Below are 60,948 nucleotides of genomic sequence, written 5' to 3'. Positions count from 1 at the left end.
ATACTGTATAAGTTTTCTATTTGATTTATAGTAGAGTGGCGAGAATGGAAAGATGAGGCAAGGAGAAGGAAAAAGACGAACAGGAGGAACAGGAGGCAAGAAAATGTTGAGAAGGCGAGGAGAAGGAAAAAGAGTTGGATGGTAGGAGTGGTAGTAAGGTTGTTTGTAGGCGTAGGTGGCAGGCTAGGAGAGGGGATGCGTGTGGGACCACGGGCAAGAACGGTTGCAGGTGCAACCGTTCCTAGCGGTTTTGTGCATTTTGCACACTGCGTAACTTTGTTTTTCACACGGCGCAACTTTATTTGCATAACATGTAATTTTAGAACAAAATTTTGTGGGCCCCACACACGTTGTTAAAAACGATGTATAAGAAGTGATCTGGACCGTAAAAATTTTTTGGCCGTGCACTGTTTAGGGACGGTCCTTCTGATGACCGTCCCTGCCCCGTCTCCGATGGGTATGATATTGTGATGGAGATTGCTGGTAGTATGGAGTAGGTGTGATGGCAATCAGTGGTTGGGTTTTACAACCATCTTCTCAATACTCAAAAAATATGAAAGTTATTGTAAAAATTCTACAGTAAATCACAATAAAAATTTTGACAAACTTCTTTAAAACACACCATCCTAACTGGCCTTGTGTTTTAGATGATTACATAAGTGATGTTTTAGAAAAAAAATTTGGCCCTCTAAAAGACCTAAAAAATGGGAGTGCCAAACATCCATTAGCAAGCATTTGATGTTATTAATTAATCTTATCAAGCCTCATTTAGGTTGAACCTAATTTGGTCCAACCCAACTTTATTTTTAATTTGGCACTAACTTTAGATCCAAACTCGGTCCAATCCTAATTCAAGTGAAGCCTAACCCTATTTCAGCAGGCTAAATGGCTTGAATTCGTGCTAGCTGGTCCTACTAACAAGCCTACCCACCCTCCCCCTACCCTCACACAAAACCCAATATGCCTTTCAGAGCATGCCGTCTTAACGCACCAACTGGTGTTGTAAATTTCAGTTGCATCCATAAATTGATAGGGATAATTTCAGAAACCTCCCTTGAGGTTTCATGAAATATAATCTAGCTCCCCTAAACTTTTCAAAATCTCACTTAGCACCCTTGAAGTGATAGTAAGGCCATATACTAATATCAAAGGTGATGAATTGTCAATAATACCCTCATATTTAAATTTTCTAAACTTGTTTTTCTTTCTCTAAATTTCCTACTTTTCTTTCTCTAAATTTCCTACTTTTCTTTAGCAATGTCTATACAAACACACATATATATATATATATGTATGTATGTATAATTGAATTGCAAATGTCAATGAAATATTCAATGCATTTGGAGAAGAATAGATGCAGGTTCTTTTTATTTTTTCCATTTTTTGGTGTTTCACAACTTTATTTATTTATTCTTATTCATGTAGAGTGCAAGAGTAATAAAGTAATTGAAACTCCGAATAGTTTTTCAAATTCTGACTTTTTCTATAATAAATTTTTCATATTTCACACCCATAAAAAAAAGTCTGTCTATTTTGAGTAAATTTTTTGTATGATATTAAAGTTGAATTTCATCTATTACTAAGTTTTTTTTTGCTCAAATGTATGATTTTACATGCTAATTACCTTCAACATTATGAAGGGTTCTATTTGTAGAAATAGTTTAAAAAATAGTATTTGCTTTTACTAAGGGCTTGTTTGGAACCTTGGTTTTTTACCATGTTTGTATAAAACTAATTTTTTAACAACTTTTGTTATAAGAACCCCAAAAACCTTCACAAAAGTTTTTTAACTACACACTTCAAAATACCCAAAACGCACAAAAAAAAATTCCCTTTCCTTTTTCTTCTTCTTTCTCCCCCGCGCCAACCCACCACCACCTCTATCGCCGGCCGCCACCTTCGTTGCCAGTTCTGGCGCCGATCACCTCTTCCGGCATCAGACTTCTTGTTTTTTTCCCCTTTTCTCCCTCTCCCCCTCTTCCTCCCCCTTTATCCGATCTGACCTTCCCCGTTTTTTTCTTCCCCTCTCTCTCCCCCACTCCTCCCCCACCACCCTTCCCCTCTGGCCGATTTGGTCGTGGGACCAGATCGCACTGAGGGAGGATGAGGGTGGCAGGGAAAGGGGAGGAGGGGGGAGAGGGAAAATTGAAAAAAAAATCTGTTGCTACTTTGTCCGGCAAGAGAGGGAGAGAAAAAAATGCAAATCGAAGGTGGGAATTTCTGTTGCTGCTTTGTCCTTGTATGCTAATCCTCTCAGCGAGCTCAGGCATAACCGGAGCTCCAGCGAATGTGGGAATTCAAGCAATTGGGTGCTGCACCTAAGAGGGATTGAAATTGGGTGCTGCACCTAAGAGGGAAAATTCAAGCTTCTGTAAAGGGATTCGGCTAGACCCCGGGTGAGGGAAGGGGGAGGGGGGAAAGGGAGAGGGAGAAGAGGGGTGGCGGGGAAGGGAGAGATAAAGAGTTGGAGATGAGGAGAGAAAAAATGCAAAAAAAAAAAAAAAGAAAAAAAGTTCTCTGTTTGCTACTTCATTGGCAGTTTCGGGAGAGGGAACATGGGGGGGAAGGGGAAGAGGAAGGGGGAAGGGGGAGGGAGAACAAGCGGGAAGGTGGGGGGAGGAAAAGAAAAAAGAAAGAAAATAAAAAAAAGAAAAAATAAAAGGAAATCTGTTGAAAATGAAAAGGAAAAAAGTTTTTCTATCTTATAAAATTTTTTTTACAACTTGTATAGTGATCTACTGTAAAGTTTTAGACAAGTTGGCAAAAACTCAAGTTCCAAACGGGGCCTAACTCTTCCTACTGTAGAAGTGACTATTGGCTGTAATATAAAATCTTACCAATTTTCATCTCCTCACTTTTAAGATTGTTCCAATTTAGTACTTTTTTTTCTTGGTTTATAAAATGTTCATTTTTTTATAGTCTAAGGGTATTAAAGGCAGTAAAATAATCTCTCTCCTCAAACATGAATTTTTTAATATAACTTTTGGTTAGAAGGGCTTCCAATGTTACCAAAATGTCAATTCAATGGGTGCTAAGTGAGATTTTAAAAACCTCAAGGGAGCTAGGTGATATTTCATAAAACCTCAGGGGAGGTTTATGAAATTATCCCAAATTGATAAATAGCATTTAATCACAGGTACTTGGTGTTACGAATGAAACACATTTTCAGTTTTTCCATTAAATACTATATAAGTTTTCTATTTGATTTATACTAGAAAATAGGAAAGAAATGATACCAACATTACCAAGAAGGCCCTTAAGTAACTAATTTGTCTTTTTTAGCTTTGTTAGACAAAGTTAGCATTTTCTCAAAAAAGGCAAAAAAAAAAAAGAAAAAAAAAGTTTTCCAAGCCAAGACTCCATGTAGCCTATAGTAAGATTTTGAATCTTTTCGTCATTTTTTTTTTCTTTAAACATCTCGTGGATTTTAATGCTTAATGTTTAAATAGACAGCCCATATGCAAGCCGGCCTAAATAGTAATTGTGACGTTCTTAAACTTTGTTTGTCCAAGCAACAATATAATCTAATACAAACTGCTTAAACATTTCAATCGATGATAAGCTTTGATTTTTATCCATTAGACAAATGAATTCATATCATATGGGAAGTGCTAATTCAGAATTTTCCCATTGGGATTTGGTGGAGTGATCCTCCAAAATTTTTTTGGTTTTTTTTTTTTTATAAAGAATGGTTTTCATCAATGGATTGTTAATAAACAGTTTTTTGCTAATAAATGGTTTTGAACTCCAATATTAATGATGAGATCTATCAAAATAGATCCAAACGAACTCCAATATTAATAAACGGTTTTAATTGATAGTTAATGAATTTCCTCCCTTTTTCTATTAAAAGAATTACGTAATTAAGAAATTACTTGACAATAAGAGAGGAGAATTTAAAAGTCGAACTATCCTACCATACTGTGGACTTTTTAATTTTCCTTTGACCCTTACATATACAAACTTTCCTATAAGTATTTCAAGCTGGAGCAGCTGATAGTCTGACCCCAAAGGCAAACAAACACTTCCGACCGCCTTTAGATTTTCATTCGAGGTACCTTCCCGAAGTCCATGGGTTCCAAGCTCTTTTCGGCAGTTTCAACCATCCTTACCATAGCGGTATCAATCTCAGTTGGTTTTGAAGTCGTGAGTTGTAGTCCTGGACCAAAAGATTGTCAGATTCTAGGGTCTGAAAAATTTCCCATTATCAATGCCACTGGACCCGAGAGTGTGGTGTTTGATAGATACGGTGGCGGCCCATACACTGGCATTTCCGATGGCCGGATAATCAGGCTTTCAAGCGAGAGGCGTTGGACCAATTTTGCTATAACAACTCCGAACAGGTAAGAATAATTTTCCCAACATTTTTTGTGACAAAGAATCCGCAACCACTATCCCAATATTTTTCCAACTTTGAGTATTTGTACATATCGATTTCGACCATGACAACCTGGAGACTAAAATTGCAAAACAATTTTTTGCATTTCTGAATTAGCGTAGCTGGAAACATAGATCGACAAGAAGTCCTAGTTTCTGTTTGGTGTAAATAATGCATGACAAAAGCAACCCCAGCTTTGTTGCAATAAGTCCGTAGGCTTTGAAGTTTTGATTCAAATTATTTCTTTCCCTTTTGACTTCTTACGTTTCACTATTTTTCTACTAAGAAAAGGATTAAAAAAAAACTTGGCAGCAAACAAAATCCACAAAATACATTGTCAAATGGATGAATTTATAATAGATTGTGTTTTTTTTTTTTGGTTCTTGCAAGGGAGGAATTGTTAATGAATTTATCATATTGTTTGATTTACGTCAAAAGAACGTGGAATACATCAAAAGGACCGGGATATATTTCCAATAAATATTACATCTAGTTAGAAAGAAGGAAAATATTTCCTAATTGATACTAAATCTAATTATATGAAGAAAAAAAATTTCTAGGCGATATTAAACTTAATTTGGCATTTATCATTGGGTCACACCTTGACTTTTTCCGTCCCACGTCACAACCCCTCCACCACATTCTCTTTTGTGATTACATTACATGTTATGTAACTCATGGTAGGTTTAAGAAATTCATCAACTAAATAATGAAGAAAACAAAAAAAAATCCATGAAACTTTGATTATATTTTGAACCATGTAAGGGATAGAGTTGCCCCTATAATGGTAAACTGTTGAAACATTTTTTTTTTTCTCTCCAACCATATTTTTGTCCAAAATATAAAGTGCTCAGTATGTACAAAATCAATCCTTGTTTTATTTAGTGCTCTTGATTTTTGTCCAAGACAATTAAATGATGATCTGTTTTGAAACAGAAATGGTTGTGAAGGTCCGCAAGATCATATTCCCACCGAGTCAAGATGTGGGCTGCCGTTAGGTCTAAGTTTCAATCGGAAGTCTGGTAAGTTGTACATTGCAGATGCTTACAAGGGCCTTCTGGTAGTAGGTCCTAATGGCGGATTGGCTACACCATTGGCAAATGAAGCTGAAGGAGTTCCTTTCAAATTCACCAACGATGTAGTTGTTGATGAAAATAGTGGCGTAGTATATTTCACGGACAGCAGCACTATATATTCAGTAAGGTAATGGATACTACATTCCTTGTAGGATACTATTTCCTTACGGCCCTACCCACCAAGCAGTAATATAGCCGAACAGCTAAGAGTTTAAACTTTCTTGCATTATGAACAAAAGTTTGTTCAACAAAATATGGATTTTAAACTACTTGCGTTATCAAAGCCGTAAGTAAGACACTTGTTCGTCAGAAACCAATTACACGTAGAGGATGACATTTGGAGTTTACAATTTGGACTTAGGATTTAAAAGTTCCACGCTTCTTGAATTCTATGCTTTCCTTGCAAGAAAAATTGAAAAAAAAAAGGTTTTAAAAGCTCAACTAGAATCGTGTCACCAGTTGACAATACAAAAATTCCTTCCTGGCTTAGCCTCCTATTAATTCGAATGCTTGTTCAAATAGCACAATTAGACATATCAATTGATCGGATCTTATCTAGATCCAACCTGGATCCAATGTATTTGGATAGGGTTTGAATTTAATTTATCAAATTCAGACACTATCCAAATGCTATCCAGACTTAGATCCAATAAAAGAGTTATGGGTCTGGATAGTATTGGATTTTCTATAATCTATATCCAAATTCAAATCCATATCAGACCTTACCCAAACATATATATATATATATATATATATATAATTAAATTATATATATATATATAAAATATTTTAATATTCTATGGTCATTGGATTGAATATAGTAAGATTTCATGATTGTTTTCTTATTTCAAACTAATCCTAGTTAACATTGTAATTAGTACAAAATTCTTTAGAAAAAGGAAAAAAAGTAAATGCAAACAAATAAAAGATTGGACGTAAATACAGCTGAATTTTAAAAATAAATAGAAGCAGTCGATAATAGTCATTTTTTCAGTTCATAATATTGCATTCAACTTCTTGAATATTAATTTTATTATTTGAAAATAAAATGCGGATGGTGTTTATATATTTTTTTAAATCTATATATTTTTACTTTAGTGTGTTTAGAAAAATACAACGGATACTCATTGGATACCCAAATCCATGAGGGTTTAGGTTTGGACTTGTCTTTTCAGACCCATAAGGGTCTGGATTTAACTAAATTTAATGTGTCTAGATCTGAATTAAATGATCAAATCCAAACCTTACCCATTGATATGCCTAAGCACAATGATCTAGGATTAGAAAGTCTTGAGTCTCATCACTCAGTCACAGCTATTTAAGGAAATACATTGTTGCTCATATATATATATATATATATATATAAAATATTTTGGTCTATTATTCTTCTATACTCAACATCAGTAACACTAATTATTGTGCTCCAAATTTCAGAAATTCCACTTTAGTGATAAGTACAGGGGATAAATCGGGAAGATTATTAAAGTTTGATCCAAAAACTAATCAAGCAACAGTTCTACTCAATAATCTCATGCTTCCAAATGGGGTGGCACTAAGCAAAAACGGTGATTTTCTGCTAGTTGCTGAAACTACAAATTCTAGAATACTGAAGTACTGCCTTGAGCCATCAAAAGCTGGTACAGTTGAAATCTTTGCAAAACTTCCAGGAAGACCAGATAACATCAAAAGAAACCAAAAGGGTGAATTTTGGGTTGCAGTTATATCACTGGATACCAAGGTTAATCCTTACGGATCGATAGTTAAATTGAGTCAAAATGGTGATATATTGAAGATATTGGAGGCTGGAAATGGAGAGGCATGGCGATATGGTAGCGATGCGAATGAACAGAATAAAAATTTATGGATAGGATCTTTTACAGAACCTTATGTTGCCAAGCTAAAAATCTATTGCTAGGCCAGTTGAAAAATTTGCATTATCTCAAGTGTTTTATCACTTAATTGGTTATTGCAAGAACCTTTTAGTACTTTTTTCTTTTTCAATAAAGACAAAACAGTGTCAAATTTGTTTATCATCGTTGTATTGCTTCACTGTTTAACAGCGTTTCTTCTCTTTTCAAACAAAGGAATGTCAAACTTTTTACATTCTTTGTGGTATTTTTACATAGCTAATGATTTTGGCATTCGATAAAATGCTTCAAACACTTCACTCTCTTTGAAAATGACATATAACATCTACCACCTAAAAGCTCTAAAAATAAAAAGATGCTAAAATTATTTCAACACATAGGTGATGATCATTTGGCACTATCTTCATGGATACCTTTACGCTATAAAGTCTTGAAACTACTAAAGACAAACTGTAACATGGCTTAAAGCAGTTGACAAGGTTCTAACATACATGCTAAATTTTAACCTAATTTCCTCCTTTACTGTAAGTATGCAGGTCATGGTTCGTATTACTAGGGAGTTAGAATCGATTTCACGAGAATCATTTCCAAGTGTTAAGACTTTTAACTCACTTTGTTATCTAATTAATCAAAAATTTTTAACTAAATAAAATAACCACAGTGCTAAAACAATGTAACAAAAATTAACAAATTATAGAAAGTCAACCAAACACAAATGTTTTAGGGTATAGAATCTACTAAATGTACCTAATTATGGATAAAATAATCAGTGATCACTAATGCACTTGTCTTGCTACGGATGCATTTCACTCAAACCATCGGAACTCGCTCTTGCCATCTAGCCACCACTATAGTTTCCCTACTTTCGTGCTGAAGTCACAAGTGAAGACTTAATCTAGATCTATAAATGCCAAAAACATCCACCTTAGTGTACCATTACTTTCGTCTGCCAACTCCTTAGGCTCCACATATTCCATTTCCATCATTGTCAACTATATTCATAGATTAACAACAACTATTATGGTTTGCAAATAGCAATCAAACATTCACAAGTGTTAAGCCAAGAATAGATGAACTAGCAAGTAGATATAGCAATAATCAACTAGATTCAATCATAATTAAGGCACAAATAGTTTCATCTATCCCTAGAACAAGAAAATTTAGCTAGACATAATAGATTTAACAATAAAACTCAAATTTTCAATGTAACTAAGCATTAATGAAACAATAAAGAGAGTTAAGAGAAAGAAATGTTTATTCAAGTGAAAAAACAAGATTTTCAAGTTTCATCATTTTCATTGCCATCAAAAATACTTTGTTACACTAAGAGTTCTTCAGGTTCTTTAAGAAAAATAAAATCTAGATCTAAAACTACACTAATTAAGCTAAGTTAGAGAGGAAAGAGAAGAAGAAGTTGTTCTTGTTTTTGGCCAAGAAGTAATCTTTCCCCCCAATAATGCGTTTCTTTCTTGCTAAGAGTCAACAAAATAAGTTTCTAAATCCACCAAAAGTTGGTACAAGTTGTCCCTTTGAGTCTTGTCAAATATGGAAAAAGAAACAAAAGTCATATAAGTTGGCAAATTGCAGTTGTGACTTATCCCTCGAGGGATTCTTCCAGGGATTATGCAGAGCATGTAATTCTCTGCTTTTCTTTTTGAAGTTAACATTCTGCCCATAATCCCTTGCAGAATCCACTGAATAACCCTCGAGGATTTCTTTCTTTTTTTTTCTTTTTAAAGAAACATTCTTCAATTGCACCACCTCTTTTAGACATTGTTATGACTTCTCAAACTTCGCTTTGTTAGATCACCATTTCACTTCGAATTAAACTTGATCATTTTACCTACAAAACAAAGAGATTTTGCAAGTCAAATGATAAAATTACAACTAATTCATCTATTACTCAAGGTGCAAATTAAAATAAAAAAATGAACAACTTCTACTAATCAATCTACAAATTGACTCAAAAGTATTATGAAACACATTCAAAAAGATCATAAAATTAATCATTATCAAATGAAACAACAAAGCGAGTATAGAGGAAGAAATGTTCATTCAAGTGAAGAAACAAGATTTCCAAGTTTCATCATCTTCATTGCTATCAAAAATACATTGTTATACTAAGATTTTTTCAAGTTTTTTCAAGGAAAATAAAGACTAGATCTAAACTACACTAAGCTAAGTTAGAGAAGAAAGAGAAGAAAAAGCTGTTTTTCTAGCCAAGAATTAAACTCACCCTCCAATAATGTATTTCTTCCTTGCTAAGAGTCAAGAAAAGAAGCTCCTAAGAGTCAACAATTTTTTAGATTGCTAGATATTTTTTTTTTCTGCAACGGTAGATTTTGTATTCATTGGGAAAAGATGTACACTTATATGAGCAAAGGCTCAAATAGTTCTATACAAAAAGTGTTAGATATACTGAGGATTGATCCATTCCTCTTCTTGAAATATGCCTAAAGCATAATCACTAATCAATTCACATCTAGAATCTAACCTCCTATCTAAGCAAAAGGAGCATTTCTTCGGGATACAATAATTGCATAACCTCTTAATTTCTACCATTTTATAAGATAACTTAATAATTTTGTTGTCCACTAAAAACTCACAAATTTTGACTAGTTCTAGCATTAGAATTATAATATTAGTACCGGCACTTCTTCCAAATCTCCTTTGTCTTGCTTAGTATCACCAAAAGAACCACTTGCCCTTGAAATTTGTTATGTTTTTCATTACTTCTCTTGTTGTTCTTTGAGATTTCTTTGAAGTCATGCAACTGTCGTTCATTCAAGTACACAAAACTTCAAGTACGCTTAGTCATACTCTCTATTAGTGCAATTTTTCATAATAATTTTTTGTTTAGTAAGAAAAGAGGAGGATTTCACAAGTAAGAGGAGGAAGGAGGTTCATTCAGGTTAACTAAACTTCAAGTGCAGTCAGTCATACTCTCTATTAGTGCAATTTTTTTTTTAATAATTTTTTGTTTAGTAAGAAAAGAGTGGGATTTGAGAAGTAAGAGGGGGAAGGAGGATTTGAACTTAAGATCTCTAATTCTTAAGATTTCAACCTTAGCACTGGATCAAAACTTTCTTAATCAGGGCACTTTGACGTTAATTGCAAGCAACTTTAATTTTTAAATTTCTTTTTGCTGTTTTCCAGGATCAACAGTAGAGGAGACCGCAACTTGATTAGAAACCTCATAAGTTCACAATTATTCAAAAGTAGCAGGCTGGATTTATCTAAAAACTATCACAAATCTTAGGAGAGACTGTTGCACTTTGAAAAATTATGGAGCATATGGGCAACTATCGGAAAGCTTAGAATAACTAATCAACATCAGCGGAAAAGAAAGAAAAGTAAGAGCTGTAATAGACGTTTTAGAGGACCAAAATATATAGACATGGAAGTATACTCTTAACTGCCGAGAAAGTGAAGAAAAAAGAAAATTAGAGGTTTTACATTCAAATCCCTTTTTCCTCATAGCTTCTTTAACCAACTCTGCCTACTAAAATAAATAAATAAAGCAAGTACACTTTTAAGTAGGTGAAGGAAAAATGCATCCTATGCTATCGAACTAAAGCTCTCCTACTAGTAGAATTGTTGAAAAATGAAAATAACCATCAGCCTATCCAGCCTAGGTTTAAAAACTCCAATTATGACTCGTCTAGACTTTAGACGCATAGCACTTCTTGGTTAGGTCCGCACTCTCTGTATTAACAAACAGGAATTTTTGAATCTTTTGTTTTGACTTTTCTGATTATCGAATATGAAGCAAAACATTGAAAAATTGCCAGATATCTTTGAAAAAATTAATCTACAGAACATACAACGATGAATTTTGTGATTTTGCAATTGTTTTCTTCTAAATTCACATAAAATGATGTAACCTTGATCGGCACAGGACGAGGTAACTTTGTGAGTAGCAGATATGACATGTGGTTTATAGCTTATATATAGTAATTGCACGAAATTGAAGATATTTGATTAGATAAAATCAAAGGAAGTCAGAGTCTGTCTTCAAAAAACGTCAATAGTCTTGAAAATCTCAAGCCCACCCACACAAAATTGTAGTCTTCCCCGTCCAAGGGCAAATCTAAGCATAAGAGCAATGCTTGTAGAAGATAACAATGAACTTGCCAGCTTACCCTAGGAACCAGGAAAGAGGTCTTAATGCGTGTAGAGGAGTTAATTCTCAAAGATGTGGGTTTTTAACAGGCAAAAAAGCTTATTTGGCCAATCAAACTTTAATGATTTTATACTTTTAATATTTTAATTTTGTGTTCTATACTTTTGGTCCCTATATTAAAATGCATACTAATTAGGGGTGGCAATCGGGTTCAAATCGGGTTGACGGGTTGGCTTGAGACTAAGGTATAACAGAAAATCCACTGATCCAAACCGGACCCGCCAACCCGAAACGGGTTAGGCTAGAATACCTTACCCGAACTCGAAAATTTCGGGTCGACCCGAAATGACCCGAAACTTATTTTTAATTTATTAATTTACTACTGTAATTTCTAATAAAACCAATTTCGCACAAGACTAATTACATAATCAAGTAATAAAATTTTAAATAAATAATCCCAAACCAAATCTAAAATAAATTAAAACACGGTAAAAGTGTTTTATCCCAAACCAAATATAAAATAAATTAAAACAGTATAAAAGTAAAAAATAATATAATACATTATTTGTCCAAATATAATAATTTCAACTTCACACAAGTTAAATAAATTCATTTAGGATTAAGTGATGAATGCTTTTGGAAAAAAAGAATAACTTAGTTTAGTTAGATAAAATAATTTTTATGTTTATTAAATTATTTTTAATTCATAAACGGGTTATTGGGTCATATCGGGCCACCCATGGGCTGACTCGATGTCGACCCGCTTTCTTTTCGGGTTCGACTCGATTCTGACCCGAACCGGAAAAACCTCAACCCAAACCCATTAATTTCGTGTTAGGTTTGTGTCGTGTTTTTAGGTCGTGTCGGAAATTACCAACCCTAATACTAATAGCCCTTTTGTCAGTTTGAGGTGTTAAAATTGATGGAAAGAGCATCACCTGCCACATACAAAGCAAAATAGAAAGTTTTCTCTGCTAGAATAGAAAATAGAGCAACTACAAATTAGGGCTTTTAATTGAACATAAATTAGAATATGTATGTCATATATCTAGAATCTTCATAATATGAGTAGTTCATCCGTATAAAGTATTGAAAAGTTTGACATCTACTGGGTCTTGAATTAACTGAAAAAAGCTTAGATGGTGCAAAATTGAATTAAAAAAGTTCGGAGTATTTCATGCCAAATTCTTTGTTGATTTGAATTCTTCATGCTCCAAGTAACATTTTAGTATAAAATTCAAAAGAATTGGTAAATGATGTGTAATATGATAATAGAACTATCGTCTTTGACTCAAGATATACTCTTATTTACTGAAATTCATTTAAATTTGGAATCTATGTCATAACCGAAGTGTTGGATACAATTTGATCAAATTTTGACAATGATAAAGTAATGGTAAACTCTCAATCAACAATGGTCAATAGCTGTTGCCGGTGGTAAATAGTTGTATCAATTAGGACTCAATTGGAGGAACAAAAATCAAAATGACATCATTTTGAGCTAGTTCCATTAGATTTCACGGTTCAAATTGATAAAAGAGGTATAAATATATATTTTTAATAGTTCAAGGTCTAAAAATATACAAATTATAATTAGAGGGCTAAAATTATAATATTGTTAAAGTTTGACGGTCAAATAGACTATTTGCCCCCTTTTAAAAGAACTTCTCAAAAGGCAACAGTTTTCATACCTCATCCTAAAGGATGAAACACGTATTTGCTTAATGCAATGTTTCCTTAAAAGTTGCATCATAGAATGCGTGTTTTAATTTTTTTAAGCATTTATTCCTCAAAAAGTTGCATTCACTGAATAACTTTTTAAAGATTACATTCACTAACAACATTCTTTCAAAAGTCTCACTATTTGATACTCTTGCCAAAGACCACCACCCTTTGGAAATGGAGTGAACAAAGGTATAATTTTTAATACTTTGCTGTCATTTTTTTTATATTTGAATTTTTGTTTTATTGTTTTGCAATTGCTAATTTAATTTGTAACCCTATTTGTTATTACACCTAAGTATGAAGCTTTAGATACACGTTATGTCACCTATACTAGTTCATTATTTCTGTTATCATTTGAATTTAAATGTTAACTACATTTACCTTTCTTGAGATTTGATTAAATTAATTATCAAACAAACCCTATAACTTTTGACCAAATTACAGTCAACACCTTAAATATCAAAACTTTTATCAAATAAACAAATGTCTCTTGTACATTAATTGCCGTTAGAAATGATGCTTGCATCAAAACAATATATGGTTGAATGCCCCAAAATATGCTTTAATTGGTAAATTTCTGCTTGTATCTCTCCTTGTCCTTAAAATTTTAATAATATTTTATTTTTTAATATCTCAAGGCGTTAGAAGTGAAAATTTTGATTTTGTTAATATCTCAAGTATTTGAAGGTAAAAGTACGATTTTGTGCATGTATGTAACTCTCAAAATTATGGTGACTATGATGATACGAGAGTCATTTTTAGGTAATCATGCCAACTTGTCCAGTAATGAAGCTTCTTTTCTTGCACATCTATAATTATGTACATTGCAACTTCTGCTGTATATTCCATGTCAAATATATCTAATGGAGTAAAATATTGGAACTAAAGGGGCCATAAAATTACGTTTAGGTTTCGTGTTTTTTATGCTTTTATTAAAGTTTTTGTATTTTACGAAATCGAGAAACGTTTATAAGAGCAGGATTGTTTTCTAAATATAAATTTTAATAGATCAAAGATGTATATCATTTATTCTTATTTCCACATAATTTCCGTTCTTTATTACATTGTATTTCTACTACACCAAAGCCCACTCTACTCGTCACAAACGAGTTCAACCTATCACTTGACTCATTTATTTTGGGTTTATAAGGGCCCAAGCCCATACAACAAAAAGGTCATACATGCTAGTCCAAAGTCGAACCTTTAAATCTCACATGTATATGAGGCCTTATCTGAGGTCATTTATTCAGGTAGACATCAAGTCAAGATCCGGCTAGCTTGAATTTTATATGGGGAACGGAGGTCACAGGAAGAAGGGAAGAAGGAGGGAGGAGAAAGAGAGAGGAGGAGAAAGGGAAGAAGGAGGAGGCAGAGAGAAGGTCAATAGAGGAGTAAAAGGGAGGAAGGCGGTGGTGATAGAGAGTGGCAGTGGTGGTGAAGTGTTGGCATTGGAGGTGGTCTTTTTAATGTTTTTTTTTTTTGATGTTTTTCTAAAACTTGTCGGGTACTTAGGCCTAGTTTAGAAAGACAAATTTTTTTTCTAAGCCTTATTTTTTCAAATACAATATTATAATAATCAAATTTTTCTGTTTAAATTGCCTTATTTTTAATCAAAATTTTCAAATACAATATTATAATAACATACTCCTTATACAACAATTTCAAATATACCTAACAAAATATTAAAGAATTTAAAAAATAAAATAAATCAAACCACCTTTTTCTTCTTTCATCCATCACACACCACCCTCCCTTTTCTATTGCCACCACCATTCCCCCTCATCTCTTCTCCCTTTTTCTCTTCCTTTCCTCCTCTCTCCCAAAAGAGGGGAGGAGAAGGGAGAGGAGAGGAAAGAAGGAGAAAGATGGAGAAGGAGCGAGGGGGAGGAAGAGGAAGAGGGAGAATAGAGAAGGGGGAGGAATGTTGATGGCAATAGAGGAGGGAGTAGGGAAGGGACAGTGGTGGGAGGTAGCTTATAATGGCAGTGAATATTTAATAAATTTTTAAAAATACTCTAATAAAATTTTAATTTTAAAAGCACTCTAAAATACATTCTCAAAACACCTAACCTATGTGGACTCATCTAAAGTAGAAATTTTTAGAAATACAACGTTATAGTATAGTTTTTAAAAAAAAAATCCTAAAAAAATCTAATCCATATAGATCCATGATCCATCTACAATTATCCTTTAAAAAACCCACAAATTTTTAAAAAATTATAGCAGAAAAACACATATCCCAACTATCACCATTGCCACCCCTTCATTACTACCTTCCCTATTACTACCATCATCCCCCACTACCGTTTCCTCCCCCACCACTGTCACGTGCCTTTTTTCTTTCCCTCTCTTCCTTTTTCTTGCCTTATCCTTTATTTCTTCCACCTATTCCTCCTTTCTTTCCTCTCTTAGTCTCTTAGCTCCATATTCTCTCTCTCGCCCACCAGTTTCCCCCTCCTTCATTTGGTTGAGAAATAGCAATAGTTGGAGAAGAAGAAGATGCTGGAGAGAGGATAAAGAGGTGGGGGGAGAAGAAGAGGAGGATAAGGAGGAGGAATAGCAGGCGAGAAAGGGTTGAGGAGGCGAGGAGAAGGAAAAAGAGTTGGATGGTAGGAGTGGTAGTGAGGTTGTTTGTAGGCGTAGGTGGCAGGCTAGGAGATGGGATGGGTGTGATATTGTGATGGAGATTGTTGGCAGTATGGAGTAGGTGTGATGGCAGTCAGTGGTTGGGTTCTACAACCATCTTCTCAATACTCAAAAATTATGAAAGTTCTTGTAAAAATTCTACAGTAAATCACAATAAAAATTTTGACAAACTTCTTTAAAACACACCATCCTAGCTGGCCTTGTGTTTTAGATGATTACATAAGTGATCTTTTAGAAAAAAATTTGGCCCTCTAAAACACCTCAAAAATAGGAGTGCTGAACATCCATTAGCATTTGATGTTATTAATTAATCTTGTCAAGCCTCATATAGGTTGAGCCTAATTTGGTCCAACCCAACTTTATTTTTAATTTGGCACTAACTTTAGATCCTAACTCGGTCCAACCCTAATTCAAGTGAAGCCTAACCCTATTTCAGCAGGCTAAGTGGCTTGAATTCGTGCGAGATAGTCCCACTAACAAGCCTACCCACGCACCTCCTACCCTCACACCAAACCCAATACGCCTTTCAGAGCATGCCGTCTTAACGCACCAACTGGTGTTGTAAATTTCAGTTGCATCCCATAAATTGATAAATAGCATTTAATCACAGGTACTTGGTGTTACGAATGAAACACATTTTAAGTTTTTTCATTAAATACTGTACAAGTTTTCTATTTGATTTATAGTAGAAAATAGGAAAGAAATGATACCAACATTACCAAGAAGGCCCTTAAGTAACTAATTTGTCTTTTTTAGCTTTGTTAGACAAAGTTACCATTTTCTCAAAAAAGGCAAAAAAAAAAAATTTTTTTCAAGCCAAGACTCCATGTAGCCTATAGTAAGATTTTGAATCTTTTCATCATTTTTTTTTCTTTAAACATCTCGTGGATTTTAATGCTTAATGTTTAAATAGACAGCCCATATGCAAGCCGGCCTAAATAGTAATTGTGACGTTCTTAAACTTTGTTTGTCCAAGCAACAATATAATCTAATACAAACTGCTTAAACATTTCAATCGATGATAACCTTTGATTTTTATCCATTAGACAAATGAATTCATATCATATGGGAAGTGATAATTCAATTTTTTTTTAATAAGTTCTTCAAGTTTCCAACTCATCCAACGGAAATTGTGCAAGAATAATATAAGGGGAAGATATGCTTTTCAACGATCAAGGGACTTTTATGAAGCGATTTTGGATACCCCTTTAGCCATGTATCATTGCCGTGTTTAAGGAAATAAAAGAAAACTTAGGCTCTCATTTTTATAGAAACACTCTGGGATTTATTGATATGAACTTCTGATACAAAGTCTGATGATCCTTTCCTCAGATAAGGCTCATCTATTTATAATACAGATACACGACCTTTGTTAAACGACTCTTGACTTGTTCAAAGGACAAACGTCCTTTAATAAACGACTCTTGACTTGTTCAAACGACCTTTGTTAAACGACTCTTGACTTGTTCAAAGGACAAACGACCTTTGATAACCACAATAAGTTGACCCTTTGGAAAAGCAAATAAAGAGATAAACCAAAAGAAAGAATCTTTTGGCTTTTATACAAACAAGTGGCCTTGTGTTTGGAGTATTTAAAAAAAAAAAAAAAAAACTTTTGTTGGTTGGAGTGTAATTTTGATTATTTCTTCCGTTAAAACTAATCTCTGTCTTTTGCTGATATCCTAATCCGATTGCAGAATTTTCCCATTGGGATTTGGTGGAGTGATCCTCCAAAATTTTTTTGGTTTTTTTTTTTATAAAGAATAGTTTTCATCAACGGATTGTTAATAAACAGTTTTTGCTAATAAACGGTTTTAAACTCCAATATTAATGATGAGATCTATCAAAATAGATCCAAAAGAACTCCAATATTAATAAACGGTTTTAATTGATAGTTAATGAAATTCCGCCCTTTTTCTATTAAAAGAATTACGTAATTAAGAAATTACTTGACAATAAGAGAGGAGAATTTAAAAGTCGAACTATCCTACCATAATGTGGACTTTTTGGTTTTCCTTTGACCCTTCCATATACAAACTTTCCTATAAGCATTTCGAGCTGGAGCAGCTGATAGTCTGACCCCAAAGGCAAACAAACACTTCCGACCGCCTTTAGATTTTCATTCGAGGTACCTTCCTGAAGTCCATGGGTTCCAAGCTCTTTTGGGCAGCTTCAACCATCCTTACCATAGCGGTATCAATCTCAGTTGGTTTTGAAGTCGTGAGTTGTAGTCCTGGACCAAAAGATTGTCAGATTCTAGGGTCTGAAAAATTTCCCATTATCAATGCCACTGGACTCGAGAGTGTGGTGTTTGATAGATACGGTGGCGGCCCATACACTGGCATTTCCGATGGCCGGATAATCAGGTGGCTTTCAAGTGAGAGGCGTTGGACCAATTTTGCTATAACAACTCCGAACAGGTAAGAATAATTTTCCCAACATTTTTTGTGACAAAGAATCCGCAACCGCTATCCCAATATTTTTCCAACTTTGAGTATTTGAACATATCGATTTCGACCATGACAACCTGGAGACTAAAATTGCAAAACAATTTTTTGCATTTCTGAATTAGCGTAGCTGGAAACATAGATCGACAAGAAGTCCTAGTTTCTATTTGGTGTAAATAATGCATGACAAAAGTAACCCCAGCTTTGTTGCAATAAGTCCGGAGGCTTTGAAGTTTTTGATTCAAATTATTTCTTTCCCTTTTGACTTCTTACGTTTCACTATTTTCTACTAAGAAAAGGATTAAAAAAAACTTGGCAGCAAACAAAATCCACAAAATACATTGTCAAATGGATGAATTTATAATAGATTGTGTTTTTTTTTTGTTCTTGCAAGGGAGGAATTGTTAATGAATTTATCATATTGTTTGATTTACGTCAAAAGAACGTGGAATACATCAAAAGGACCGGGATATATTTCCAATAAATATTACATCTAGTTAGAAAGAAGGAAAATATTTCCTAATTGATACTAAATCTAATTAGATGAAGAAAAAAAATTTCTAGGCGATATTAAACTTAATTTGGCATTTATCATTGGGTCACACCTTGACTTTTTCCGTCCCACGTCACAACCCCTCCACCACATTCTCTTTTGTGATTACATTACATGTTATGTAACTCATGGTAGGTTTAAGAAATTCATCAACTAAATAATGAAGAAAACAAAAAAAAAAATCCATGAAACTTTGATTATATTTTGAACCATGTAAGGGATAGAGTTGCCCCTATAATGGTAAACTGTTGAAACATTTTTTTTTTCTCTCCAACCATATTTTTGTCCAAAATATAAAGTGCTCAGTATGTACAAAATCAATCCTTGTTTTATTTATTTATTTTTTTGTCGACACAGGAGTGTCTGGGTCAATCCTTACGGGGCCCGACTAATCCCCTGCGACCCGGGCCCGGCGGGTCAATCCTTGTTTTATTTAGTGCTCTTGGTTTTTGTCCAAGACAATTAAATGATGATCTGTTTTGAAACAGAAATAGTTGTGAAGGTCCGCAAGATCATATTCCCACTGAGTCAAGATGTGGCCTGCCGTTAGGTCTAAGTTTCAATCGGAAGTCTGGTAAGTTGTACATTGCAGATGCTTACAAGGGCCTTCTGGTAGTAGGTCCTAATGGCGGATTGGCTACACCATTGGCAAATGAAGCTGAAGGAGTTCTTTTCAAATTCACCAACGATGTAGTTGTTGATGAAAATAGTGGCGTAGTATATTTCACGGACAGCAGCACTATATATTCAGTAAGGTAATGGATACTACATTCCTTGTAGGATACTATTTCCTTACGGCCCTACCCACCAAGCAGTAAAATAGCCGAACAGCTAAGAGTTTAAAATTTCTTGCATTATGAACAAAAGTTTGTTCAACAAAATATGGATTTTAAACTTTCTGGTAAGTTGTACATTGCAGATACTTACAAGGGCCTTCTGGTAGTAGGTCCTAATGGCGGATTGGCTACACCATTGGCAAATGAAGCTGAAGGAGTTCCTTTCAAATTCACCAACGATGTAGTTGTTGATGAAAATAGTGGCGTAGTATATTTCACGGACAGCAGCACTATATATTCAGTAAGGTAATGGATACTACATTCCTTGTAGGATACTATTTCCTTACGACCCTACCCACCAAGCAGTAAAATAGCCGAACAGCTAAGAGTTTAAACTTTCTTGCATTATGAACAAAAGTTTGTTCAACAAAATATGGATTTTAAACTACTTGCGTTATCAATGCCGTAAGTAAGGCACTTGTTCGTTAGAAACCAATTACACGTAGAGGATGACATTTGGAGTTTAAAATTTGGACTTAGGATTTAAAAATTCCACGCTTCTTGAATTCTATCCTTTCCTTGCAAGAAAAATTGAAAAAAAAAAGGTTTTAAAAGCTCAACTAGAATCGTGTCACCAGTTGACAATACAAAAATTCCTTCCTAGCTTAGCCTCCTATTAATTCGAATGCTTGTTCAAATAGCACAATTAGACACATCAATTGATCGGATCTTATCTAGATCCAACCTGGATCCAATGTACTTGGATAGGGTTTGAATTTAATTTATCAAAGTCGGACACTATCCAAATGCTATCCAGACTTAGATCCAATAAAAAGAGTTATGGGTCTGGATAGTATTGGATTTTCTATAATCTATATTCAAATTCAAACCCATATCAGACCTTACCCAAACATATATATATAATTAATTTATATATATAAATTTATAAAATATTTTAATATTCTATGGTCATTGGATTGAATATAGTAAGATTTCATGATTGTTTCTTATTTCAAACTAATCCTAGTTAACATTGTAATTAGTACAAACTTTTTTAGAAAAAGGAAAAAAAGTAAAGGCAAACAAATAAAAGATTGGACGTAAATACAGCTGAATTTTAAAAATAAATAGAAGCAGTCGATAATAGTCATTTTTTCAGTTCATAATATTGCATTCAACTTCTTGAATATTAATTTTATTATTTGAAAATAAAATTCGGATGGTGTTTATATATTTTTTTAAATCCATATATTTTTACCTTAGTGTGTTTAGAAAAATACAACGGATACTCATTGGATACCCAAATCTATGAGGGTTTAGGTTTGGACTTGTCTTTTCAGGCCCATAAGAGTCTGGATTTAACTAAATTTAATGTGTCTAGATCTGAATTAAATGATCAAGTCCAAACCTTACCCATTGATATGCCTAAGCACAATGATCTAGGATTAGAATGTCTTGAGTCTCATCACTCAGTCACAACTATTTAAGGAAATGCTTTGTTGCTCATATATATATATATATATATATATATAATATTTTTGTCTATTATTCTTCTATACTCAACATCAGAAACACTAATTATTGTGCTCCAAATTTCAGAGATTCCGTTTCAGTGATAAGTACAGGGGATAAATCGGGAAGATTATTAAAGTTTGATCCAAAAACTAATCAAGCAACAGTTCTACTCAATAACCTCATGCTTCCAAATGGGGTGGCACTGAGCAAAAACGGCGATTTTCTGCTAGTTGCTGAAACTACAAATTCTAGAATACTGAAGTACTGCCTTGAGCCATCAAAAGCCGGTACAGTTGAAATCTTTGCAAAACTTCTAGGAAGGCCAAATAACATCAAAAGAAACCAAAAGGGTGAATTTTGGGTTGCAGTTAGATCACTGGATACCAAGGTTAATCCTTACGGATCGATAGTTAAATTGAGTCAAAATGGTGATATATTGAAGATATTGGAGGCTGGAAATGGAGAGGCATGGCGATATGGTAGCGATGCGAATGAACAGAATAAAAATTTATGGATAGGATCTTTTACAGAACCTTATGTTGCCAAGCTAAAAATCTATTGCTAGGCCAGTTGAAAAATTTGCATTATCTCAAGTGTTTTATCACTTAATTGGTTATTGCAAGAACCTTTTAGTACTTTTTTCTTTTTCAATAAAGACAAAACAGTGTCAAATTTGTTTATCATCGTTGTATTGCTTCACTGTTTAACAGCGTTTCTTCTCTTTTCAAACAAAGGAATGTCAAACTTTTTACTTTCTTTGTGGTATTTTTACATAGCTAATGATTTTGGCATTCGATAAAATGCTTCAAACACTTCACTCTCTTTGAAAATGACATATAACATCTACCACCTAAAAGCTCTAAAAATAAAAAGATGCTAAAATTATTTCAACACATAGGTGATGATCATTTTGCATTGTCTTCATGGATACCTTTACGCTATAAAGTCTTGAAACTACTAAAGACAAACTGTAACATGGCTTAAAGCAGTTGACAAGGTTCTAACGTACATGCTAAATTTTAACCTAATTTCCTCCTTTACTGTAAGTATGCAAGTCATAGTTCGTATTACTAGGGAGTCAGAATCGATTTCACGAGAATCATTTCCAAGTGTTAAGACTTTTAACTTGCTTTGTTATCTAAATTAATCAAAAATTTTTAACTAAATAAAATAACCACAGTGCTAAAACAATGTAACAAAAATTAACAAATTATAGAAAGTCAACTAAACACAAATGTTTTAGGGTATAGAATCTACTAAATGTACCTAATTATGGATAAAATAATCAATGATCACTAATGCACTTGTCTTGCTATGGATGCATTTCACTCAAACTATCGGAACTCGCTCTTGCCATCTAGCCACCACTATAGTTTCCCTACTTTCGTGCTGAAGTCACAAGTGAAGACTTAATCTAGATCTAAAAATGCCAAAAACATCCACCTAAGTGTACCATTACTTTCGTATGCCAACTCCTTAGGCTCCACATATTCCATTTCCATCATTGTCAACTATATTCATAGATTAACAACAACTATTGTGGTTTACAAATAGCAATCAAACATTCACAAGTGTTAAGCCAAGAATAGATGAACTAGCAAGTAGATATAGCAATAATCAACTAGATTCAATTATAATTAAGGCACAAATAGTTTCATCTATCCCTAGAACAAGAAAATTTAGCTAGACATAGTAGATTTAACAATAAAACTCAAATTTTCAATGTAACTAAGCATTAATGAAACAATAAAGAGAGTAAAGAGACAGAAATGTTTATTCAAGTGAAAAAACAAGATTTTCAAGTTTCATCATTTTCGTTGCCATCAAAAATACTTTGTTACACTAAGAGTTCTTCAGGTTCTTTAAGAAAAATAAAAACTAGTTCTAAAACTACACTAATTAAGCTAAGTTAGAGAGGAAAGAGAAGAAGTTGTTCTTGTTTTTGGCCAAGAAGTAATCTTTCCCCCCCATAATGCGTTTCTTTCTTGCTAAGAGTCAACAAAATAAGTTTCTTAATCCACCAAAAGTTGGTACAAGTTGTCCCTTTGAGTCTTGTCAAATATGGAAAAAGAAACAAAAGTCATATAAGTTGGCAAATTGCAGTTGTGACTTATCCCTCGAGGGATTCTTCCAGGGATTATGCAGAGCATGTAATTCTCTGCTTTTCTTTTTGACGTTAACATTCTGCCCATAATCTCTTGCAGAATCCCCTGAATAACCCTCGAGGATTTCTTTTTTTTTTTTCTTTTTAAAGAAACATTCTTCAATTGCACCACCTCTTTCTCCAGACTTAGATCCTATAAAAGAGTTATGGGTCTGGATAGTATTGGATTTTCTATAATCTATATCCAAATTCAAACCCATATCAGACCTTACCCAAACCTATATATATATATATATATATAAATTTATAAAATATTTTAATATTCTATGGTCTTTGAATTGAATATAGTAAGATTTCATGATTGTTTTCTTATTTCAAGCTAATCCTAGTTAACATTGTAATTAGTACAAACTTTTTTAGAAAAAGGAAAAAAAGTAAAAGCAAACAAATAAAAGATTGGACGTAAATACAGCTGAATTTTAAAAATAAATAGAAGCAGTCGATAATAGTCATTTTTTCAGTTCATAATATTGCATTCAACTTCTTGAATATTAATTTTATTATTTGAAAATAAAATTCGGATGGTGTTTATATATTTTTTTAAATCTATATATTTTTACTTTAGTGTGTTTAGAAAAATACAACGGATACTCATTGGATACCCAAATCTATGAGCTTTTAGGTTTGGACTTGTTTTTTCAGGCCCATAAGGGTCTGGATTTAACTAAATTTAATGTGTCTAGATCTGAATTAAATGATCAAATCCAGACCTTACCCATTGTATTGCCTAAGCACAATGATCTAGGATTAGAATGTCTTGAGTCTTATCACTCCGTCACAACTATTTAAGGAAATACTTTGTTGCTCATATATATATATATATATATATATATATAATATTTTTGGCTATTATTCTTCTATACTCAGTCACAACTTTGTTGCTCTTGCCATCTAGCCACCACTATAGTTTCCATACTTTCGTGCTGAAGTCACAAGTGAAGACTTAATCTAGATTTAAAAATGCCAAAAACATCCACCTAAGTGTACCATTACTTTCGTCTGCCAACTCCTTAGACTCGACATATTCCATTCCCGTCATTGTCAACTATATTCATAGATTAACAGCAATTAAACATTCACAAGTGTTAAACCAAGAATAGATGAACTAGCAAGTAGATATAGCAATAATCAACTTGATTCAATCATAATTAAGGCACAAATAGTTTCATCTATCCCTAGAACAAGAAAATTTAGCTAGACATAGTAGATTTAACAATAAAAATCAAATTTTCAATGTGACTAAGCATTACTGAAACAATAAAGAGAGTAAAGAGAAAGAAATGTTTATTCAAGTAAAAAAACAAGATTTTCAAGTTTCATCATTTTCATTGCCATCAAAAATACTTTGTTACACTAAGAGTTCTTCAGGTTCTTTAAGAAAAATAAAAACTAGATCTAAAACTACACTAAACTAAGTAAGAGAGGAAAGAGAAGAAGAAGTTGTTCTTGTTTTTGGCCAAGAAGTAATCGTTCCCCCCAATAATGCGTTTCTTTCTTGCTAAGAGTTAACAAAATAAGTTTCTAAATCCACCAAAAGTTGGTACTAGTTGTCCCTTTATGTCTTGTCAAATATGGAAAAAGAAACAAAAGTCATGTAAGTTGGCAAATTACAGGTGTGACTTATCCCTCGAGGGATTCTTCCAGGGATTATGCAGAGCATGTAATTCTCTGCTTTTCTTTTTGAAGTTAACATTCTGTCCATAATCCCTTGCAGAATCCACTGAATAACCCTCGAGGATTTCTTCTTTTTTTTTTCTTTTTAAAGAAACATTCTTCAATTGCACCACCTCTTTTAGACATTGTGATGACTTCTCAAACTTCGCTTTGTTAGATCACCATTTCACTTCCAATTAAACTTGATCATTTTACCTACAAAAACAAAGAGATTTTACAAGTCAAATGATAAAATCACAACTAATTCAGCTATTACTCGAGGTGCAAATTAAAATAAAAAATGCACAACTTATACTAATCAATCTACAAATTGACTCAAAAGTATTATGAAACACATTCAAAAAGATCATAAAATTAATCATTATCAAATGAAACAACAAAGCGAGTAAAGAGGAAGAAATGCTCGTTCAAGTGAAGAAACAAGATTTCCAAGTTTCATCATCTCCATTGCTATCAAAAATACATTGTTATATTAAGATTTTTTCAAGTTTTTTCAAGGAAAATAAAAACTAGATCTAAACTACACTAAGCTAAGTTAGAGAAGAAAGAGAAGAAAAAGTTGTTTTTCTAGCCAAGAAATTAAACTCACCCTCCAATAATGTATTTCTTCCTTGCTAAGAGTCAAGAAAAGAAGCTCCAAAGAGTCAACAATTTTTTAGATTGCTAGATATTTTTTTTTTGCAACGGTAGATTTTGTATTGATTGGCAAAAGATGTACACTTATATGAGCAAAGGCTCAAATAGTTCTATACAAAAAGTGTTAGACATACTGAGGATTGATCCATTCCTCATCTTAAAATATGCCTAAAGCATAATCACTAATCAATTCACATCTAGAATCTAACCTCCTATCTAAGCAAAAGGAGCATTTTTGGAATAAAAGCTCTGGGATTGTTAATATCATCAGTCAAAGTAGCCATTTTGATATCCTTGGCCATCCCTTTCGTTATCACTTTCAACAGCTGAGGGCTGAGTATATGTATTGTAATTTTCTGCCATTGCTGTTGTCTGGCCTTTGTGATGGCCATCTTCATTGCTTCTGTGATAGTCTGCAAGTGATTCCCTGTTTTCCTATCAGTTAATGCCCAGGCTGACACCAACTGATGGTTGAAATTAGTTTCTATAATCCCAGTACCAACTCTATTGGTTTGTTCTTGCACATGAGTTGATATTCTGATTTGCATTTCATCCCTTCCTACCTCTTCTGGTTCTACTACCTCTCTGTCTCTTTCAGCATCCTCAGGGATCATTTTCTCTTTCCTCCAAGCTGATGCTTGCTCTTGCCATTCCTGTTGAGCTTTTTTAACTGTTTTCCAAGGATGCCTTCGTTTGGCATTGAACTTCCATTCGTTTCTTCTTTTCCAGATTTGCCAAAGGATATTCACAGTTAGCTCTACATGTTCCCTGCCCTCTGTCCTGCTTGTAGCTTCCAGCATAGCAGTCCACCAAGCTATTATATTCCCTATCTGTTTAGTTAATCTATCCCACTGTATTGGAGCCATCTTCCACACCTCTTGAGCTCTGCTGTATTGAAAAGACATATGTTCAGTTGTCTCTTCCTGTTCTCCACAGCCATCATAGATTGGATCCCCATGGTGTATTCTTTTGAACACCAGGCCATTAACTGGTAATAGACCATTTAGACTTCTCCAGATGAAGTGTTTTATCTTGCTTTTGACCTTCAGCTTCCACAACCACTTCCATTGCTTTCCATTGGAGTTTGCTGAGCTCATTTCTGCCTCATCATATCTTCTTCCCTTGTGTTTAGTTGTTTCTCTGCACAGTGCCTTGTATCTTGAGTTGACCATTGATGGGTATTTTACATATATGTACAAGTTAAAAAACCGAATTACACCCGTTCACTGCAAGTATACAGATCAACTAGTAGTTTAGGGTATATATCGGGTCGATCCCACAGGGAAGAGTGAACAATTACCGGTATTACTAAAGCTTCTCTATTATTTAGACTATCAATGAATTATAACAAATTTAACCTACTGAAATTATACAAAATAACAAATAAAAGCTCCTTAGGTTGTGGTATCCCTAACTACTCATGCAAGTGCTATATTTGGGTCATTGAGTACTACATCTAAGCTAGTTATGGTGTAATTTCCTTAAACATGTGACACCTACTTTCGTAGTGAATCAACTATACTCATAACTAATCAATACCTATTTTTATGGTTATGAAATTAGTTACATTTCTTCAATGAAATTACATGAAATGAATCACTAAAAACCACATAGTGCACCTCTACTTTCGTGAGTGTACTCCCTATATTTAGCACTTCTTGAACTAGTGTTAAATCTCAATTTTCATTGCAGAAACAACACCTTAAATAATCACAATCAATGGTACCAGATTAATCATGATTTAAAGAGTCAAAGTGCTAAATAACTTGCTCAAATCATAGCAATCAAATAACCAAATAATAAACACTAATAATCATAGAAAATTCAACCAAACCCAAGGTATAAACTTTAAAAACACATAATGAACACAAAATCCAAAACTTGTATATTAACCAAACTTAGAATCAAGTACAAAAGATAAAGAGTTTGGAAGGAATACAACCCTTGTCACATGAGCTTTCTTCCTTGCATTCTTCATCCTCCATCTTCTTCTTCATCTAGCTAATAACAAGAATGGATGAACTATCCTACTCTATACTAAGCTACTACTACTACTCAGAAAATGCAAGAGCTACATCTCTACACTCCAAGTTTCTCCCGTATGTCTCTCTATTTCTCCAATCTTGCAATGAATTTGGCTATATAAAGATGAAAGATTGGTCAAAACTTGAGATTTACACCACCCTTTTACAGTTGGAAATATTTCTCACATGTCTAGCATCGCATGTGAGTTGGTGGAGGTGAAATTGAGTTTTACGCGTACATAGCAGCCTTCTCTGACCTCAATCCGGCCAGAAATCCGGCCAAATTCCGGCCGGATTGCTACAGTGACCATTTGGTCACTTCTGGTTCAATTTTCAGCTCTGCTCTGATTTTGCATAAACTTCCACTGAACTTTTCTTGATGATAAAAGCTGATTTAGCTCTTGACCAAAACATGAAACTTGTCGCCCTTTGAGTTAGCTTTCCAATGCATCAAGAATCACCTCATTTGGATCTGTGTAGACTGAGAAATGATCAAAATACCCTTGCCTGCTCATTGCCCTATTTTAGCTTCGACCAGTAGAAATTTGCTACTGTAATTCAGCTTTTTGACTTTGAAAACCGTCAAACTGGATTTAGATGTCTTCACTAAAGTTGTAGATCTATCTCTTATCTTCAAATTAGTTCAAGAATCATCCCAATCCGATCATTGTAGCTCAAGTTATAGCCGAAATACTAAAATGTGTCAAAACTGTCAAAATACACAAAATCCAAGTAAAAAGTGATAAAAGCTCATTTAATTATTTAAAAGCATTTTTCACCAATTATAGCCAAAATGATTCATTTTCTTCCAATAATATAACTAAAGTGACTAAAAATAATATAAAATATCATACAATTATTACGTAAATTAGTCACTTATCAAACTCCCCCACACTTGAATCATTGCTTGTCCTCAAGCAATCCACACATAATCAACTACAATAATTCAAGAGGTGAAACAATATATGCACTTTGTCCAATTTAATTCCTCAAGGCTTGGAAAATAATCATTATACAATTGTTCAAATTACACTAAATACTCATAATATCAAGTAAAGGAAAGATAATTATACCCTAATTTCAACAAGTTAAACTTAATCTCTTACCTTAACTTAATTTTACAAATAAGCAAATCACATAGTCAATTTATAGCCTTCCTCCTCCTATAATCATCTTTTTCTCAAAATTCTATAACTAAGAGGGATTTATTCATACTAATTTTACTTAAATAGTGAAAATGCCTTTTTACGCGAAAATCGACACTTTTAGGTGAAGATCCCCGGTTACTTAACATTTCACTTATTCAAGTTGCTATGCATACTCTTAATTCAAGTACCTTTTTACGCGAATATCGACATTTGTAGATGCTAACCCCCGGTTACTTGGTACGAGAATCATTGGAGTAGAACAATTTTTATTTACTTTCTTTTCTCTTTTTTTTTATTTTTCTCTCTTTGTTTTTTTTTCTTTTTCAAAAAGAAAGGAAAATAAATAGATATTCCCTCTTAGAAAATATATAAGAATAATCAAAGGAGGAGTATAACCTTTATCGACTATATCAATCACTTACTTGCAAAATTAAGTAAAGAGAAGAAATCTCATTAAACATGTAAAATTATAAGCATAATTTTCCTCACTTTATCGAATATACTTTCTAAAATGTAAAAATTCTAATTGCATAATAACTATTTCCAAGTTAAATGAGGACTAAACCTTCCAAAATACACATAAAGTTTCAATAATTGGAAGAATTAGACACTTAAGGTTGGAATACTTTGGCCCTTTTTGAATGCAAATGCAAAAATTGAAGAACTTTTGGGCCATAGTGAAATATTGGAAAAGATTTTAGAAAAATTTTTACAGAGTTTCTTCTTATAAATGGATGAAAACTCCCTGCCAATAAACTCAATTTCAGGCAAATTATCCACATGGCAAATAATTCACACACAATTCCAACATTTCTCAGCATTTATATCCACAAAATATCATCACATGGCAATTAAATGTAAGTCCAATATTTTCCTCCCCCACACTTAAACTTCACATTGTCCTCAATGTGAGAAAAGGAAAATAAATAAAGAGTAAAAGAAAATACTCCCCTTATGACAATGTGATGAATTTCCAACCGTATTTGAGAAAGAATGGAGAGTTCACTTATTGCACCCTAAAAAAGACAAAATCAAAACAAATAAATTTCTTAAAAATAAAAGGTTGCAATCAACAAGAAGAAAACATGCAAGTCAAGGAAAAAGGAAAAATGATCAAGCATGTGGAACCATACAATGTTCATGGGAAAAAAAACATGAAATAGGCTAATCTTTGCTAATCAAATATATGCATTAGTATCCAAAGCAAAGGGAAGCTAATTTCACACAATAAATGCACCATCACGAACAAAGTAAGTTCCATTTATATATTTTATCATCAATGATCAAGTCCCCTCAAAAGTACAAAAGTAATTTCAAAATGGAGGCAAACACACCAAAACAAAATAGAAATGACCTTCGTGAGAATTCATGAAATACTAAAAACCATTGAACCATAAAGATTTTAAGTGCATTTATGAATTTCATCAATTAATGCCATCTCCTCTTCTTTTAGAATTACCTAAGAATTCAAGAAATTATTCAACCAAGCACCTTTTCATTCATTAGGTAATCTAAATTACTCACATGAATATCATAAACTCCCTCAAAACTAATTAAAATGCAACATTGACCACTTAATATGCAACTTTGTCACCAAGCCAAATTAAGCATAAAATTAGCAAAAATTCATCAAATAATCACAAACCCATGAGTTAAACATCACCAATAATCATGAATAAGTTCAATAAGCACAATGTAAAGCACCAAACTTCACAAAATGAAAAAAATTCGAAATTACCCAAAAATTAAAAAAAAGTGATAAATGGCAAAATTCAAATGACAACATTTGATGAGGATTTGTTACCTCAAACTTGTTGGTTGATGATTATGGATGCAAATGGTGAAGAAACCCCCAAAAATTTTACTCCAATTTGGCCTCAAATGGATAGTTCAAATATTTGAAACCCTTGTTCTTACTAAGGTCAAATCCAAATTTAGACTTGTTTTTGAAGAATTTTTAGCTATGAAATCATCTCTCAAGCGAAAAGGGAGTGTTTTGGTATAGTTGGTTTGAAGATTGGATGGTGAAAAGAGTGAGTTTAGTGAGTAGTGTGTGTTTTAGGTGTGAGTGTGTGTGTAAGTTGAAGAAGCGAGGAAGAAGAAAATGGGGAATCCGTGCGCGAATTCCTCTTTTTGTGCAAAACTGGCTAGAATCCGGCCATTTTCCAGCCGGATATCCGGCTGGATTGTCGGCCGGATTCTGGCCAGTAAGCAAAATATTTTTTTTTCGAAGTCCCCTGTATATCCGGCCGTAAATCCTGCCGAAAATTGGCCGGATTTTGCTGCAAAAAATTTTCTGATTGCAGAAGTGGATCCGAGCTCGGATCCGTTGATTCTGCATTTATTGCAGAAATTTCTGCAATTTTCAGTTTGACCCCAATTCAAAACACACTCTCCAATTCGTGCTCTACAATGAAATTTTTAACAATTCAACACTTCACACACATGGAAAGTGACTTAAACATGAATCTCAGCACCTCAAATCAAATAAAAAACATGTAAAATGGAAATTGAGGGTTGAGGTTCTTAGATCAAATAGTCCCCTCGACACTTCCAATGCACATGATGGTGCTCAAATGGTTCAAAAGAGTGCAAATAGGTTATGAACACAATTAAACACTTGAATGTACTTCAACTCCATACAAATAATTAACTTAACCTCATAACATGAAATTAAGTATTGTAAACTCAAAAATGAAGATTAAGCTTCCCTTTTTCACATCGGTTTCCACTCCTTACAAACTCTTTTGCACTTGAAATAATTTGCATGAACCCTTACCATTGCCACCTATAAAACACACAAAAACACTAGTTTAAACAACTTAAACTTACTAAAAACAAGAAATCGTTGGGTTGCCTCCCAACTAGCGCTTCTTTATATTCATTAGCTTGACTATATTACCTCAATTTTCAAGGAGGCTTAGTTAACGAATAATCCACCATTTTTTGATGTGGTGGATGATAAGTGACTAATTTACGTAATAATTGTATGATATTTTATATTATTTTTAGTCACTTTGGGTATATTATTGGAAGAAAATGATTCATTTTGGCTATAATTGGTATAAAATGCTTTTGTTCAATTAAATGAGGTTTTTATCACTTTTTACTTGGATTTTGTGTATTTTGACAGTTTTGACACATTTTCGTATTTCGGCTATAACTTGAGTTACAATGATCGGATTGGGATGATTCTTGAATCCATTTGAAGATAAGAGATAGATCTACAACTTTGATGAAGACGTCTGAATCCAGTTTGAAGGTTTTCCAGGTCAAAAAGCCGAAGTACAGAGTCAATTGCTATTGGTCGAAACTGGAACAAGGCATGGAACAGGCAAGGGTATTTCCATCATATCTCAGCCTACACAGATCCAAATGAGGTGATTCTTGATGCATTTGAATGATAACGCATAAGGCTACAACTTTCGTGTTTTAGACATGAGCTGGTTCAGCCTCTAACATCAAGAAAAGATCGGTTGAAATTGGGCCAAAAACAGAGCAAGTGATCCACACTCGGATCCACTATTCATCCGAACCCTCGGCTGTTTCTGGGTTAGTGGATCCGAGGTACTGTAGCAGCTCGGATCACTGTAGCAGCCTAGATTTACTGTAGCAATCCGGCCGGAATTTGGCCGGATTTGTGGCCGGATTCCTGGCCGGATTGTGGTCAGAGAAGGCTGCTTTTTACGCGGAAAACTCAATTTCACCTCCACCAACTCACATGTGAGAAACATTCCCAGCTGTAAAAGGGAGTTGAAAACATCATTTCTTGACCAACCTTTCATCATTAAAGAGCCAAATTCATTGTAACAAGAGAGAAGAGAGGGGAGTAGATAGCAGAGATTGGGAGTCCATAGCAGAAAAATAGAAGAGAGGGAGCTACGGGAGAAGCTTGGAGTCTGCAGAAATGTAGCTCTTTCATCTCCCTAGTGTTAGTTTAGCTTAGTATAGAGTAGTGTAGCTTTTCCATTCTTGTTTATTATCTAGATTAGGATGAAGATGGAGGATGAAGAAGACAAGGAAGAAAGCTCATGTGACAAGGGTTGTATTCCTTCCAAACTCTTTATCTTTTGTATTTGATTCCAAGTTTAGTTAATATACAAGTTCTGGATTTTGTGTTCATTATGTGCTTCTAAAGTTTATACTTTGGGTTTGGTTGAACTTTCTATGATTGTTAGTATTTATTATTTGGTTATTTGTTTGCTAAGATTTGAGCAAGTTATTTAGCACTTTAGCTCTTTAAATCATGATTAATTTGGTACCATTGATTGTGATTATCTAAGGTGTTGTTTTTACAATGAAAATTGAGATTTAACACTAGTTCAAGAGGTGCTAAACATAGGGAGTACACTCACGAAAGTAGAGGTGCACTTATGTGGTTTTTAGTGATTCATTTCATGTAATTTCATTGAAGAAATGAACTTGTAGCTAATTTCATAACCATGAAAATAGGTATGGATTAGTTATGAGTATAGTTGATTCACTACGAAAGTAGGTTTCACATGTTTAAGGAAATTACACCATAACTAGCTTAGATGTAGTATTCAAGGATCCAAAAATAGCACTTGCATGAGTAGTTAGGGATACCACAACCTAAGGAGCTTTCATTTGTTATTTTCTTGCATAAGTTTAGTAAGTTTTACTTGTTATAATTCATTGATAGTCTAAATAATAGAGAAGCTTTAGTAAGACCGGTAATTGTTCACTCTTCCCTGTGGGATCGACCCGATATATACCCTAAACTACTAGTTGATCTGTATACTTGCAGTGAACGGGTGTAATTCGGTATTTTTTAGCTTGCACGTATGTAAAATACCCGTCAAATTTTTGGTGCCGTTGCCGGGGAAGATTTGGTAATATCGGTGTGAAGAGCAACTTTATTAGTTTAGACATAATATTAGTTATAATGTGAATGTTATTTTCTGTTATTTTTGTATTTTATGTGTATGTGTTTCATTACCTATTTTTCTTACTAATTTTGCTTTTGAGGTTGTTTAAAAGCAATTTTAGGTGATGAGAAGGGTAGGTCAATTTGGAGAACAATGCTTGAGAAGTGGAAGATTGGAAATGGATGGTTGCCTAGTGCAAAGCTCCTTCAACAGAGGTAACCAAGAATTTACTGAATGTATGTCTTTTGAAGATGGTTTAAGGTGCTTAAAGGCAAAATTTGATGTAATTAAGTTACAAGTTCAAATGGACACCATGATGCATGAAATTGAGCAGAGGAGGAATGTTAATGTTTTTAATTCTTATCATGTGATTTGTGACTTGTGTGGAGGTTATCATGCTACTAATACATGTATGCAAGCACAAAATGTGGATTATTATGATGAATTAGAGCATTACAATCCTTGTTTTGATCAATATAGTGCTAATTGGAGCAATTCTCCTGCTTATGGTTGGAATAATCAATGTACTTATAGTGATAATTCATGTTTTTATGATTACCAACCTGAAAGTGTCCAATATGAATTAAAACCATCTTGGGAGTTGGCAATAGAAAGGCTAGCTAATGCATCTTTGCCTTGGGAGTTAGAAAGTGAACCATTAGCTAATGATTCTAATGCATCTTGGGAGCTAGCTGTAGAAAATTATTCTAATCAATTTGATTTAGCAATAGAAAAGCTAGCAAATGTAACTTCCGACCGTTTTAATAGGATTGAGGAAAGAATAGATGAATTAGCTTCTCACTTTGGTAGAATACATGAGCAATTGAATGCATTGTGTGAAGTTATTTCTTCTAATAATTTGCAAAATGATCCTAGCATGAATGGTGGGAATGTTGTATGTGAAAATGGGTTGCATTTTGATGGAAATGATGAATCTCAATTGTGTTTCAATGAGCAAATGTCCATTTCACATGATAATATCTTTGGAATTAACTTTGAACCTCAAGAGGTGAGTTTTAATGACTCATTTTTCACCCCTCTTGAGGAGTGCATTGAAAGTATATGTTCTAAAGGTATTCCTGCTCAAGATACTCTCATGGCATTTCTTTTGGTAAGTTCTCAAGTGGTGCATATTAAAGGTAATATCTATGAAACACTTGGAATATGTAAGTCACTTCCATCTCTCACATCATTAGATCTTGTGGCTTTTGCTATAAAGTCACCTTTTAATGATCCACCACGGCCTAAAATGGTGGATTATTCGTTAACTAAACCTCCTTGAAAAATGAGGTGATATAGTCAAACTAATGACTATAAAGAAGCGCTTGTTGGGAGGCAACCCAACGATTTCTTGTTTTTAGTAGGTTTTGGTTGTTTGATTAATGTTTTTGTGTGTTTTGTAGGTAGCAATGACAAGGAATCATGCGAATTATTTCAAGTGCAAAGGAGTTTATAAGGAGTGGAGACTAATGCGAAAAAGGGAAGCTTAACCTTTATTTTTTGAGTTTTACAATGCTTAATTTTATGTTATGAGGTTAAGTTAGTCATTTGAATGAAGTTGAAGTGCATTCAAGTGTTTAAATGTGTTCATGACCTATTTGCACTCTTTTGAACCATTTGAGCACCATCATGTGCTTTGGAAGTGTCGAGGGGACTATTCGATCCAAGAACTTCAACCCTCAATTTGGATTCTACATGTTTTTGATTTGATTTGAGGTGTTGAGATTCATGTTTAAGTCACTTTCTATGTGTGTAAAGTGTTGAATTGTTCAAAATTTCATTGTAGAGCACGAATTAGAGAGTGTGTTTCAAGTTGGGGCCAAACTAAAAATTGCAGAAATTTCTGCAATAAATGCAGAATCCACGGATCCGAGCTCAAACTAAAAATTGCAGAAATTTCTGCAATAAATGCAGAATCCACGGATCCGAGCTCGGATCCATATGGATCCAAGGCCTCGGATCCACTTCTGCAATCAGAGAAAACTTCGTGCCACGGATCCGAGCTCAGATCCATATGGATCCGAGGCCTCGGATCCACTTCTGCAATCAGAAATTTTTTTTTCCTCTCTTCTTCAACTTACACACGCACTCACACCTAAAACACACACTACTCACTAAACTCACTCTTTTCACCATCCAATCTTCAAACCAAGTATACCAAAACACTTCTTTTTCACTTGAGAGATGATTTCATAGCTAAAAATTCTTCAAAAACAAGTCTAAATTCGGATTTGAGCTTAGCAAGAACAAGGGTTTCAAATTTTTGAACTATCCATTTGAGGCCGAATTGGAGTGAAATTTTTGGGGGTTTCTTCACCATTTGCATCCATAATCATCAACCAACAAGTTTGAGGTAACAAATCTTCACCAAATGTTGTCATTTGAATTTTGCCAATTTTTATTTTTTTTTTATTTTTGGGGCAATTTCAAATTTTTTTTATTTTGTGAAGTTTGGTGCTTTACATTGTGCTTATTGAACTTATTGATGATTATTGGTGATGTTTAACTCATGAGTTTGTGATTATTTGGTGAATTTTTGCTAAATTTATGCCTAATTTGGCTTGGTGACAAAGTTGCATATTAAGTGGCCAATGTAGCATTTTAATTAGCTTTGTGGGAGTTTATGATATTCATGTGAGTAATTTAGATTACCTAATGAATGAAAAGGGGCTTGGTTGAATAATTTCTTGAATTCTTAGGTAATTCTAAAAGAAGAGGTGAATTGAAGATGACCTTAATTGATGAAATTCATAAATGCGCTTATAATCCTTGTGGTTCAATGGTTTCTAGTATTTCATGAATTCTCAAGAAGGTCATTTATATTTTGGCTTGGTGTGTTCGCCTCCATTTTGAGATTACTTTTGTACTTGAGGGAACTTGATCATTGATGACAAAATGTATAAAAGGAACTTACTTTGTTCATAATGGTGGGCTTATTTTGTGAAATTAGCATCCCTTTGCTTTGGATACTAATGTATATATTTGATTAGGAAGGATTAGCTCATTTCATGTCTTTATCCCTTGAACATTGTATGGTTCCACATGCTTGATCATCTTTTCTTTTTCCTTGACTTGCATGTTTTCTTCTTGTTGATTGCAAGCTTTTATTTTTAAGAAATTTATTTGTTTTGATTTTGTCTTTTTCAGGGTGCAATAAGTGAACTCTCCATTCTTTCTCAAATACGGTTGGAAATTCGTCACTTGGCCATGGATTCTGATTACGCAAGTTCAATTGAGCAGTATTTTCTTTTACTCTTTATTTATTTTCCTTTTCTCACATTGAGGACAATGTGAAGTTTAAGTGTGGGGGAGGAAATTATTGAACTTGCATTTTAAGCCTATGTGATGATATTTTGTGGATTTAAATGCTTAGAAATGTTGGAATTGTGTTTGAAATGTTTGCCATGTGGATAATTTGCTTGAAATTGGGTTTGTTGGCAGGGAGTTTTCATCCATTTATAAGGAGAAACTCTGTGAAATTTTTTCTAAAATCTTTTCCAATATTTCACTATGGCCCAAAAGTTCTTCAAATTCTTGCATTTTCATTCAAAAAGGGCTAATTGTTCCAACCTTATTCTTCCAATTGTTGAAATGTTATATGTATTTTGGAAGGTTTAGTCCTCATTTAACTTGGAAATGTTTATTACGCAATTAGAATTTTTACATTTTAGAAAGTATATTTGGTAAAGTGAGGAAAATTATGCCTATAATTTTACATGTTTAATGAGATTTCTTCTCTTTACTTAATTTTGCAAGTAAGTGATTGATATAGTCGATAAATGTTATATTCCTCCTTTGATTATTCTTATATATTTTCTAAGAGGGAATATCTATTTATTGTCCTTTATTTCTGAAAAAGAAAAAAAAAGAAAAAAAAAAGAAAAAAAAGAGAAAAGAAAAGAAAGTAAAAATTGTTCTACTCCAATGATTCTCGTACCGAGTAACCGGGCGTTGGCATCTACAAATGTCGACATTCGCGTAAAAAGGTACTTGAATTAAGAGTATGCATTAGCAACTTGAATAAGTGAAATGTTGAGTAACCGGGGATCTTCACCTAAAAGTGTCGATTTTCGCGTAAAAAGACATTCTCACTATGTAAGTAAAATTTGTATGAATAAATCCCTCTTAGTTATAGAATTTTGAGAAAAAGATGATTATAGGAGGAGGAAAGCTATAAATTGACTATGTGATTTGCTTATTTGTAAAATTAAGTTAGGGTAAGAGATTAAGTTTAATTTGTTGAATTTAGGGTATAATTATCTTTCCTTTACTTGATATTATGAGTATTTAGTGTAAATTGAATAATTGTATAATGATTATTTTCCAAGTCTTGAGGAATTAAATTGGACAAAGTGCATATATTGTTTCACCTCTTGAATCATTGCATTTGATTATGTGTGAATTGCTTGAGGACAAGCAATGATTTAAGTGTGGGGGAGTTTGATAAGTGACTAATTTACGTAATAATTGTATGATATTTTATATTATTTTTAGTCACTTTGGGTATATTATTGGAAGAAAATGATTCATTTTGGCTATAATTGGTATAAAATGCTTTTGTTCAATTAAATGAGGTTTTTATCACTTTTTACTTGGATTTTGTGTATTTTGATAGTTTTGACACATTTTCGTATTTCAGCTATAACTTGAGCTACAATGATCGGATTGGGATGATTCTTGAATCCATTTGAAGATAAGAGATAGATCTACAACTTTGATGAAGACATCTGAATCCAGTTTGAAGGTTTTCCAGGTCAAAAAGCCGAAGTACAGAGTCAATTGCTATTGGTCGAAACTGGAACAAGGCATGGAGCAGGCAAGGGTATTTCCATCATATCTCAGCCTACACAGATCCAAATGAGGTGATTCTTGATGCATTTGAATGATAACGCATAAGGCTACAACTTTCATGTTTTAGACATGAGCTGGTTCAGCCTCTAACATCAAGAAAAGATCGGTTGAAATTGGGCCAAAAACAGAGCAAGTGATCCACACTCGGATCCACTATTCATCCGAACCCTCGGCTGTTTCTGGGTTAGTGGATCCGAGCTCGGATCCGTATGGATCCGAGGTACTGTAGCAGCTCGGATCACTGTAGCAGCCTAGATTTACTGTAGCAATCCGGCCGGAATTTGGCCGGATTTGTGGCCGGATTCCTGGCCGGATTGTGGTCAGAGAAGGCTGCTTTTTACGCGGAAAACTCAATTTCACCTCCACCAACTCACATGTGAGAAACATTCCCAGCTGTAAAAGGGAGTTGAAAACATCATTTCTTGACCAACCTTTCATCATTAAAGAGCCAAATTCATTGTAACAAGAGAGAAGAGAGGGGAGTAGATAGCAGAGATTGGGAGTCCATAGCAGAAAAATAGAAGAGAGGGAGCTACGGGAGAAGCTTGGAGTCTGCAGAAATGTAGCTCTTTCATCTCCCTAGTGTTAGTTTAGCTTAGTATAGAGTAGTGTAGCTTTTCCATTCTTGTTTATTATCTAGATTAGGATGAAGATGGAGGATGAAGAAGACAAGGAAGAAAGCTCACGTGACAAGGGTTGTATTCCTTCCAAACTCTTTATCTTTTGTATTTGATTCCAAATTTAGTTAATATACAAGTTCTGGATTTTGTGTTCATTATGTGCTTCTAAAGTTTATACCTTGGGTTTGGTTGAACTTTCTATGATTGTTAGTATTTATTATTTGGTTATTTGTTTGCTAAGATTTGAGCAAGTTATTTAGCACTTTAGCTCTTTAAATCATGATTAATTTGGTACCATTGATTGTGATTATCTAAGGTGTTGTTTTTGCAATGAAAATTGAGATTTAACACTAGTTCAAGAGGTGCTAAACATAGGGAGTACACTCACGAAAGTAGAGGTGCACTTATGTGGTTTTTAGTGATTCATTTCATGTAATTTCATTGAAGAAATGAACTTGTAGCTAATTTCATAACCATGAAAATAGGTATGGATTAGTTATGAGTATAGTTGATTCACTACGAAAGTAGGTTTCACATGTTTAAGGAAATTACACCATAACTAGCTTAGATGTAGTACTCAAGGATCCAAAAATAGCACTTGCATGAGTAGTTAGGGATACCACAACCTAAGGAGCTTTCATTTGTTATTTTCTTGCATAAGTTTAGTAAGTTTTACTTGTTATAATTCATTGATAGTCTAAATAATAGAGAAGCTTTAGTAAGACCGGTAATTGTTCACTCTTCCCTGTGGGATCGACCCGATATATACCCTAAACTACTAGTTGATCTGTATACTTGCAGTGAACGGGTGTAATTCGGTATTTTTTAGCTTGCACGTATGTAAAATACCCGTCAGTAGATCATTAAATGGTGACTTTATAGCAAAAGCCACATGATCTAATGATATAAGAAATGGAAGTGACTTACCTATCCCAAGTATTTCATAGACATTACCTTGAATATGCACCATTTGAGAACTTACCAAAGGAAATGCCATGAAAATATCCTAGGTAGCAATACCCTTAGAACCTATACTTTCAATGCACTCATCAAGAGGGGTGAAAAATGAGTCATTAAAACTCATCTCAAAATTAGTTCCAAAGATATTATCATGTGAAATGGATATTTGCTCATTAAAACACACTTGAGATTCATCATTTCCATCAAAATGTAACCCATTTTCACATACAACATTCCCACCATTCATACTAGGATCATTTTGCAAATTCTTAGAGGAAATAACTCCACACAATGCATTCAATTGCTCATGTATTCTACCAAAATGAGAAGCTAATTCATCTATTCTTTCCTCAATCCTATCAAAACGGTCGGAAGTTACATTTGCTAGCTTTTCTAATGCTAAATCAAATTGATTAGAAAAATTCTCTACAGCTAGCTCCCGAGATGCATTAGAATCATTAGCTAATGGTTTACTTTCTAACTCCCAAGGTAGAAGTGCATTAGCTAACTTCTCTATTGCCAACTCCCAAGATGGTTTTGATGTAGATTGGACACTTTCAAGTTGGTAATCATAAAAATATGAATAATCACTATAAGTACATTGATTATTCCAACCATAAGCAGGAGAACTGCTCCAATTAGCACTTTATCGATCAAAACAGGGATTGTAATGCTCTAATTCATCATAATAATCCATATTTTGTTCTTGCATACATGTGTTAGTAGCATGATAACCTCCACACAAGTCACAAATCACATGATAAGAATTAAAAGCATTAACATTCCTCCCTTGTTCAATTTCATGCATAATTGCGTCCATTTGAACTTGTAATATCATAACATCAAATTTAGTCTTTAAGCACCTCAAACCATTTTCAAAAGACATACATTTAGTAATTTCTTGGTTACCTCTGTTGAAGGAGTTTTACACTTGGTAACCATCCATTGCCAATCTTCCACTTCTCAAGCATTGTCCTCCAAATTGACCTATCCTCCTCATCACCTAAAATTGCTTTTAAACAACTTAAGAGCAAAATTAGTAAGAAGATTAGGTGATAAAACACATACACATATAAAACACTAAAATAACAGAAAATAACATTCACAGTATAACTAATAATATGTCTAAACTAATAAAGTTACTTTTCACACCGATATTGCCAAATATTTCCCCGGCAACGGCGCCAAAAACTTGACGAGGTTAAAATTTACCAATTAAATCAACTCACAAGTTATAACCTAATACCTTGTTTTGCTGCAAGTATATAGATCGAAATATAGTATAGCAAAGGTACAAGGGTCGAATCCCACAGGGAGCAACTTAACAAATACCAGAGTTTTAAACCTTATCTTATTATCTAAACTTTTCAAATTATGTGTTGATCAAAGAATTAAAAACATATTAAGTGCATGAATCCCAACTAACAGATATGTCAAAAGAAAAGATGTTCTAGGGGAATTAAATCCACTAGCTAGTAAAGATCAGATTTGCCATGTACTTTGTAGTCACAATTCACTCTTGTCTTGGTAGGGAACATTTCCAAATGTATACTTATCTCACAGTCGTGCAGAAAAGCTTTGTCATGATCACTAGGTTCCACCTACTGTCGTGGTGAAAATCAACCAGTGATGATCTTAGGCCTTTGTGAAATATTATGAAAAACCCTTCTAGTGATTCACTACTGTCGTGTGTTTCATGCTAGAATTCAATTAATCTTCTTTCCATTATTGTTTACCACTGTCGTGCGATCACAATAACTGATATAATTTACAAAAGATGATCAATCTTTAACAAATGTGAAAATCAAGATTAATGAATTACCAAGAACAAGGTTAGTGAAAACTAGCAGCATACAAATCCAAATCTTGCACAAACCAGTTTCATCTACCCCTAGAACAAGGGATAGATCTAGCTAGCTAGACATGATTATCAAAATAACTCCAACTTCTAATAAAGTAGAAGAAGAGTTAGAAATGAAGGAAAAATGGTAGAGAAAGCTCATATGCAAAACCGACCATAGAAAAGCGATTTAAAACCAATCCGATTAGGGTGGTAGAACCGACCTCAGGTGGTGGTAGATAAAAGCTTAATTCAATTACAGAATAAACAAACTCTCCAACTCTTTAAGCACTCAAACTTTGATAATCAAACCAGCAAGAAGTGTATTTATAAAGACAAAACCTAGAACAAGGTGTTTAGAAATATGAAAACTAATATCTAACATAGCTAAAAATGAAACTAGCTCAAAGAGCTTTATTGAATCTGAAAACTAATCTATTCTAAGCTCTCTATCTACTAACAAAGGTTGGCAAAGGTCTCCCCTTGTTCTTGAATTGTGAGGGGTATTTATAGGTGTTTGGATGAGTTTAAGACAAAACTTAAATTATCATCCATGACCTCATTGCTTGATTATTGTCAAGAATCTCCAAAATTGCAGCTGCAAATTCAACTAAAATACACAAAAAGTCTTCAAGAAAAGTTGCACATGTATCAAAGTCAGGATTTGCTGCTGGAATTTCTTTTTGACAGATTGCATGAATTATTTCTCCATGAAAACGGCAGAATCTGCTCTTGTGCTAGCCTTGAAAGTCGTAGCTCTTTGAATTATCTTTCCATAGAATCAAGAATCATCCCATTTGGACTTTTGTAGGCTGAGATATGGTCGAAATACCATCACCTGGTCAAACCCCTGTTCCAATTTCCGACCACAGAATGGAGCTTCTGTATTTCGACTTTTTGTCCATGAACACAGCAGAATTGGATTTTGATGTCTTCATACCAATTGTAGGTCTCTTGCTTAGCTTTAAAATGGTATAAAGATCACCTCAATCTGATAAGTGTAGCTCCAGATATAGTCAAAATACCGAAGAGTGTCAAAACTGTCTTGACTTGCATTTTCTCACTTGAACATTTTTCACTTCATTTCTCTTTTAACCACTTGAATTCATCACCAATTATCTATTTTTCACCTCACTTGACATTCTTTGGTGATTGAATCATTTAATCCTGCATAAAATGAAGTTTTTACCACTAAAATCAATAGAAATGCAATATTAGCTACTTTTACCAAAAATGTATATTTTTACCACAACCTACAACCTAGTTATGTTAGTTATAAAACTAAATAATTAAACCAAAATCAACTAATAAAATGCACTTAAAAATACGTAAAATAAACCCTTGTCAACCGTGTAGATGCCATTGCCACTGTGTAACCAGTAATTGTTGTCTTCCCTTCCTGAGATACTGATAGGAATATCTAGGATTTCCTCAGCATCCTTCCTGTTGAAGGTCCTAAGCACTAATGGTTTCCTCCATCTATAGCCACTGATCAACTCATCACTCTTCTGATGTTGCAATTCTGAGGCATCACAGAGGTGACTTTTCCTTTCTCATTTCCAGGGATCCAGTTATCCTCCCAGATGTTTGTTGCCTTGCCATTGCCTATCTTCTTTCTAGTTCCATTGCACACAAATTCTCTCACATTCATCAGACTTTGCCAAATCCAAGAAACACACTTGGGGACTTTGCAGTTAAATATTGAGTCCCTATGAAAGTACTTTGCCCTCAAGACCTTGCTGACTAAGAGATTGGTTTGGAAATCAACATCCAAACCTGTTTAGCTAGCAAGGCTTTGTTGAAGTTCTGCAAATCCTTGAAGCCGAAGCCTCGCTCATTTTTCTCTCTAGCCAATCTCTCCCATAAGCACCAGTGCATCTTATTTCTCCCTTCAGTTTCTCCCCACCAGTAATTAGCAAAAATGAAGGTCACTTCTTTGCACAGTTTGTTAGGAAGTTTAAAGTAGGATATTGTATAAACTGGCATTGCCATGGAGACTGCCTTCAATAATACTTCCTTTCCTCCTTGGCTGAGCAACTTTTCTTCCAGCTATTCATTCTTTTACTGATACCGTCCTTAATGTAACCAAAAACCTGTTATTTGGATCTTGTTATCACCATAGGGAGCCCAGATATATTCCTTGAGTAGCCACCTGAATTGTGCCTAGGCTTTGTCTTACTTCCTCTTTCCTCTGATGACTCACATTGCTACTGAAGAACACTGAGGACTTTTCCAGATTTATAGATTGACCTGACCCCTTCTCATACTTCCTCAAGATTTGAAAGAGTTCACTGGCTTCCTCTTTGTCAGCTTTACAAAAGATCAATGAATCGTCAGCAAAAAAAAATGAGTCATGCTTGGTTCATTCCTACTTATCTTCATCCCTGAGATCCTTTTTTCTCCTTCAGCCTGCTTCAATATGTTGGAGAAACCTTCTGAACATAAAAGGAAAAGATAAGGTGAGAGTGGATCACCTTGTCTTATTCCTTTTTCTGGGATTACAAACTCTTTTGGTACTCCATTAATATTGAAGGAGTATGTAACTGAGGAGAGGCAGCTCCATATCCATTTCCTCCAGACTGTACAGTAGCCCATCTTAGCCATCATGGAATCAAGGAATTTTCACTCCACTCTATCGTAGGCCTTTGACATGTCTAGCTTCACAGCCATAAAACCATTCTGTCCTTGTTTCTTATTTTTCATGTAATGTAAGTATTCATGAGATAGAATGACATTGTCAAGAATTTGCCTGCTTGGGATAAAAGCTCCCTGGTTTTTGCTAATGCAGTGGCTTAAAACTTTCTTGAGTCTATTGACCAATATTTTTGAAATCACTTTGTACACTACATTACAGAGGCTAATTGGCCTTTAGCTCTTCAAGTTAGTAGGATTCTGTATTTTGGGGATGAGGGAAATGATAGTATAATTCCAAGACTTAGGCATGTTGCTTGATTGGAAAAAATGCCTAATGGCAGCAATTAAATCTGGTTTAACAACATGCCAAAATTTTTGAAAGAACAAGGGAGTCATACCATCTTGACCTGGTGCCTTATTTGGATTCATGGGGGAAAAAAAGCAGATTTGATTTCCATTTCTTCTACCTCTTCAATTAACTTTTCATTCATATCAGTAGTGATTGATGGAGGTATGCCACTTAGAATCTCTGCTAGACCCTCATTACCAGAACTAGAGAATAGGACTCTATAGTAGTCAACTACTTCCTTTCCCAACTCCTCCTCATTTTTTGTCCAGGTTCCATCCTTCCTTTGAATGTTAAGCATTCTATTTTTCCTTCTTCTCCCCTTCACACAGGCATGGAAAAATTTGGTGTTCTTATCCCCTTCTCTCAGCCAATCAATCCTTGCTTTCTGAGCCCAATACTTCTCTTTTTCAGAGTAGGCCTCTTTCAATTGATTCTTCAAATCTTCAATCTTATCCTTAATACTTGAATCCTTAGAGTCCTTAATCTCCTTAATTTGTTGCTTCGCTTGATTGATTCTTAGCAAAGAGTTTCCTGTGAAATTGTTTTTCCATTTGAGTAGAGCCACTATGCAATTAGCAACTTGTCTTGTAATCCTATTTCCTTCTACTGTTTGGTTCCAAGCTTGCTCAACCACTTGATTGATTTCTGCCCTTTTGAGCTATCTCTTATCAAAGAAAAATCTTGATTTTCTTTTCTCTATTCTCGGCCAATTGTCTATGAGCAACATACTGTGGTCTGATCCAAGAGTTTCCACATGTTCACATTTAGCCTTGTCAAAATTTTGGCACCATTTTATGGTCCTCAATCCTCTGTCCAGTCTTTGTCTTATTTCCCCCTCATCTTTCCAATTGTTGCACCATGTCCAGGGGTTACCAGTAAATCCAAGATCCACAAGACTGTTGTTTTCAAAAGTCATGTAAGTTGGCAAATTGCAGTCGTGACTAAGCCCTCGAGGGATTCTTCCAGGGATTATGCAGAGCATGTAATTCTCTGCTTTTCTTTTTGAAGTTAACATTCTGCCCATAATCGCTTGCAGAATCCACTGAATAACCCTCGAGGATTTCTTTTTTTCTTTTTAAAGAAACATTCTTCAATTGCACCACCTCTTTTAGACATTGTTATGACTTCTCAAACTTCGCTTTGTTAGATCACCATTTCACTTCCAATTAAACTTGATCATTTTACCTACAAAAACAAAGAGATTTTACAAGTTAAATGATAAAATCACAACTAATTCATCTATTACTCAAGGTGCAAATTAAAATAAAAAATGAACAACTAATACTAATCAATCTACAAATTGACTCAAAAGCATTATGAAACACATTCAAAAAGATCAAAAAATTAATCATTATCAAATGAAACAACAAAGCAAGTAAAGAGGAAGAAATGCTCGTTCAAGTGAAGAAACAAGATTTCCAAGTTTCATCATCTCCATTGCGATCAAAAATACATTGTTATACTAAGATTTTTTCAAGGAAAATAAAAACTAGATCTAAACTACACTAAGCTAAGTTAGAGAAGAAAGAGAAGAAAAAGTTGTTTTTCTAGCCAAGAATTAAACTCACCCTCCAATAATGTATTTCTTCCTTGCTAAGAGTCAAGAAAAGAAGCTCCTAAGAGTCAATAATTTTTTAGATTGCTAGATACAATTTGAAAAATTATGAGCAGATCTAAAAATATAAGAAATTCTAAAATTGTCTTCTAATAAGATAAATCGCTATAGTTCTCTTTCGTGCACATGTGCAGTCATCCGATTTGCTAATAAACGATTTTAAACTTTAATAATAATGATGAGATCTGTCGAAATAGATTCAAGATAAAAAAAAATTCAGATCTAACAATCAAATTTAAAATAAATTCAAATCTAACAACAAAATAAGAATTACATAATTCTCCAAACTTTGTTTTCCACCCTCCGCTCTCGATTGCAGATCCAATTGATGGTTAATGAAATTTCTCCCTTGTCTATTAAAAGAATTGTTCCTTTTACCTTTCTACAAACAAACTTTCCTATCAAGTATTTCGAGTAGGAACAGCTGATAATCCAGCCCCGAAGGCAAACAAGAACTTTTCTCATCCCTTAAGGCAAACAAACTTCAGATTTTGATTCGGGGTACTTCCCCAAAGTCCATGGGTTCTAACCTCTTTTGGCCAGCTTCAACCATCCTTATCATAGCTATATCAATCTCAGTTGGTGATGAAGTCGTAAGTTGTAGTCTCGGACGAAAAGATTATCAGATTCGATGGTCTGAAAAATTTCCAATTGTCAATGCAACTGGACCCGAGAGTGTGGTATTTGATCGATACGGTGGCGGCCCCTACACTGGCATTTCCAATGGCCGGATAATCAGGTGGCTTGCAAAGGAGAGGCGTTGGTCCAATTTTGCTATAACAACTCCAAACAGGTAAGGACAATTTTCCCAACTTTGAGCATTAGTACGTATCGATTTCGACCATGATAACCTCGAGAAATTCCTTGCAAAAATTTGATTAAGTACAAAGCTGTAAAACAGTTTTTGCATTTCTGAAACATAGATCGACAAGAAGTCCTAATTTTCACTTGATGTAATAAGGACCCTTCTCCAGAGGTATAGTGGTCTTTACTAAGCCATTGGTATGGAGCGACAAAACTTGGTACGGAGCAAACGTTTTGTCATATCAATAATGTACTGATTTCTGTCACTTGCCACGTCAAATTTTCAATTATAGAAAGGGATACTTTCATAAATCTCTCCCGAGATTTTTATAACAGTTGCAGTCATCTTCTTTAATATTTGAAAAATTATGCTTACTTCCCTTGATGTTATGAAAAGATTATAATAACCTTAACAACTTTATAAATTCTAAATGAAAATTGAGTGTAAAGAAAAAAGAAATAGCATTTTGTAAATATTTTTTAATCCAAAAGTTCTAACCTCATCTCATCTAATACATTATATCCAATTCTTAGGTCATTTAAATGAATTTTTTGCTTAGTTTTATAAATAGCCGATTAGTAGGAATACACTTATTAAAAATAGTCAGAACTTACTTAGAAAAGAGGAAAGAAAAAGGAAACCCAAACATTAAAAAATGATGTCTTGAAATATGGTCTAAATCTTTTTACAAAGAAGTAACATTGATATTTGATTTCTTTTATCATTTAATTATGTTTGTAAATCAAATAGGGGCAATATAGGATATTCATTAGATTTTTTGTGCTTACATCACCCTTTGTTACCAAAAACATACTTTTAGGAGAGGTTTTTGTAATTTTTGAAACTTCAAGGGAGGTGGTTACAACCATTATAAACCTCAGGGGGGTTTCTGAAATTGCCCCTTTTTAAAAAATGAAAAAAAGATATTAAAACAACCGGCAACTTGCCACTTTATTTCCTTGAACTACAGTAAAACTTTTATGAATTAATAGCTTTGAGACTATACAATTTCTATTAATTTCAAGTGGTACTAATTAATCGATAAATTAATAATTCATTAATTTATCAAGGTATTTACAATTTTATCTAAGGAATATAAACCAGTCCATATTTACTTGATTTGTAAGTATAATTTAATTCTATTACTATCGTTGATTACATAGAATTGATATTATTTTTCTATTATCAATATGTCAAAAAAATTTAGAAATACTAAATAATAGATGTAAAAAATATAGATGTCCACATGCATGTCGGATACTCTCTGTTATGCTCACGCACATAATGCTTTATGCATTTGATCAGTCATGGTTGATTTTGAATGAGATTTAGTTAGATTAAAATTTTAACCAAAAACAAACAACAATAGACTCATATTTTAGAAAAAAACTAATATGTAATTTTAGTAAATCATTACTTTATGATACAAATAAGACCAAAGGACTATACAAGGTTTTCAAAAAAAAATTATTATCTTATTGTTTTATCAAAATTATTAATTTAACTCGTTAGCCTAAGTCGGGACTAAAAAATTATTATCTAATAGAAGTTATTAATTTATCAAGTATATTATTTTATGAAGGTTTTACTGTATCAAGTCACCTAAATGCACAGGCATGGAGACCCAATTCATTCCGGATTTTTTGCTGGTTAATCCAAAGGCTACAGCTGTTGATAATTTTAAACTAATTAGGCCCTAATGACTTGTGCAGTTATATGGGTATATTAATATCTCGAAAATCAACTGGTTTTATATGTATGTTAATTACAATTAACTCCCTTGACCTCTTTATTATTTTAATTTGTATTAATCCCTTCTTATTAGTAAATACAAGTGTTATAGATAAGTCAAACGTGAACTATACACGAAAACTAACTAGTGTTTTTTGTGCTCTCTATTAGAAAGAAAAAAGAAGAAAATTAGATTTATTTCTATTTATTTGACTATTCCTTAGACTATAGTACAAACTCCCCAGCTTCACTTTTTCCCTTATGCTCCTGTCTTCGTTATTATAATCTTGTCACTTGAGATTAATTGCCGCTATATTACTTGAGCCATCATTTATGTTTACCCCACAACCAAAGAAATTTTTTCTCTTCTAAATGTTTAAAACACATCATTTTAGTATTTTACCTAACAGTAAAATACAATAAATACTAACCCCTCGTTTGGTAGATGGGACTGCCAGAATGGAAAGACCTTTCCACCCAAAATACATTTCAACCAGAATAGAATGGCAGGGGAAAAAATTTATTATTCTAGGATTTGGTAGATAAGTCAGAATGGAATGTTTACCCCGTTTCCAATATGTGATATACTTGATATTTAAATGTTAGAATGGGATATACTAAATACAATTTTGACTTAATTGCCCTAGGTTGGTTTATAAGATGTAATATGTCTTATTACTTTTTATTTTATTTGTTCTATAATAGTATTTGTCTGTTTATGTGAAATTTTGATATTTTTACTTTAAAAATTAATGAGGATTGATATTAAAATTCTTCAATTATAATACTTAATTCGTTCTAATATATGGGTTTCTAAGTTAAAATTTTGCATTTACTAGCAATAAATTAGCAACATAAAATATAAATTACATGAAGTGAAACAATTATAATTTATTTTTAATTTTGATAAGATCCAAAAACAATTCTTGCACAATTAATGCTCAAAAGTCAAAGAATAAAGTATTTTAAAATATTTTTTTCTAGTGAAAGAAACTAACTATTTTAAATACGAGGATAATTAATCATTATAAAAAATTACATTCAAATATTAATTGAGCTTACAAATTGCCTAAGATATCACAATGCAGTGTAAAGATTTATAAGGATACATTTGACATTCTACTATTTAGGCATGTTATGATGAAGGTGGAAAAGGTTTTCCTAAATTTTTTTAAGGAATGGAATTCCAATAAAAAGTTGGAATAAGCATTCCAAGATGAAAAGGCTTTCCTACTTAAATGTACCATACCAAATGCAGTAATGGAATGGACAAGTTGGAAAACCTTTCTTTTCCAGGCCATTCCTACATACCAAATAAGGGGAAAGTGCTTATTGAATTAGATAATTTATAATAACAAAATTTTGAAATATAATTATCTATTTATTTGGTTCATAATTCATGATAAAAGTGTCAGCATTTGTATTCATGTCTTCCATGATTTTTTGTAGAGAAATTTTTACATTTTTTATGAACATATTTTTTAATCATTTTTTACCTTATATACATCAAATCGTTACAGTACATTTTTTTTTTTACGAAAACTCTTAAAATTGCAATCCAAACCAAACCTTAATCCGTACTCCTTACCAACAGATTGGTACAAACTACTGTACCATCTCGTAGAATTTTTGGGTGTAAAAATGGATGACAAAAACCAACCACAACTCTACGGTGGCGAGCCCCAAGACTTTGAAGTCTTGAATTCAAATCTGTCTTCTTCACTCCCATTGCTTAAGTTCTATTTTTTCCTTACTAGAAAAAGAGTTTTTTAAAAACTTTGCCTCAACAAAATCTACAAAATACATTATCAAATTGATGAGCTTATCATATATTACATTTCTTGTTCTAGCAGGGGAGGGTTTGTTAATGAATTTATCATATTGCTTGATTATGTCAAAAGAACTCGAATACATCAAAAGGACCGGAATATATTTCCAATAAATATTACATCTAGTAAGAAAGAAGGAAAATATTTCATAATTGATACTAAATCTAATTAGATTAAGGAAAAAAATATTTCTAAGCGATATTAAACGTAATTTATCATTTATCATTGGATCACACCTTGACTTTTTCCATCCCACATCACAACCCCTCCACCCCACTCTCTTTCGTGATTAGATTACATTTTATGCTAGTCATGGTTGGTTTAAGGAAGTCATTAACTAAACAAGGTAGAAAACAACAAAATCCATGAAACTTTTGAGTATATTGTGAATCCCGTAAAGGATAGAGTTGCCCCTATAAAGGTAAAATGATGAAACACTTTGTTTTTTCCTCCAACCATATTTTTGTCCAAAATATTTAGTGCTCGGTATATACAAAATCAATCCTTGTTTTATTTAGTGCTATTGATTTTTGTCCAAGACAATTAAATTGTAGAACCCAAAAACTTCTATTAAAAAGATATAGGAGATAAACTTCATAAAACTAATGTATATGGAAGGTAATTTACACACATAAAAATATATGTGAGAGAAGAGGAATAATACCAACAATAATATATTAATCACACATTATAAGAACAAGCCTATTAAGTTTCACTCTTATCAACTAACTGCAATAATGTGACTCCCTATTTATCGACTACATGGTTTGGTAAATAAGTCTTACCATCATAAGAAATTTTCTAATAAAATACTAAATCCTACACAACCAAACTACCATAATTGGATTCAAATAGGATTACTAAAACTCTAACTTGACTAAAACACTACTATATAATAATATGAAAATTGTATTTTTGAGCCTTGATTTAATATGTCAACATTGTCTCCTTTAAATCAAACTCTCTCTTAGATCAAGTCCAACATAATCATGATCATTAATCTCCTTTCCTTGCAAATTCTAACAACTTCACTTTATACTAGTTCTTCATCTTCAAACAATTTTATACTGCTCTTCATAATTCAAACAATTTTTCTATTATAGTAATCCACACACTTAGATAGACTGTGTTCGTCGCACAATTTGATGTTAATTCATTGACAATTCACTTTTGTGATTTTAATAATCACAATTTAATCGATAAGATTTTTCTCCTATCTCTATCTTTACAACAATTTTTGGACAAATCTTATAGCCTAATCTTCACTCGCCAGATACTTTAACACCAGCCTTGTAGTCTAACTCAATCAACTAATTTCTTCATAGCAAGTCTTATGCTCTAACTCTGATAGTGGAAAAGACCCAAAACGAATCTTGCAGTCTTATGCTCACAAGTTTTATGCTCTAACTCTAATAGTGAAAAATACCCAAGTATTATGTCACTTAATTGGTCGTTGCAACTTGCAAGAACCTTTTAATAGTTTTTTGTTTTAAATAAAGACAAAACAGTGTCAAATTTGTTTATCATCGTTGTATTGCTTTACTGTTTTAAGAGCGTTTCTTCTCTTTTCAAATGAAGAAATGTTGAGCTTATTACTTTCTTTGTGGCATTGTTTCGTAGCTAATGATTTTGGCACTCGATAAAAGGTTTCAAACACTCCACTCTTTTTGAAAATGGACGATAAGTACATGCTCTAACAATTTGAAAACGCTAAAATTCTTTCAAGACATTGGTGATGATCATTTTACATTATCTTCCTGTACACTGTTTTAATTTGAAAATGGACCGTAAGTATTGTTTTATAAGATAAAATCAGGCATCAATCTCTCCTGCAAAGGCATGCATTTTAGTTTGACATCCAAAAACTTTTGGTGGAATAAATATTAAATGGCTGCAATTTGGGAAGAAAGCCTGACGTGCAAGGAAGAAAAATATTGAAATGAAAAAGAAAGAAAGAGAGAAAGCACGCATAGCCTCTTAGACTCGGATTTGTAATACATGAAAAAATAACATGGTATCATCGTAAAAAAAAAAAAAAAAAGGTATCATAGAGTTCCTAGTGGAAAAGAAGTTGGAAGCATTTTACATAAAATATTGGGTCAATTCCACTTTCCACTATTTAATTATATTTGTATTTTCACTTAAACTCCTAAACATTAAAATGGGACATTTTTGCTCCTTAAGTATAAAATCAGTCGCATTTTGGTCTTTAAAGTATAAAAAATGTCCCGTTTTCTTTGTAAAGTGTAAAATCTATCACTCTTTAGTCCCTAAAGTATATAATTGTCCCATTTAAGGATAAAATGTGTCTTATTTTTCTTAAATATTTTACTAATGGGATAAATTTTATATTTTAGAGAGTAAAATTTCTCATTTTTAAGTTTAAGAATCAAAGTAAGAATCTAGGAACAGTGGAAAGTTTGCATTTGAAACTAGTGGAGGCATATTAAATTGCTCTACCATCTTATACTTAAAGCTATTGCAAGCTTAAAAGAGGTATTATGTCCTCTTCACTAAAGCCGGGATGCATTGATGTTTTGCGCATATAACGTGGTTAATACTTTTGCAGATTTATATATGCACAAACGTTTTATTGTATGATTTATTTAGCTTGATTTGGCGAAAGTTTGAGGTTGAACTCATTCAAAGACATGATAATGCACGGATAACATCATTCGACAAAGTTCTTTTACACACGGTTTGATAATTTGGTGATAATTTTATGGATTATTTTTATACATACCAATAGTGTATACACTAATAGATATGAATACATGTCATTTAATCTCAACTTAAATTCAAATTTCAAGTCTTGTATATATTGTTCGTATTCATACTTTTAGTGCATGTACTATCAGTATATACAAAATCAATCCTTATTTTATTTAGTGCTCTTGATTTTTGTCCAAGACAATTAAATGACAAGTTGTTCTGAAGCAGAAATTGTTGTGAAGGTCCACAAGATCATGCTTCCACGGAGTCAATAAGTTATGTTACAATGGGAAGAGTGGTGAGCTATACATCGCAGATGCTTATAAGGGGTTCCTAGTTGTAGGTCCTGATGGTGGATTGGCTGCCCCACTGGCAAAGGAAGCCGGAGGAGTTCCTTTCAAATTCACCAATGATGCAGTGGTTGATCAAAATAGTGGCATAGTATACTTCACCGACAGCAGCGCAATATATTCAAAAAGGTAATTTCGCTGGAAATCATTTTTTTAAGCTTTTAAGACCAGATCTTTCTATATACACGAAGCACATGTCATCATGGACTCAAATAAATAGCAAACATACCCCAAAAACAAAATAATCATCTAAAAATAGAGATATAAGTTTCTTGAACCAAAACTTCCATGAACAACCCTTAAATCTCCACATGAATGTCGAATCAAGCGTGGGAAGGTTAGGGAATTACTGAGAACACTTTCGGATCGAATTAAGTTGGAGAAACGCGACCAAAAATGGGTTTGACTAATGCTTCAATATGAATAATAATTGAAGAAGATGTGCAATTATAATTAAGAGAGCAAGACTATTAGGGACTTCATTGAAAAAATTAAAAGTTTTTGGGGTCTAATTAGAATTTATGAAGATAAGGGTCAAATTTAAAAAAATAAAGTTTAGGGACAAAAATAAAATTAAATTAAAGACCTAAGTGAAAGAAATCTGATATCTTTTGGGCTACAACAGGATTACTTGAAAGGTTAGGGGGCTAATTGCAAAATCCCGTTTCAGGTTCAAGAGACATGGGGTCACTTTTTATTTTTGGTTTGGGCCAGATCATCTTAAGCCCAATGAAATAATATACCTTAGACCAATAAAAATGGATGGGCTTTAGCCTCTTAGCACATGTTTTAAACCCAAAGAAAATAAACACCAGCCCATCATCCGAACCCGTCGATTTATTAACCAAAGCCCAGAACAAAAATAAATTCTTGGCTCAACTTTTGACCTACAAACACAAAAAACATGGCCCAAATGGTTGAAAGAGGATCAAACACATGAAAAATAAAAACCAGATGGAACTAAAGAACATCCGGTGTGTCGGCCAGCTTAGATGAAGATTCCAGCGGCTTTGATCCTCTTTCTATATACATGAAGCACATGTCACCACCCTAAACCCTAAACCCTATACCCTAAACCCAACATGGCCGGGATTTTGCTGAAAATCAATTTTTTTAGCTTTTAAGACCAGATCTTTCTATACACACGAAGCACATGTCACCATGGACTCAAATAAACATCAAACATACTCCAAAAACAAAATAATCATGCAAAATCTAAATTTCTTGAACCAAAACTTCCATGAACAGCCCTCAAATCTCCACTTGAATGTCGAATCAAGCGTGGGAATGTTAGGGAATTACCTGAGGACATTTTCAGATCGAATTAAGCTGGAGAAATACGACAAAAAATGGATTTGACGAAAGCTTCAACGGAACAGCAGAAAACACGAGAATGCTAAGGCAGCAACTTGGGAGCTTGATTCGGGGGTTTTTTTAGATGTTTTCTCCTAATGAATACATGTACTAGTACAATTGAACTCCTCCTTTGCTCACTCTATTTTTGAGTATTACAATCTTTTATTTATTTTTCTCATCTAATACTTAAAATCAGGCTGAAAGTTACAAAGCTGGAGATCGCTGGTACTATTGTCTAAACTAATAATCTAACTAGTAGCAGTCCGACTGCGACTCACTTCCTAACTCTTATGCTATTTACTTTCTTAGTTTAAGGGGCTAGGCCCTCGTCCGTATGGTATCAGAGCCCTTATAGGCTCCATAGTATATGAGTTTACTGTATATATTCATATTTTCATTGGTAGACCCATGCTATCGAGAATATGGAAAAGAAATGCAGGCTGGTCAGGATGTAATTGTTTGGGGGTTAATCTTTTGATCGAATCAGACACTGATGATTCTAAACGTGACGAAGATTATGTCAATCATTTAGAGGATGATATTTCAACATCTTCCTCCCAAACCACCAATGATGAAGAGAATTTCATCAATTTTGGGGTGTTTTTAGCACGTATTTTTGGGGCTTTTTACTAGATTAGCTTCATCAATTATTATACATCACATTGAGGTAACAATCTAATCCAGATTCATCTTTTAAACATTACGAACTTATTCTCATATTTATTTGCGGATTTGATTAAATAATGATATTTGGTGAATTTTGTTGATCCCATTATGTTTGAATATGTCAATTTTTCAAAGACTGAAACATGGTTTGTGATTCTTAGTGTATTTATTTAAGTTTTGATGTTGTTTTGGCTACTTGAAAGTTGCATATTATACAAGATTGGTGAAAAATGTGGATGATTGATATGAAGATTTGGGAGTTTTGCACATTGAGTATGTTAATTGATAAAATGATTCTTGGTTGAATACTGAATCAATTCTCGAAAACTGAAGCATGGATTATGATTCCTGATGCATCTATTTAAGTTTTGATGTTATTTTGGCTACTTGGAAGTTGCATACTATACAAGATTGGTGAAAACTGTGGACGATTGATATGAAGATTTGTGAGTTTTGCATATTGAGTATGTTAATTGATAAAATGATTCTTGGTTGCACACTGAATCAATTTTCGAAGACAGAAGCATGGGTTATGATTCCTGGTGCATCTATTTAAGTTTTGATGTTGTTTTGGCTACTTGGAAGTTGTGTATTATACAAAATTGGTGAAAATGTGGATGATTGGTATGAAAATTTGGGAGTTTTACACATTGAGCATATTAATTGATAAAGTGATGAGCATTTTTGCCAGATTAGTTTCATCAATTATCATGCATCACATTGAGGTAACAAATCTAATCCAGATTCATTTTTTATTAGGGTATTTATTTACGGATTTGATTAAATGATGATATTTGGTTAATTTTGTTGATCCCATTATGTTTGAATATGTTAATTTTTCGAAGCCTGGAGCATGGGTTGTGATTCTTGGTGCTTCAATTTAAGTTTTGATGTTGTTTTGGCTATTTGGAAGTTGTATAGTGTACAAGGTTGGTGAAAAATGTGAATGATTGATATGAAAATTTGAGAGTATTGCACATTGAGTATGTTAATTGATAAAGTGAAGAGCATTTGTTTGAAATTTGTGCATTTTTTGATAGAATTTTTGAATTCGGTACAAATGTTATTGAAGGTACTATGGTCCGCATTAAAAAACAACCTTTGGTCATTACTAAACAAAGTGGCATAGGCAAGAAAAAAAAGGATCAGCAAAGTTGCACAGGCAAGAAAAGGAAGGATGAAGCTTCCACTATCACTGCCCCTAGTAAAAAAACAACGGCTGGACGTTGACAAAATACATGTAAAGAGCAAGAGGAGCAGCAACAGTGGCAACAACAGCCGCAAGGACCACAATTTGATCACACACTCTTCACTTCGGTTGAGCATGAGGAATGTTACAATGCTTGTGTGCAAGCAAAGGCAAAAATTTTAGTGGAACACAATATTATACCGATATCACATTCGAACCCAATTTCGAAAACTAGGTTGGGAGGGAATTTTAGATCTATCTGAAAAATACTACCCAGATCTAGTAAGGGAGTTCTATGCTAATATATCAAACAAGAAAGGGCATCACCTCGATTATAGTATCATTGAAAGTCAAGTATGGGGGAGACGCATCTTCGTTGGTCATGATTCCTTCGCTCGTTGGTTGAAGATTCTAGTAGGGAGCAAGAAGATGGATTTGAAGAAAGCATTTATTGTCCCTGGTGATTGGAACCTAGGTGAAACTCTCATCCGATTGAACTCTAAATTTAAACTACACGTTCGAGTGGCAAAATGGTGATGAACATATCAGAATTTCAGAATCAACATTGGATTCTCATTGATTTGTTTGGTTCGAATGTGATTCCAAAGGCCAGTGAAACTAATAAGGCAAGAATGAGTGATGTCTACTTCCTCGATCAATTGATTCAAGAGATTCCAAGAGAGGATTGCTTCTTACTGCTGGATATTATCATCAAATATATGTGGTCAGTTGCTAGGAGCCATAATCGATGCACGCTATTCCATATGCTTAGTTTCTTACCTTAACTTTTCGAGAAAATGGCCTAAATTTACCCGGTCTATATTATGTGAAGGTGAAACTGGAAGATGTCTTAGAAAAGGAAATCTTTGGAGTCCCTTTGGATATTTCTCGCAATTTGGTGCAAGGAGAACGGATAAGTGGAGTTGAAGAAGGAACCCGAGAGGTTGGAGAAGAAAATCATGAGAAAACACTAGGAGGAGTCTCGAATTCATAGCCTACAGTTCCTACTCCACCACCACCTCCACCTCCACCTCCTAGAGATACTCGTCCAAATTGACAGCGTGTTCTGGGCATGCTTTGCTCTTTTGAGCGGAGGAGAATGGAACCCATAGAGGCTCAACAAAGGCAAATGCAGTAGTATGGTGAATGTCTTCGAAGGATCGAGGCGAAATCGGGGATTGCAGTGCCACTAAAGGAACTTAGAGTTGAGAAAAGAGAAGAGAATATACCTACGCAGGAACATGACGAAGAGCAGGAGAAATTTAAAATTGTTGATAATGTGGTGATTGGAGAGAGTGAGGAAGAGAATAAAAATGTTGAAGAAATAGAAGATTCGGGAGTGCTGCACATTGAGAATATTAATTGATAAAGTGATGAGCATTTGTTTGAAATTTGTGTTTTTTTTGATAGAATTTTTGAACTCGATACAAATGTTATTGAAGGTACTATGGTCCGTATTAAAAAATAATCTTTAGCCATTGCTAAACAAAGTCGCATAGGCAAGAAAATGAAGGATCAACAAAGTTACACAAGCAAGAAAAGGGAGGATGGAACTTCCACTGTCACTATTCCTGTTAGAAAAAAAAATGGTTGGACGTCAACAAGATACATGTAAAGAGCAAGAGGAGCAATAACAGTGACAACAACATCCACAAGGGCCACAATTTGATCACACAAGTTTCACTTCGCTGAGCATGAGGAATGGTTCAATACTTGTGTGCAAGCAAGGGCAAAAATTTTAGTGGAACGCAATATTGCACTTGTGGTAGACAACCGGTATCACATTCGAGCCCAATTTCGAAAACTAGGTTGGGAGGGAATTTTAGATCTATTCAAAAAATACTACGCAGACCTAATAAGGGAGTTTTATGCTAATATTTCAAACAAAAAAGGACGTTACCTCGATTATAGTATTATTGAAAGTCAAGTACGGGGGAAATGCATTTTCATTAGTGATGATGCCCCCACTCGTTGGTTGAAAATTTCACTAGGGAGCAAGAAGATAAATTTGAAGAAAGTATTTGTTGCCCCTGGAGATTGGAACCTTGCTAAAACCCTTATTCGATTGAACTCTAGGTTTAAACCTACATGTTCGACTGACAGAATGGTGATGTAAATATCAGAATTCTAGAACCAACATCGGATCGTCATTAATTTGTTTGGTTCGAATGTGATTACAAAGGCAGTGGAACAGATGAGGCAAGAATGAGTGATGTCTACTTCATCGATCAATTAGTTAAGAGAGACGTTCCAGGAGATGATTGCTTCTTACTGTTGGATATCATCATCAAACACATGTGGTCAGTTGCTAGGAGTCATAGGCCATAGCACGTTTTTCCATATGCCTGATTTCTCACCTTACCTTTTCGAGGGAATGACCGAGATTTAATCGACCTGAATTACGTGAAGGTGACACCGGAGGATGCCTTAGGAAAAGAAAACTTTGGAGTTCCTTTAGATATTCCTTGCAAATTGGTGCAAGGAGAAGGGACGAGTGGAACTCAAGTAGGAACCTGTGAGATTGCAGAAGATCATGAGCAAACACTAAGAAGAGTCTCGAGTTCACAGACTACAATTCCTACTCCACCTCCTAGAGATACCCTTCCAAGTTGGCAACGTGTTCTAGATATGCTTTGTTGTTTTGAGCGAAGGAGAATGGAAGCCATAGAGGCTCAACAAAGGCAAATACAGCAGCATAGTGAATGTCTTCGAAGGATTGAAGAGAAATTGAGGATTGTAGTGCTACCGGAGGAATTTAGAGTTGAGGAAAGAGAAGAGAATATACCTATGCAGCAACATAATGAAGTGTAAGAGAAATTTAAAACTGTTGATAATGTGATGATTGGAGAGAGTGAGAAAGAGAATAAGAATGTTGAAAAAATAAAAGATTTGGGAGTGTTACACATTAAGTATGTTAATTGATAAAGTGATGAGCATTTATTTGAAATTTGTGCATTTTTTGATAGAATTTTTGAATTCGGTACAAATATTATTGAAAGTACTATGGTCTGCATTAAAAAACGACCATTGGCCATTGCTAAACAAAGTGACATATGCAAGAAAAACAAGGATCAACAAAGTTGCACAAGCAAAAAAAAGGAAGGTGGAGCTTCCACTGTCACTGCTCCTGCTAGAAAAAGAACGATAGAATGTTGACAAGATACATGTAAAGAGCAAGAGGAACAGCAACAGTGGCAACAATAACCACAATAACCACAGTGGCAACAATGCTCGTGTGTAAGTAAAGGCAAAAATTTTAGTAGAACGCAATGTTGCACCTGTGGTAGACAACCGGTATCACATTCAAGCCTAATTTCGAAAACTAGGTTGGGAGGGGATTTTAGATCTGCCCAAAGAATACTATCCAGATTTAGTAAGGAAGTTCTATGCTAATATTTTAAACAAGAAAGAACATCACCTCAATTATAGTATCATTGAAAGTCAAGTACGGGGGAGATGCATTTTTATTGTCGATGATGCTTCCGCTTGTTGGTTGAAAATTCCACTAGAGAGCAAGAAGATAGATTTGAAGAAAGCATCCATTGACTCTAATGATTGGAACATAACTGAAACCCTCGTCCAATTGAATTCCAGGTTCAAACCTACACATTCGAGTGATAGAATGGTGATGAAGACATCAGAATTTCAGAACCAGTATCGGATCCTCATTAATTTGTTTTGTTCAAATTTGATTCCAAAGGCCAGTGGAACAGGCAAGAATAAGTGATTTCTCTTCTTCGATCAATTAGTTCGAGAGGTTCCAAGAGAGGATTGCTTCTCACTATTAGATATTATCATC

General features: G+C 33.8%; 2 protein-coding genes and 1 long non-coding RNA gene across 3 annotated transcripts; 2 read left to right on the top strand and 1 right to left on the bottom strand.

Annotated features, from left to right (window-relative positions):
• Positions 1 to 4,003: 4,003 nt before the first annotated feature.
• LOC113727108 (protein STRICTOSIDINE SYNTHASE-LIKE 2-like) lies at positions 4,004 to 7,487 on the top strand. The gene is made up of 3 exons (XM_027251109.2): positions 4,004 to 4,343; positions 5,315 to 5,581; positions 6,889 to 7,487. The coding sequence occupies exons 1-3, from the start codon at positions 4,072 to 4,074 to the stop codon at positions 7,367 to 7,369; spliced, it is 1,020 nt and encodes a 339-aa protein (XP_027106910.1). The 5' UTR covers positions 4,004 to 4,071; the 3' UTR covers positions 7,370 to 7,487.
• A 10,350-nt stretch (positions 7,488 to 17,837) lies between these two features.
• LOC113724204 (protein STRICTOSIDINE SYNTHASE-LIKE 2) lies at positions 17,838 to 21,790 on the top strand. The gene is made up of 3 exons (XM_027247130.2): positions 17,838 to 18,236; positions 19,305 to 19,571; positions 21,192 to 21,790. Exons 1-3 carry the CDS (start codon positions 17,962 to 17,964, stop codon positions 21,670 to 21,672), a joined length of 1,023 nt encoding a protein of 340 aa, XP_027102931.2. The 5' UTR covers positions 17,838 to 17,961; the 3' UTR covers positions 21,673 to 21,790.
• A 5,653-nt stretch (positions 21,791 to 27,443) lies between these two features.
• LOC140035900 (uncharacterized) lies at positions 27,444 to 31,045 on the bottom strand. The gene is made up of 2 exons (XR_011839798.1): positions 30,558 to 31,045; positions 27,444 to 29,769 (listed from the first exon to the last, which is right to left on the bottom strand). It is a non-coding gene; the product is annotated as an uncharacterized lncRNA (long non-coding RNA).
• Between the last annotated feature and the right edge of the window lie 29,903 nt (positions 31,046 to 60,948).

The sequence above is a fragment of the Coffea arabica genome, chromosome 2c (genome assembly GCF_036785885.1).
Source record: "Coffea arabica cultivar ET-39 chromosome 2c, Coffea Arabica ET-39 HiFi, whole genome shotgun sequence".
In the NCBI taxonomy this organism is placed as follows: Eukaryota; Viridiplantae; Streptophyta; class Magnoliopsida; order Gentianales; family Rubiaceae; genus Coffea; species Coffea arabica.
This window is presented reverse-complemented; position numbering and strand designations above follow the sequence as displayed.

What these genes read in the sequence shown, in the direction of transcription:
- LOC113724204 (XM_027247130.2), top strand. Translation starts at nt 17,962, where the DNA reads ATGGGTTCCAAGCTCTTTTGGGCAGCTTCAACCATCCTTACCATAGCG. An exon ending in GCTATAACAACTCCGAACAG is followed by an intron (nt 18,237 to 19,304) that starts GTAAGAATAATT and finishes GTTTTGAAACAG; the next exon opens with AAATAGTTGTGAAGGTCCGC. An exon ending in AGCACTATATATTCAGTAAG is followed by an intron (nt 19,572 to 21,191) that starts GTAATGGATACT and finishes TCCAAATTTCAG; the next exon opens with AGATTCCGTTTCAGTGATAA.
- LOC113727108 (XM_027251109.2), top strand. Translation starts at nt 4,072, where the DNA reads ATGGGTTCCAAGCTCTTTTCGGCAGTTTCAACCATCCTTACCATAGCG. An exon ending in GCTATAACAACTCCGAACAG is followed by an intron (nt 4,344 to 5,314) that starts GTAAGAATAATT and finishes GTTTTGAAACAG; the next exon opens with AAATGGTTGTGAAGGTCCGC. An exon ending in AGCACTATATATTCAGTAAG is followed by an intron (nt 5,582 to 6,888) that starts GTAATGGATACT and finishes TCCAAATTTCAG; the next exon opens with AAATTCCACTTTAGTGATAA.